Source organism: Martes martes (assembly GCF_963455335.1).
Source record: "Martes martes genome assembly, chromosome: 7".
NCBI classification, from domain to species: Eukaryota; Metazoa; Chordata; class Mammalia; order Carnivora; family Mustelidae; genus Martes; species Martes martes.
Genome location: NC_137894.1, coordinates 115,451,724 through 115,523,812, shown reverse-complemented (window position 1 = coordinate 115,523,812; position 72,089 = coordinate 115,451,724). Strand labels below are relative to the sequence as shown.

The following is a 72,089-nucleotide window of genomic DNA, read 5'->3' as shown; positions in this document are numbered from 1 at the left end:
TAATTGTTTTAAATTCTAGTTCAGATATCTTCTGTCTGTATTGATTAAATTCCTGGCTGTGAGTTCTACCTCCTGTTCTTTCTTTTGGGGTGAATTTCTCCATCTTGTCATTTTGTCCAGAGAAGAAAGGAAGAAATACAAAAACAAAACAAAACAAGCAAACAAACCCAAAAAACTAGATCCTGGGTGTGTTTTGGTCTGCTTGTTAAAAGAATCTATATCCCAAAATAAAAACATAAAATAAAATGAAGTGAAAATAAAGAAATAAATATATATAAAGTATATGTATAAAAATAATTTTTCCTCTTTTTAAACTCAATTAACATATAATGTATTATTAGTTTCATTTGTAAAGTTTAGTCAGTTGCATATAACACCCAGTGCTCATTCCATCAAGTGCCCTCCTTAATGCCCATCACCCAGTTACCACACATCCTCCCACCCATCTCCCCTCCAGCAACCCTCAGTTTGTTTCCTCAGTTTGTCTCTTATGGTTTGTCTCCCTCTCTGATTTTGTCTTTTCTTTCTCCCCTCCCTTCTCCTATGATCCTCTGTCTTGTTTAAGTTCCACATATGAGTGAAATATATAATTATCTTTCTCTGCTTGACTTATTTCACTTAGCATAATATCCTCTAGTTTCATCCATGTCATTGTAAATGGAAAGATTTCATTTCTCTGATGGCTGAGTAACATTCCATTGTGTATATACATATACCACATCTTCTTTATCCATTCATCTGTCAGTGGCCATCTGGGCTCTTTCATAGTTTGGCTATTGTGGATATTGCTACTATAAACATTGGGGTGCAGGTACCCCTTCGGATTACTGTTTGTATCCTTTGGGTAAATACCTAGTAGTACAATTGCTGGGTTGTAGCATGGTTCTATTTTTAATTTTTGAGGAACCTCCATACTGTTTTCCAGAGTGGTTGTACCAGCTTCCATTCCCACCACCAGTATAAGAGGGTTCCCCTTTCTCCACATCCTCACCAAAAATAAAAATGTTTTAAATGAAATATTGTACGAATTGAAAAAAGTAAGAAAATAAATGAAAAAGAATAATAAATGAATAAAAGTACAATGAAAAGCTAGATACTATTTCCCCCAGTGCTATAGCTTTGTAGCACTCTATGATTAGTAGACTTTGTGTGAGCAAGTTATTTGCTGGTCTTCTGGGAAAGGGGTGTACTGCAGGGATTCTCAGGTGGATTTGCCTGAGTGGAACAGCACCTCCAGTGCACAGGGAGGCAGGGCCCTGTGTAAGCAGCTCTGGCCTCCACCAGGTAGTGATGTTTTATTCTTTGAAGGCTTACAGTGCTGATGAGTGGGATGAATACGGTGGTGCCCTCTAGCTGAGGAGCTGAAATTTCCCCCCAACACATACACTCTTTAGTGAGCCCTCTCACAGAAGGTCAATCACTCTTGTGTCCCTGGTTTCTGTCACAACCCTGTGTTTGTTCACCCTGCTTCTCCCCACTGCCTTATCCACTGCTCTCTCACTCAAGACCACTTCTGTACTCCCTACCTTCCAAAAAGTGGTCACTTTTCTACTTGTAGACTTGCAGTTTTTGTTCTCTCACCTCTGATTGATTTCTTGGGGGTTCAGAATGATTTGATAACTAGCTGTGTTCAAGAGATGAGACAAGCTTAGGGTCCCCCTACTCCTCCGCCATCTTTTTTTTTTTTAAGATTTTATTTATTTATTTGACAGACAGAGATCACAAGTAGGCAGAGAGGCAGGCAGAGAGAGAGGGGGAAGCAGGCTCCCTGCGGAGAGCCCAACTTGGGGCTCGATCCCAGGACCCTGGGAATCACGAACCGAGCTGAAGGCAGAGGCTTCAACTCACTAAGCCACCCAGGTGCAGAGGCTTCAACTCACTAAGCCACCCAGGTGCCCCCTCCTCCGCCATCTTAACTCTTCAACCATAAGAGACTCGATGATAGTGAACAAACCGAGGGTTGACGGAGGGAGATGGGTGGGGGATGGGCTAGATGGATGATGGTAATGAGGAGGGCACTTGTTAGGATGAGCCCTGGGTATTGTATATAAGTCATGAGTCACTGAATTCTTCTGAAACCAATACTGCACTATGTGTTGACTAACTAGAATTTAAATAAAAATTTGAAGGAAAAAATGAGTTTTATGGTTTCAATTCTCATATTTAGGTCTTTAATCCATTTTGAGTTTATTTTTATGTAAGGTATAAGAGAGTGGTCCCGTTTCATTATTTTGCATGTAGTTGTCCAGTTTTCCCAACATCATTTATTGAAGGGGCTGACTTTTCTCCTCATGTGCGATGTATTAATTGAGCAGATTAATGTTGGTTTATTTTTGGACTCTATCCTGTTCCATCAGCCTTTGTGTCTATTTGTGCCCATATCATGCTGTTTTGATTACTGTAGCTTTGAAATGTATCATGAAACTGGATTTGTGATACCTCCAGCTTCACACTTTTTACTTAAGATTGCTTTGGTTACTAGGGTCTTTTGTGATTCCATACAAATTTTAGTATTTGTTCTAGTTCTGTGAAAAATACTCTTGGTAGGGTGCCTGGGTGGCTCAGTCAGTTAAGCATCTGCCTTTGGCTCAGGTCATGATCCCAGGGTCCTGGGATCGAGTCCTGCATTGGGCTCCCTGCTCAGCAGGGAGTCTGCCTCTCCTTTTCCCTCTGTCCCTATCCCCTTCTTGTGTTCCCCTTCACTCTTTATCTCTCTCTCTCTCTCTCAAAGTAAATTTTAAAAAATACTCTTGTTATTTTGATAGAGATTGCATTGGTTCTTTGGATTCCATTGGGTATAAAAGACATTTTGAAAGTATTAATTTTTCAAATACATGAGCATTGTATATCTTTCCATTTGTTCTCTTCAGTTTCTTTCATCAGTGTTTTATAGTTCTGAGAATACAGGTCTTTCACGTCCTTGTTAAATTTTTTCCTAGGCATTTTATTCTTTTTAGTACAGTTTTAAATATAATTATCTTCTTTTTCCTTCCTGCTACTTCATTATTAGTTTGTAAAAATGCAACTGATTTTTTATATTTTGTATCCTGCAACTTTACTGAATTTATTAGTTTCAGTAGTTTTTTGGTGGAGTCTTTAGGGTTTTCTATATATAGTATAATATCCTCTGCAAATAGTGACAGTTTTATACCTCCTTACCTATTTGGTTCTTTTATTTCTTGTCTGACTGCTAACACTTCCGGTATTATATTGAATAAAAGTGGTAATAGCTGGCATCCTTGGAGCACATGGGGGGCATCCAACCCTTGATTTCGGCTCAGGTCATGATCTCAGGGTCCTGAGATTGCACACTCAGTGCAGAGTCTTCTTGTCCCTCTCTCTCTCTGCTCCTCCCCCTGTGCTCACTTGCTTTCTTTTTCTCAAATAAAAATAAGTAAATAAAATCTTAAAAAAAAAAAGTTGGCATCTTTTTCTTGTTCCTGATCTTAGATTGAGTGTGGTGTTAGCTGTGGGTTTGTCATATACGACCATTATTATATTGAGGTAAGTTTCCTCTAAGTCCACTTTATTAAGAGTTTTCATCAAATGCTTTTTCTTCATTTATTAGGGTGATCATATGATTTTTATTTTTCCATTTTGTTAATGTGATGTATCACATTGATTGAATTATAGATATTAGACCAGGCTTACATCCCTAGAATAAACCCCACTTGATCATGCTGAATGATCTTTTTAATATATTATTGAATTCAGTTTGCTAATATTTTGCTGAGAATTTTTGCAAAGATGTTCATCAGGGTTATTGGCCCGTAGTTTTCTTTTTTGGTAGAGTCTATGTCTAGTTTTGGTATCAGGTTAATACTGACCTCATAAAATGAAATTGAAATTTTTCTTTCTTTTATTTTTTTAGAATAGTTTGAGGAGAATGAAATTAACTCTTCTTTAAATGTGTTTTGTATAATTCACCTGTGAATCCCAGACTGTTTCTAAGTAGAAGTATTTCTCCCTTTGAAACTAGGACCTTTGGGCCAGCAGTGCATCAGATTGTGGGGATAGGAAGCAAACATTTTGCTAGTGGGTCACTAGGGGTAATAGTGAGTGGCACCACTTCCATTTCCAGCCTCGAGGCCTGGAGCTATGAACCCTGGCTACTGGAGAAACAGCACCATATCTAGATACCGATTCAGAGCATATATAGCTTTCTAGTAAAACTTGTTCCATCCCTGCAAGGTATTGCCACCTAGTTGATGCTGTATCTGTGTCTTCAAAAGGCTAACCCGATATCCTTTGTCAAGGCAACTACTACAGGGTGGTGAAGAACATGGGAAGACCACTGAATTCAGTGAGCATGAGCTCATTCACACACTTCATTGGCTGTGAAGTGAGTTCACCGAGCAGAAACAGGGCTGTAGAGCGCCATGACGGTAGATGAGGCGTCCTTTAAGTCCACAGTTAATTTTGGGAGAAGCCATGTATGCAGAGAAGGCAAATCTGTATTCAGAGTAAACGTCTAGTCCAGTAAGAAAAATAATACTGCCTTTCCATGATGGAAGCAGTCCAGTGTAATTAGCCCGCTACCAGGTAGCTGGCTGATCACTCCAAGGAGTGGTCCCACATGGAGGACTCAGCACTGGTCTCTGCTGCCAGCGTACTGGATACTCAGCAGTGGTTGTAGCCACGTTGGCTTTGGTGAGCCAATGTCCGTGTTGCTGGAGCTCCTGTCTAACCTCCATCTTTGCTACCCTGGCTACTTTGTTCTTGAGCTCATGGGGTGATTGGGGAAAGAAGATAATATCCACAGAATGAGCCATTATATCCTCACCTCTTGATTAAAATCTTCCTCTGCTGAGATCACCCTTTGGTGAGCATTTACACGGGAAAAAAATACCTTTGGGTTTTTGCCTGGAGATGTCTGTCCGCATACCTCTTCCTCAGACTTTGTTGTCACTAGTTTTCCTTCCCAGTTTTTGACCATCCAACTCATTGGTTATAGCTGATGAATTGACATAATTGGACACCTGGCCATTTCTCCTGTAAAGCACAGTGAGCAACTAGGTTCACTCAGAGCTCCGACCTCTGTAAGGATTTCCCTCCACATGCTGTCACTTGGCCCCCATCACCCCAGGGTCCAGTCACTCCTGGTGCATGTAGGTTTCCCAGTACTCTAGCAGCAGTTCCCACTGAAATTCCTCACCTACAGAAAAGAGTGACCACACAGCACATCTAGGGTGTGGGGTCTCCACGCACAGATTTCTAACAGTTACGGTGGCAGGCATATCAACCCAGGGTGGGTGAGCAGATCTTAAATGTCAAAATCTCTAACATTCCAGCATCTCCAAGCCTTCGAGTCTGTTCCACTACAGTCTACCAAGGCACATCTGGCATTTCAACTAAATTTATTATAGACAGCTTTTGGTCCATGTTTCAATCAACCAACCGAACTGTTAGAACCCTTTTTAACCCCCTGAGGTACACCTAATTAAATGCAGAATGCTTAGTAGACCCCTGTAAATAACTTCAGCTTGATCCAGCTTTGTGTTCCTTCCACCATTACTGCATACTGTAATATCCAGTCCCACATTGATTCCCTGGATTTCTGTGTGTGTGAATTGGGAAAATCATGTAGTTCTTATGGAGTGCAGCACACCTCCTCACAGGTCACACTTTGTACCTGTAGGAACTCGGGTTTAGTTGTATAGATCCAGAAGCTAAGTGGGGGTGGGGAGGAGGTGTTGACGTGAGGCAGCAGCATCTCCCTACCACTAGGGAGACCATTATGGTTTTCCCAGGCGCAGCAGGGTTAATCTTAGATGGAGGTGGAGCAGCTGCTTCCACTGGCAAAGAAGACTCATCAGAATTACGGGATTCTGGGCACCTGCGTGGCTCAATTGGTTCAAGTGTCTGCCTCTTGATCTCACAGTCTGGAGTTCGAGCCCTGCATTGGGCTCCATAGAATCTACTTAAAAAAAAAAAAAAAAGAATTAAGGAGTTCAATGTCTCCAGCTTCATCAAGATCTTCACATAAGTCCCCATTCCAATTTTCAGGATCATCTTCCTTTCCAGTTGTATTTGTCTGCCAATGCTTGCCATATCAAAATACCACAGACTGTAGGGCTGAAGCAACAAGTTTATATTCTCACAGTTCTGGAGTCTAGAAGTCTAAGACCAAGGTGTCAGTAGGGTTGGTTTCTTCTAAGGCCTCTGTCTTGGCTCAAATTTGTTGTCCTCCTGTATCTTGCCTCCGTGTGTTTTTCTGTTCTCATTTCCTCTTCTCTCTCTGTCTCTGTCTCTTTTTTTTTTTGTTTCAAGTTTTTATTTAAATTCTAGTTAGTTAACATCTAATTCCCTCTTCTTATAAGAACACTAGTGGGGGTGCCTGGGTGGCTCAATTTGTTGAGCGGCTGCCTTTGACTCAGGTCGTGATCTTGGGGTGCTGGGATCGAGTCCCACATCTGGCTCCCTGTTCAGCAGGGAGTCTGCTTCTCCCTCTGCCCCTCCCCCTGCTTGTACACTCGCTCTCTCACTCTCAAATAAACAAAATCATTAAAAAAAGAAAACCATAGACACATGATTTTACTTCTGAACTTTAAATTCACTGATCTATATTTCTCTATACCAGTACCACACTGTCTTAATTTCTGTTGGTTTCTAGTAAGTTTTGAAATTTGGAAGTCTCTCTCATCCTACTTTATTTTTCTTTCTGAAGATTGTTTTAGACGTTTTGGATGCCTTGAAATTCTGTATAAATTTTAGAGGTAGCTTTTCAGTGTCTACAAAGAAGTCAGCTGGGGATTGATGGAGATTGCATTAATTATGTAAACCAGTTTGAAAAGTATTGCCGTCTTACTCTTTTTTTTTTTTTTTTTTTTTAAGATTTTATTTATTTATTTGACAGACAGAGATCACAAGTAGGCAGAGAGGCAGGCAGAGAGAGAGGGAGAAGCAGGCTCCCCGCTGAGCAGAGAGCCCGATGCGGGGCTCGATCCCAGGACCCTGGGATCACGACCTGAGCCGAAGGCAGAGGCTTTAACCCACTGAGCCACCCAGGCGCCCCATGCCGTCTTACTCTTATCTTTAATCCTTAAGTGTGGGATGTTTCTCCATTTGTTTAGATCTTCTTTCTTTGAACAGTGTTTCACAGTTTTCAGGCACCGTTGTGTTAAATTTCTTTATAATGTTACATGTTATTATAAATTGTTTTCTCTATTTCATTTTTGGACTAGTCATTACAAATGTATAGAAATACAAGTGATTTTTGTATATTGATCTTGCATTCTGGAACTTTACTGGACCTATTTATTGGTTCTGATAGTTTTAGAGTAGATTCCTTAGTGTTTCTTATATGCAGGACCATGTCCTCTGGAAAATAGTTTTACTCCTCTCTTTCAAATCTACATACCTTTTTTTTTTTCTTGCCTAATTTCCCTGTCTCGAACCTCCACTACACTACTGAAGTAACAAAAGCAGATAGTTTTGTCTTGCATCAGCTCTCAGGTGGAAACATCCATTCTTTCATCATTAAGTGTAATGTTAGCCATCGGTTTTTTGTAGAAGCCCTTTATCAGGTTGAGGAAGTTTCCTCTCTCCACAGCTGAGTATTTTTGACATGAAAGAAAGTTGAATTTTGTCCAGTGCTTTTTCTGCATGTATTGAGATGATCATTTAGTCTTGTCTTTTGTTATTTCAACATGGTGCATTTTACCGTAATTACAACTGATTTTCAGCTGTTAAACCAACCATGCCTTGTAAGTCTGTAACCTACAAGGGTAGAAACATAAGACTGGCAGTAGATCTATCCACAGAGACCTGGCAGACCAGAAAGGACTGGCATGATATAGTCAGGGTGCTAAATAAGAAAAATATGCAACTACGAATACTTTATCTAGCTAGGATGTCATTCAAAATAGGAGTGATGAAAAGCTTCCAGAACAAACAGAAACTAAAAGAATTTGTGATCATCAAACCAGCCCTACAAGAAATATTAAAAGGAATCCTCTAAGTAAATAAAGAGCCTAAAAGTAACACAGACCAGAAAGGAACAGAGACAATATACAGTAACAGTCATCTTACCGGTAATACAGTGGCACTAAATTCACATTTTCCAGTAGTTACTCTGAATGTAAGTGGGCTGAATGCCCCAATCAAAAGACACAGGGTATCAGACGGGATAAAAAAGGAAGACCCACTGATATGCTGTCTGCAAGAATTTCATTTTAGACGCAAAGACACCTCCAGATTTAAAATGAGGGGGGTGGAAAATCATTTATCATCCTAATGGACATCAAAAGAAAACTAGGGTGGCAATCCTTATATCAGACAAATTAGATTTTAAACCAAAGACTGTAATAAGAGATGAAGAAGGACACTATATCATAATTTAAGGGTCTATCTGACAAGAAAATCTAACAATTGTAAATAATTGTGTCCCTAACATGGGAACAGCCAATTATATAAGCCAATTACTTAAAAAAATCAGGGAAACACATCAATAATAATACAATAATACTAAAGAACTTTAACACCCCCCTCACTGTAATGAACAGATCATCTAAACAGAAGATGGACAAGGAAATAAGACTTTGAATGACACACTGGACCAGATGGACTTCACAGATAGATTCAGAACATTCCATCCTAAAGCAACAGCATACACATTCTTCTCTGGTGCACATGGAACATTCTCCAGGACAGATCATATCCTAGGTCACCCATCAGGTCTCAACAGGTACCAAAAGATTGGGATAATTCCCTGCATATTTTTGGACCACAGTGCTATGAAACTAGAACTCACTTACAAGAAGAAAGTTGGAAAGAACTCAAATACATGGAGGCTAAAGAGCATCCTACTAAAGAATGACTAGGTCAAAAATGAAATTAAAGAAGAATTTAAAAATTTAATGATAACAAATGAAAATGAAAACACAACTGTTCAAAATCATTGGGATGCAGTAAAGGCAGTCCAAAGAGGGAAGTATATAGCAATACAAGCCTTTCTCAAGAAACAAAAAAATGTCTCAAATATACAACGTAACCTTACACCTGAAGAAGCTGGAGAAAGCAAATAAAGCCTAAACCCATCAGAAGAAGAGAAATAATAAGGATTAGAGCAGAAGTCAATGAAATAGAAACCAAAAGAGTAGAACACATCAATGCAATTAGGAGCTGGTTCTTTGAAAAAATTAATAAGATTGATAAACCCCTGACTTATCAAAAAGAAAAAAGACCCAAATAAATAAAATCATGAATGAAGGAGGAGAGATCACAACCAACACTAAAATACAAATAATTATAAGAACATATCATGAGCAACTATATGCCAACAAATTAGATAATCTGGAAGAAATGGATGCATTTCTAGAGAAGTATAAACTACGAAAACTGAACCAGGAAGAAAATAAAAACCTGAACAGACCCATAACCAGTAAGGAAATTGAAGCAGTAATCAAAAGTCTCCCAATGAAGAAGAGCCCAGGGCCAGATGGCTTCCCAGTGGAATTCTATCAAACATTTAAAGAAGAATTAATACCTATTCTTCTGAAGCTGTTCCCAAAAAATAGAAATGGAAGGAAAACTTCCAAGCTCATTCTATGAGACCAGCATTACCTTGATCCCCAAACCAGACAAAGACCCCATGAAAAAGGAAATTTACAGACCAATGTCCTTGATGAACATGGATGCCAAAATTCTCACCAAAATACTAGCCAATAGGATCCAACAGTACATTAAAAAGATTATTCACCACGACCAAGTGGGATTTATTCCTGGGCTGCAAGGGTGGTTCAACACCTGCAAATCAATCAGTGTGACACAATACATTAATAAAAGAAAGGACAAAAACCATATGATACTCTCAATAGATGGAGAAAAAGCATTTGAGAAAGTACAGCATCCTTTCTTGATCAAAACTCTCCACAATGGAGGGATAGAAGGAACATAACTTAGTACTATAATAGACATATATGAAAAGCCCACAGCAAGTATCCTTCTCAATGGAGAAAACTGAGAGCTTTTCCCCTAAGGTCAGGAACATGGCAGGGATGTCCACTATCATCACTGCTATTCAACATAGTACTAGAAGTCCTAGCCTCAGCAATCAGACAACAAAAAGAAATAAAAGGCATTCAAATTGGCAAAGAGGTCAAACTCTTACTATTTACAGATGACATTTTATGTGGAAAACCGAAAAGACTCCATCCCAAAATTGCTAGAACTCATACAGTAATTCAGCAACATGGCAGGATATAAAATCAATGCACAGAAATCAGTTCCATTTCTATACACTAACAGTGACACAGAAAAAAGAGAAATTAAGGAATCAGTCCCATTTACAACTGCATCAAAAGCCGTAAGATACCTAGGAATAAACCTAACCAAGGAGGTAAAGGATCTATACTCTAAAAACTACAGAACACTTATGAAAGAAATTGAGGAAACACAAAGAAATGGAAAAATATTCCATGCTCATGGATTAGAAGAACAAATATTGTTAAAATGTCTATACTACCCAGAGCAATCTACACATTCAATGCAATCCCTATGAAAATACCATCAACATCTTTCACAGAAAGGAACAAACTATCCTAAAATTTGTACAGAACCAGAAAAGACCCTGAATAGCCAGAGCAATGTTTTGAAAAAGAAAACCAAAGCTGGTGGCATCACAATGCCAGACTTCAAGCTGTACCACAAAGCTATAATCACCAAGACAGTATGCTACTGGCACAAAAACAGACACACAGATAAACAGAACAAAACAGAGAGCCCAGAAATAGACCCTCAACTCTACGGTCACCTAATCTTCGACAAAGCAGGAAAGAATGTCCAATGGAAAAAAGATCATCTCTTCAATAAATGGTGTTGGGAAAACTGGACAGCCACACACCACACACGAAAATAGACTCAAAATGGATGAAAGACCTAAATGGGAGACAGGAGTCCATCAAAATCCTAGAGGAGACACAGGCAGCAACTTCTTCAACCTCGGCTGCAGCAACTTCTTGCTAAACACGTCTCAGAAGGCAAGAGAAACAAAGGTAAAGTGAACTATATGGACTTCATCAAGATAAAAATCTTCCGCACAACAAAGGAAGCAGTTGACAAAACCAAAGGACAATAAACAGAATGGGAGAAGATACCTGCAAATGACATAGCAGATAAAGGGCTACTATCCAAAATCTATAAAGAACTTATCCAACTCAACACTCAAAGAACAAATAACCCAATCAAGAAATGGGCAGGAGACAAACAGACATTTCTGCAAAGAAGACATCCAAACAGCCAACAGACATGAAAAAATGCTCCACATCACTTGGCTTCAGGGAAATACAAATGAAAACCACAATGAGAGACCACTTCACACGAGTTAGAATGGCTAAAATTTACAAGTCAGGAAACAACCGATGTTGGTAAAGATGCGGAGAAGGGGGAAGCCTCCTACACTGTTGTAGGAGTGCAAGCTGGTGCAGCCACTCTGGAAAACAATATGGAGGTTCCTCAAACAGTTGAAAATAAAACTACCCTATAACTTAGCAATTGCACTACTGGGTATTTACTCCAAAGATACAAATGTAGTGATCTGAAGGGTACCTGCACCCCAATGTTGATAGCAGCACTGTCCATAAGAGCCAAACTGTGGAAAGAGCCCAGATGTCCGTCAACAGAAGAATGGGTAAAGAAGATGTGGTGTGTGTACACACACACACACTCTCTGTCTCCCTCACATACCCACACAAATGGAATATTACGTCAGCATCAAAAAAAATCTTGCCATTTGCAATGACATGAATGGAACTAGAGGGTATCATGTTAAGCAAAACAAGTCAATCAGAGTAAGACAATTATCATACTATCTCACTGATATGTGGAATTTAAGAAACAAAACAAAGGATCATAGGAGAAGAGAGGAAAAAATAAAACAAGATGAAACCAGAGAGGGAGACAAACTGTAAGACTCTTAATCATAGGAAACAAACTAAGGTTGCTAGATGGGTGGGATGTAGAGGGATGGGGTAACTGGATGATGGACATTAAGGAGGGCATGTGATGTAATGACCCCTGGGTATTATACAAGACAGATGAATCACAGGTCTAGACCTCTGAAACCAATAATACATTACATGTTAATTAACTGAATTTAAATAAAAATGTTTTTAAAAATTTGGAACTGAGTGTGGCGACAGATGTTAACTAGAGTTATTGTGATGATCATTTTGCAGTATAGACAAGTACATCCTTATGCTATATACCTGTAACTCATATAATGTTGTATGTCATTTTACATCAATAAAAAAGAATAGACAATTTGAACAGATCCACATAACTAGTGTAGAGATTGAATTAGTGATCAAAAGACTACCCACAAAGAAAAGACCAGGTGAGATGGTTTCAGCACTGAATTATCCAGTTTTCACAAATTCTTCCAAAACACAGAAGAGGGGTAACTTCCCATCTGATTCTGTGAGGTCAGTATTCCTTGATACCAATTTCAGACAAAGTCATCACAAAAAGAAAACCACAAAACACTACCTCATGCATATGGTTAAAACATCCTCAACAAAATACTAAGAAATGAATCCAGCAACAAACAAAAAGAATTATGCATTATGACCAAGAGGGATTTCTCCATCTTATTATCTGCCCAAAGAAGAATAGTTGAAACAACAAAATATTAAAATGACAACAACGACCCCAGAGAAATATAACTAAATGAATCAGAAGAGACCCAAAACTGCAGGGAAAAAGAAAACGAAGAGAAAGAATATAATCAGACAGGTGAGCAGAAAAGAACAATAAACTGGATTCTGTGTGTATTTTGGTCTGTTTTTTAGAAAACTAAAATCCCAAAATTGTAAAGAAAGAAAAATTTATATATGTACAAAAATGAAAGTAGATAGAGTGAAAGTATAGAATGTAACTGTAAAGATGGAAATTAAAAGACAAGAAAAAAAAACAAAACAAAGGAAAACTAACAAAAAAGGGAAGGGATATAAACACACAGTTGAATAGAATAGAGCAATATGCTATCTCCTGAGTGTATTTTGATCAGTTTGTTAGAAGAAACTATATCTTGAAATTGTAAAGAAAGAAAAACTTATGTATACAAAAATAGAATTAAATATGTTGCAAGGGTAGAATATATCTGTAAAGATGAAAATTTAAAAAGACTTTAACAAAAAAAAGGTAAGAAACAGGGAAAAAACAAAAAAAAGAGAATATGATCAAACAGTTGAATAGAGCCATACACTAGATTTTTAGTGTATTTTGATCTGTTAGAAGAAGCTGTATCCCAAAATTGTAGAAATAAAAACTTATATATACAAAAATATGATTAAATACAATGAATAGAATATAAGTGTAAAAACAAACATTAAAAAAGATTTTAAAAAGGAGTTCATAAAATAAGAAATTGGTTGAAAAAGGAAAGAATAAAATTTTTAAAAATTAATGTTGAAAGACTAAAGAATCATGGGGAAAAAGCCATGAATTCTATGTGCTGTACTCCCCTAGCTCTGAAGTTTTGCAGTTCTCATTGATGGGTAAACTTGGTCTTGGCTGGATGTTCTTGCTGATCTTCTGGGGGAGGGACCATCGCAGTGATTCTCAAATGTCTTTGCCCGAGGTGGAATGGCACCACTCTTGCCAGGGGCCGGTCTAAGCAATCTGCTCTGCTGGGGTTTGCTCTCGGGAGCTTTTGTTTCCTGAAAGCCTCCTGTACAGCTTTGGAGGACGAGAATGTGCTCACCTGGCCTGTGACCGAGCTTTTCTATCTCTGGCGCATGACCCCATTTGGAGTCTCCAAACCCAGCAGATTCCTGCAGTATGTCCCTATGCTGCTCCTCCCTGGGAAGGAAGGGTGGGTTCTCCCCAGATCTGCCACTTGTGGGGTCCCTGCTGAAAGAGTAGTGGCCCGACTCTGCCGGGGATCATGGTTTTTGGCAGTCCGGAGCGGATAGCCCACTCCTAGGCTCTGTCTCTACAGCCGGCCTCCCGGCTCCCATACCTGGCAGCTCTGCCACACTCAGGCACCCGCAGTCTTTCTGTGACCCCGACCTACCTGAGACCACACTGACCCAGCAAGGGTTCCACCTCCCCGCTTAGCCACGGGAGCGACATCCCCAGCGGAGCAGACTTCTCAACATTCCCATTTTGTGCTCCGCCGCTCTCTCGCTTGCCCGGAGCCGGCCCCTGCCCCTGTGGTCTATCTTCCCGTTTATGACCTCGGATTCACTTCTCCACCTGTCCTACCTTCCAGAGAGTGTTGCGGTTATTCTTGTCTTTGCTCTCCCATTTTTGGGAGGTGTTCAGAATGAGTTGAGAGCTCTTCAGCTGAATTCCTGGGACCGGACAAAATTCACGTCTCCTATTCCTCTGCCATCTGGGACCCCTCCTCCCCCAGTGTTTTATTTTGTGATGAGAACTTTTAGGATCTTAGCAAATTTCGCATATACCATCCTATAATATTTCTGTCGTCACCTTGCTGTACGTTACATCCCCATAATCTACTTACTTTAAAACCGGAAGTTTGTACCTTTTTACCCCTCTCGTCGCCCTCCACTCCCCACCTCTGGCAATAATGTGTTCACTGTCAGTCTGTTTGTTTAAAGATTCCACATGTGAGATGAAATAGTGTTTGTCTTTTTTGGACTTATTTCACTTAGTATAATGCCCTTAGGATCCATCTATAATGTTGCAGATGGCAAGATTTCCCTTGTTTCATGGCTGAATATCCCATCGTCTGTATTTACCACATTTTCTTTCTCTTTCTTGCCTTGATGGACACTTAGGTTGCTTCTATGTCTTGGCTGGGGTAAGTAAAGCTGCAGTGATATGGGGAGCAAACATATGGTGTTTTCATTTCTTTTAGATATGTAGAAGTGGAATTATTAGATCGTATGAAAAACCTATTTTGTAATTTTTTGAGGGCCCTCCATACTTTTTTCAGTGGTGGCATAATTTTATATTCACAGCATCTGTGTACAGAGGTTCCCTTTTCTCCACATTCTCACCAACCTAATTATCTCTTTTTGATAACTACTATTCTAATAGGCATTAGGTGAGATCTCCTTTTGGTTTTATTTGCATTTCCCGGTGATTGGGGATGTTGAGCATTTTTCAAGTGCTTGTGGCAATCAGTATGTCTCTTTTGGAAAAATGTCTATTCAAATTCTCTGCCTACTTTTTAATTGGATTGTTTGGGGCTTTGGTATCAAGTTGTATGAGTTCTTTCTTATATTTTGCATATTAATCCTATATTGGGTGTGATGAGGAAATATTTTCTCCCACTGAGTATAGGCTATCTTTTCATTTTCTTGATGGTTTCCTTTGCTGTGCAGAAGCATTTTAGTGTAATATAGTCCCACTCATTTATTTTTGCTTTTGTGGCTTTTCCTTTTGGTGCCAGACTCAAAAAATCATCAAAACTCATCTCAAGAAGCTATTGCCTATGCTTTCTTCTAGGAGTCTGTATAGTTTCAGATATTATGTTCAAGTCTTTAATCCATTTTGAGTTTTTTTTTTTTTTTTGCTGTAGTTTTTTGCATGTGGTAAGTTAGTGGTCCAGTTTCATTCTTTTGCACGCGACTATCCAGTATTCCCAGAACCACTTATTGAAGAGACTGTCCTTTTCCCTTTGTATGTTCTTGTCTTATGATGTAAATTAATTGAGTATGTATGTGTGGATTTATTTATTGGCTCTCTTTTCTGTTCCTTTGATCTGTTTCTGTTGTGCCAATATCCTACTTTTTTTATTATTATATGTTTGTAATACACTGAAACAGGAAGTGTGATGCCTCCCACTTTCTTCTTTCCCAAGATTGCTTTGGGCATTCAAGGTCTTTTGAGGTTCTGTACAAATTTTAGCCTGTTTTTTTCTATTTCTGCAAAAAGTGCCATTGTAATTTTGAAAGGGATTGCATTAAATCTGTGGACTGTGTTGGATAGTATGGACATATTAACAACTCTGTCTTCCAATTTATGAATACAGAGTACTTTCCCTTTTCTGTGTGTCTTCAGTTTCTTTCATCAGTGTCTTAAATAGTTCTGAGTACATACAGGTTTTTCACCTTTTTGGTTAAATTTATTTCTAAGTATTTTCTTTATGGTGCAGTTGTGAATGGGATGGTTTTCTTAATTTCTTTTTTTATTCTAGTTGACATAGAATATTATATTATCTGTAGGTGTACAACATAGCAATCCAATGTGTGTGTGTGTGTACACACACACATATATATGTATTATTTATATATTTTATATATATATATATATATATATATATAAAGTGATCACCACAATAAATCTTGCTACCATCTATTACCATACAAAGTTGTTGCATATTGTCACTCTGTTTCCTATGCTGTACATTGTATCTCTGTGTCTTAGTCATCTTGTAACTGGAAGTTTGTACCTTTTCATCTCTTTCCCCTATTTTGCTCATCACCCACCCTATCTTCTGTCTGGCAACCAACAGATTGTTCTCTGCATCAATGAGTCTGTTTCTATTTTGTTTTTGTTCATTTGTTTTGGGTTTTTTGGTTCCACATATAAATAAAATCGTGCTTTTTTGCATAATTTTTCTTTCTCAGACTTATTTCACTTAGCATAATACCCTCTGGGTCAATCCATGTTACTGCAAATGGGAGATTTCTAAGTTTAGGTATATTACCATTACAATATATCATTGTGTGTTTGTAAATATGTGTCTGTGTGTGTGCGCACACATACACACACACACACACACACACACACACACACACACACTGTACCCTATCTCTTTCATTCATCTATTGATGACCCTTAAGTTGCTTCCATATTTTGGCTATTGTAAATAATGCTGCTATAAGCATAGGGGTGCATGTATCTTTTTGAATTAGTGCTATTGTCTTTTTTGGGTAATACCCAGTAGTGGAACTGTTAGTTTATATGCTAGTTCTGTGTTTAATGTTTTAAGGAACCTCCATACTGTTTTTCATCATGAAGGTGCCATTTTGCATTCCCACCAACAATATGGGTTCTCTTTTCTCCCTATCTTTTCCAACCCTTGTTATTTGTCTTTTTTGATACTGGCCATTCTGGCAGGTGTGAGTTGGTATCTCATTGAGGTTTCAATTTGCATTTCTGCAATGATTATTTGATGGAGATTACATTGACTCTTTAGATTGCTTTGGGTAGTGTGGACATTTTAACAATATTAATTGTCCCAATCCACGAGCATGGTATGTCTTCCATTTGTTTGTGTTCTCATCAGTTTCTTTCATTAATACCTTATAGTTTTCAGACTCTTACCTTCATGTGTGCTTTTGTGAGATCTTTTTTCCATTTATAATTTTCTTCTATTATGGCCTTTTCTTTTCCATTGAAAGAAGTCCCTTTAATATTACTTGTAAGGTTGACTTAGTAGTGATAAACTTCTTTAACTTTTCTCTCATTTCTTCTTTAATTCTTTTTTATTTTTTTAAAGATTTTTCTTTATTCGACAGAGATCACAAGTAGGCAGAGAGGCAGGCAGAGAGAGGGGGGGAAACAAGCTCCCCGCTTTGCAGAGAGCCCAATGTGGGGCTCCATCCCAGGACCCTGAGATCATGACCTGAGCTGAAGGCAGAGGCTTAACCCACTGAGCCACCCAGATGCCCCTCTTCTTTAATTCTGAATGATAACCTTGCCAGGTAGAGGATGCTTGCCTATTGGTTTTTCCCTTCTTTTTCTCTTTGAATATCTCATACCACTCCCTTCTGCAAAGTTTCTGCTAAAAAAAAATCAGTTTATAGCTTTATGGGGGATTTCCCTTGTATATAACTAGTTATATACAATTAGTTGTATATGTATATGTATATGTATATGTATAGTTATATACAACTATAGTTATATACAACTAGTTGCTTTTTCTCTTAAGGTTTTTAAGATTCTTTTATCTTTAATTTTTGACATTTTGATTATTATCTGTTTTGATGTGGACCTCCTTGGGATTATCTTGTTTGGGTCTGTGTTTCCTGGGTCTGATGTCCTTTTTTCCCCAGCTTAGGGAAGTTCCCAGCTATTATTTCTTCAAATAAGTTTTTTGCCCCTTACTCTCCTCTTTTTCTGGGACCTCTATAATGTGATTGTTAGTGTGCTTGATGTTGTCTTAGAGGTTACTTAACCTATCCTCATTTTTTAATGTTCTTTTCACTGTTCAGCTGGGATGATTCTCCCTACCCTGTCTTCCAGATCACTGATCTGTTCTGTATCCTCTTGTCTGCTGTTGATTCTATCTAGTGTATTTTTTTTATTTGTTAATATATTTTTCAGCTCTGGTTGGTTCCCTTTTATATTTTCTGTTAGTTGAAGTTCTCACTGTGTTCGTCTGTTCTTCACGAAGTTTATTGAGTATCCTTACAGCTGTTTTAACTCTTTAAGAGGTCGATTGCTTATCTGTTTCCTTTCCTGAGGTTTTGTCTTGTTCTTTCCTTTCGAACATATTCCTTGCACTCATTTTGTCCACTTCTCATTATGATTTGTGGGGTCGGTCAGTTAATTCCCCCAGTATTGAAAGAGTGGCTTTATGCAGAAGGTGTCCTTTGGGGCCCAGGAGCACAGACCTCCCTGGTCCCCTGAGCCAGGTGCCCTAGGAGTGTCCCCTGTGTGGGCTGCGAGCTCCCTGCTGTCACGGCTGGGTCACTTTTGGTGTAGGCTCGCTGGCGCGTGGGGCTGTCCTGCAGAGGGATTGCCTGTGAGGTCCCACGGCAGCTGGTCTGGCCTGAGTGTGCCAGGGTGCGAGCTTGGCCTTGGCTTGCCTGCCCAAGCGGCCTGGCCACCACTGTTGCAGGCACGTTGCTGTGTGGGTTTGGGGCCCTCTGGAGGGCTCCAGTGCTGGCTGAGCCCGCCCACCCCATGAGGTGGGGCAGAGAGCCACTTGTGAGGGGCTCCAGGCCTATCCGGAGGGTTGGCAGAGCACGTTCCCAGGGGAACCCTGGGGAGGGCCGAGCAGGGTCAGCAGAGTAACTGGAGACATTCCTGCCCGCACTGGGCTTCCAGGAGGAAGGTAAGTGCCCTGCCCCACTGCGCCCCCAGAAAGGGTGCCCACCTGTTCTTACATTACCAGGGAACATTCCAGTGAATCCCTGCCCTTCCGGCAATGCCCTAAGGTAGGGAGTGGATTTCCTACACATGTAACCCAGGCACTTTCCACACTGCTGCATCTGCGCTGGGGCTCGGAGCGAGTGAGATGTGGGGGTCCAGCCTTGGTTTCCCTCAGCTCTTCCCGGGCATGAAGCCCCCTCCATTTGCAAAGCCGGGTGCTATGGGGGCTCATCTTCCCAGGACAGGTCTCCAAGCTGTGGAGCCCAGATCTCTTGTTCTTCAGGAAGAACCTCTATCTTTGCGGGGTTGTGGGTCCTGACCAAACCACGTCTCCACCCCTCCATCCTGTCGGTGACTTTTTCTTGTCTTTTTTTTGTCAGGTGTGGTCTGTTCTGCAGGTCTTAGGTCCTCCCAAAGGTGGTGGCTCTGTCTGGAGCTGTAGAGTTCGGTGTGTCTTTGGGAGGAGGTGAGCTCAGGGTCCCCCTACTCTACCTTGGTCCTGAGCCCTCACTTCTCTGAGTAGGTCATTAGTGTGTAGAAATGCAGCCGAATTTTATATGTTGATTTTGTATCCTGCATCTTTACTGAATTAATGTACTGCTTCTAACAAAACTTGTAGCGGAGCCTTTAGTTTTCTCTTTGTAATGTCCTGTCCTCTGCAAATACTGACAATTTTACTTCCTTCTTTTTGCCTAGTGTTTTTGGCCAGAACTCCCAGCACTCTACTGAACATCAGTGGCAAGAACGGGCATCCTTGTCTCCTTGTCTTGTCCCTGATCTTAGAGGAAAAGCTTTTAGCTTTTCACCATTGAGCACGATGTTACCTGAGGGCTTGTTACCCATGGGGTTTATTATGTTGAGATGTCTTCTCTCTATATATACCTGTTTTTCTGAGAGTTTTAATCATCATTAGATGAATTTTGTCAAATGTTGTTTCTGCATCCATGGAGATGATCCTGTGATTTTTATCTTTTGTTTTATTGATGTATCACATTGATTGATTTGTAGATGTTGAACCATCCCTATACATCTGGAATAAATCCCAAGTGACCATGGCGTACGATCCTTCTAATGTATTGTTGAATTTGGTTTGATAATGTATTTTGTTGATGATTTTTGCATCTGTGCCCATCAGGGATATTAGCTTGTCATTTTCTTTTCTTGTGGTGTCCTTGCCTGATTTTGGTATCAGGGCAATGCTAGTCTTCTATCATGAGTGGGGAAGTGATCCTTCCTCTTCTGATTTGTGGAAGAATTTGATAATTGGTATTAATTATTCTTTAAATATTTGGTAGAATTCACCAGTGAGGCCATCTGGTACTGGAGTTTTGTTGGGAAGTTTTTGATTACTGGTCTGTCCAGATTTCTGCCTGTTTCTTCTCGAGTTAATTTCAGTAGTTTATGTCTTTCAAGAATCTGTCCATCTTATCTAAGTTACTCAATTTATTGGTATACAGTTAATCATAATATTCCTTTATAATTGGAGTGCCTGGGTGGCTCAGTTGGTTAAGTGTCCCAGCTCTTGTGTTAGGCTCGGGTCATGATCTCATGGATCATGCAGGATTGAGCCCTGCATCAGGCTCGCTGCTCCCACTCAGTGCAGAGGCTGCTTCAGATTCTTTCTCCTTTTGCCTCTCCCTGCTTGCGAGCCCACACACACTCTCTAACATAAAAATTAAAAAAAAATTCCTTTATATTTCTGTAAAGTTGGTAACAGTGGCCCCAACCAAATGTCTTTCGTTTCTCAGTTTAATAATTTGAGTCATCTTTGTCCCCCTTGGTCAAGCTGTTTCTGTGCACAACCAAACACGTGTGTGTTTTCCTGCATTCCGAGAGGCCGCTTCCGGTTCTGAAAGCATGTTCACGCCGACCTGCACGGGTAGCAGGTTGAGCTGAGTGAGTGGGGGAGGGTGGGGAGGCGAGTAACCCCAGACCAAAATGCCACAGACTATTCACTGTTCTTACTAGGTATTTTTTCCTAAGATTAATTTATTTGAGGGTGGAGGGGTGACAGAGTTCATTCTGACAATTTTACCCAGTTTTAAAATTGCTTTTTGAGGGAGGCTTTGCCAGGCTCCTTACTGTGCCATTCCTGGGTGTGCGCTCTTAGCCGGTGCATTGTATACTGAGCCCCATGCCGCAGACTGCGAGTGACGTCTAAAAACAGGCGATTTCAGGTTGTGAATGGTTCACAGCGTAGCCACGTCCTTCCAGGTGTGGACGGTGTTAATATAACACATTAGCTACCATCCATCGAGTAGCTACCATTGGGAGAGTTGCTGTCTCTCCCTCCCTCTCACTCCACACACACACACACACACGCATGCACGCACGCACACATCTATTCTGTGGTCTTCACACTTGTGATGTTACTTCCGTTAGAGATGGGAAAACCAAGGCTCAAGGAACTTGCCTAAGGTCTTAGTAGCAGAGTGAGAATTCAAACCCAGATCTTTCTATGTTGTCTATAATACTTGGTCTGTGTTCTCAACTTTTCACCAATTTCTACCAGGAAATCTAGACCGCACTGATCCATCAGCATGCATGGATGTGACATTTCCCGAGGACTCCCTCAGCCTCCTTGGTTTATTCCATCCACCCCACCCAAACCCTCTTACCCTTCCAGAATAGGTTTTCCAAAGGCTTCAGTGGGGGCAGGGTGAATTTGGCTGAAACATTTTCACTAATAGCAAGGCTCACATTCTGTCTAAACTTGTTGAAAGCCACCCTGGAATCCTACAAGCAAAATTTTTCTGGGCTCTTGGTCTTGATGGGACTCCCACCTCACAGCACAGACCCAACAGAACCATCGTGGAGGTTGGTTAATGAGCGGTCTCGTTACTGCCTTCTGTTCTTTGCAATTGTGCTTTACAACTGAGGATGGGAAAAACCGAAGTAGCAATTTCCTTATGAATTACAGTAATTAAGAGTAGGATTACTCTGCTTTTCCCTGTAAGGCAACAGAAACACATTCCTGTAGAAAGATATTTAATGCTAAAATGAAGTGCTGTAATTTTCGAGTGACCACATTTTCCAGGCTCTTTACCGTTCCTGTGACAAGTATCCATTGATTCCACACAGGAACTCTGCCCAGCCTATCTACTATCTGTGCATCCTCCTGTCCTCTGTTATACCAACAACGGCACAAAGAGAACCGCTATAGCGCGGTCTGCCTTCTAGGATCTCACATTCCAGGAATTATACTGAGATGTGAAAGTTTAGTAAGAGGATGAGATTTAATAAACGTCCGATCCCAAGAGGTGCATGTTCTGTAGACTGGTAGCTCATGGCTAGGTCCAGTGATAAAAGGCAGGGGTCTGAACTTACAGATTGGCCTAAAAACCCAGTAAGAGACATAGTTAATGAGTTAAAGGTACTGGAGCCAGGGAAGAGACCAGGCAGGCTTAAATAGAATTTTAGGAGTTGCTGAAATGATTCGATGAAGGGTAATTCTGTGAACTTAAAATTGTCCCTTGTTGGTATTACTAACCTAAGGCCCAAAGGTACAAAGGACAGGACAGAGGTCCTCAAGCCCTCCCTTAACATCCACAGAGGGGATCTTATGGTCAAGAATGAGTCAGACTCGACTCTGTTGAGGGCATCAGCCAAAAGACTTTCCCAGTCTGTATATTCTCGTGTGCACATTACTCGATCTTTTCTTCGTGTACCCAGTAAACATTTCACAGGGCCATCTATGGGCTGGGTATCATGCTAGTAGATACCACAGAAACAAAGCTGAAAAGGATGTAAACCCCTTCCTCAAGGAAGGAACAGTGTCGGGCGTATTTCCAAATGCTGGAAGATGAACAGACGTTTATCAGCAGGCAAGGCAGGAGGAAGCGCATTCACAGGAGCACATGACAGGTTAAGGCCGTCTTTCAGGGCACAGCACACGTGACTGGGTCAGGGACATTCAAGTACGGAGGCGCTCTGACCGGAGCTTAGGAAGATGAGCACCCAAGGTGAGGCGGTAAAGAATTCCAGTGTTTAAGGGGATGGAAAGGCAGTATTTGTATAAGTATGTGTGAAGGATGGTCTTCTCCATACATTGGCCTCTGTAACACCATGTGCTTTAGGATTTCTTACCCAAGTGTCAAGAAAGGTAATGGAAAATGGTCCATTCAGTTGGTAGGTAGAATGTGATAAACCAGATACATTTCTTTAAAATGGTGGGAATAGAAGTTAAACCAAAACCCATTTAGCATCATGTTGGAGAAATCTGTATTCCAAGTCCACAGAACTTACCTAGGACAGCGAAAAGGTCAAGGAAACTGGTCTCTCCATCCAGCGCTATTTTAAGACCAAGACATCTGACTCCAGTAGGCATTCATCTATCTGAAGAGAGGAGTCCTACACGTAGTTTCCTTTTAATTATCATTCTCAAGAGCCAAGATGAAACATGAAAGCCAAAGACAGAGAAATCAAACTGGTTTACCACTGGGTGTCACAGTATACTACTGCCCCACTTCGTCTTCTCGGAGTCCCAGTGTAATGGCAGACAATAATCTATCCCATTAAAAACTTGTTTTTATAATCCTTTTGCTTGAAATGGATGTTAGGGAAGAAAAAGTTAATATAACCTTGTATATTAAAAATTTTGAAGGACCTGAATTTTCCTCCAGAAGTGATTTTGACAGTGCCAGTTTAAGCAATTACTTATGGTAAATACTAGAACTCTGTTGACTGAAGTTTTCCACTTAAAAATATCTTCCAGTTTAAACTGCTTGCTGTTCTAATCTAGCAAACTTTACAAAGGCTACTGCTTTAAATCAATTAAGAACAAAAACAGGAAGACTGTTCCCCCATTCCATGCCTCTTCTTCATTTCCAAATTCACAAAAACTGATTTCCAGAGAAAATTATAGACAGGATTTGAGTATAGTCGGGGAAATAAACAGTCAGGCTTTAATTCTATTAAAAAAAAAAAAAAAAAGCAAGGGTAGCTTTTCTGGACAAGACAGGACATCAAGGTGTTTCCTGTAGTTAATTATAAGTCTGTCTTTGTCAGAAGTTGTTGGGTAATCACATGGGAAGTGAAATTTTTTTTTTCCATTTTCAACATTGCAAAATGAGCAAAAGAACCAATACGTATCATTAAAATGAAAATAACAGTTTCTAACTAACTGTTCACGCTGTGGTATTTACATCCGTTACCAAGACAGGCATCTGTCCAGCACCACAGACTTATGTGTCAGGTGGACTTGTCAATCCAGTGTTAATTGTCTTTCTAGCAATTTATTGCTAAGTTCTTCCTCTATGAAATGACAAGTTATTTTAGATCTAATTTCTGTTACAGCAACTTGTGTCAATTTTCTGCTTCAGTAACAGTAATCACTAATGGCTAAGAACAAGCAACCGTCCATCAGTGAAGGGGTATCACTTAACATGTTGAGGGCCGATAGTGAATATCTTTTTTTAAATACTGGATCATAATTTATGAAGGCACGGGATGCTCCTCCCGTCTTCTCAAGCACCGTCAGAATACCAGGACAAGTAAGTGTTCCAGGAGCCTAGCCAGAAACGTCAGTAGGGTTAAGGCACAAAGGAAGACGTAATATAATTGAACTTCAGATCTTTCTTCTCTTTATTTTCAAGATAACTTGATTAACTTCAATTATTAATACCCACAACTTGGGACTCACAAGTAGCTCTATACTGTAGTGAAATACACTTAAACTCTTATAGTTAATTATGCACCTAAAATTTATGTTAAAAAAATACGTAGCCAACGATAAAACTCATTTCGTGACTGTAGTAGCAGGTTGTCACTTTCTGGTTTTCTACCCAGCTATTCAACAGAACCTTGTTTTTGGTACCACACGTTAGAATTTACGGAGGACTAAACAAGAGAGAGAAGACAGAAGCACACGGTGCTTTGTCCGACACTCAGTTAAAGTAGAGGATACTTAAAATAGTATCTCTTCCTGGGTATGGATTTTTATTCACATTTGCAAACACATCCTTCAGTAAATTCTAAAAGCTTATTTAAAAAAAAGTGAGGGAATGTGACATTGAAGTATTTGTTTTCATTTCCTTTTAAGAATTTTAGCACACCTAAGACAATAAGAACCTATTTAAAAATACTGTTGTAACAAGGGAACAGCTAGCTGATGGTCCTTTGGCCAAGTATTTATTTAGGAACCACCACTTTTACAACTGCAGCTGGTATTCCAAAGTGAGTGGTTAAAAAAAGAAAAAGAAAAAGAAAAAACATACAACTAATACAATTTCTCTTACTCTTCACTTTTCTTTTTATTATTCAAAAGTCAAATGTTATTTTTAAATCATCCAGCCTCGATTTTGATTTAATGTACCGTCATTTTCCCAAGATATGAAATTTCAGAATCTCTTTGGAATACTAATTTCACGTTTCTAGGTTTAACAAAACTGTTGAAATTTTAAATTCCACTCTATTTCCCTGAATTCTCAAGACAGTTGCTGATGTAAATTTTAATATAAAATATTTAGTCACAAAATAGTATTGCTTTTGTATGCACATAGTTGTAAGATTACTTTGTTTTTGTCAATAAAAACTATACCATCTTTCATAAAACTCTAAACAAATTAAGAACTGTGAACAAAAATTACACATGGTAAAACAGGTACCAGCACAACGTTAGGTTATATTACATCAAAAAAAGTTTTAATGGTCCCAAATATATATACTCAACAACTAAGCATACACTCAGGGGAGAAAAAAAAAATAAAAAACAAAATGAAACAAAAAAAATTATGACACAAATGACCACATCTAGAATTCCACTCAATCTTTAATCAAGTAGGGACAAATCCCCACTTAAAAAAAAAAAATCTGCAGTTTGAAGGGCAAAGGGAACAGATAAAAAAGAGGAAACTTTATATTCGCCCCTCCCCCAAAGAGGTTTTCCAAACCTGTTGTAGCTTGACTAAAATGTTCAGAATGTAGGATTTTAAAGGCAGGTCTCTTTATACAAAGAAACTGCTGGCATTCTTAACTAGTGAAGAATCACGGCACAAAAGCCTGTTCTTCTGAGTCTCAAACATGGTCCAAGAAAGCATATTCTGATTGTAGCAACTGACCAGTCAATCCAGAGTTCCACTTACAAAACCCCTGCCCTGTTGGCTTTTTGTTTCCATTTCCTTCCCTGAGAAAAGGGCAATGTGTGGTCCAAGCTGGAGAGCTCAAAGGCTTAAGTCTTTCCCCTAAATGTGTATTATCCCCTCCGCCTGCTCCATTGAATTGGCACTTGATGAGCAGAAGTCAAGTTTGCGAGGCTGGTCTGGATCAGTCATTCACAAGAGACCACTGCTTTTCGTGGATTTTGTAGGGGGGAGGGGTGGAGAACCAGTTTTCTCAACAGGTACTGATCGGAGGCAGTTGCCATTATTAGGACTCAAACTTTGCTTTCTTTGACAATGGTAGCGTGTCTTCCTTGTCTTCATCCTCGTCATCATCTTCATCATCATCGGGATAATCTACCAGACCCACGAGGCCTCCCTGTTCAGAAAGAAAAATGTAGCTTTTAAGAAACGAATCTTAACACACAAATACTAGATAAAGGATACAGATTCTCAGCCCCCCTACCCCCAATATACAAAGTGTGGCTATTTTTGGATAGTGAGATTATATGCAACTGAAAGTCATATTTTTCCTATATAAATTTAGCAAATGGCCAGGAGATAAAACCTTCCAATTTAACAATTACTGTTTCTAAGACTTAACAGTGCATTACAAAATCTTGAAAACTACAACAGATAAACGGACTACTAGAAACGAGGGCAGACCGACTATCAGAAGTTAGGTAGGCGATTCTGCCTTTCCTCCTGGCCTCCTTTTAGACCCCTGCCTTCGCCAGAAACCACTGCAGCTCTTCTTTGTGGGCGGCTATGGAAGAGTTCACCCTGCTCTGCCCTCAGCCTGCGCCTTCAGTTTAACATCGGTTCACTTCTTAGCCCTCAGGGGTTTCATGCTCACGGCAGAGTAAAGAACTGTGTACGGGGCATTATATTCCTGGGTTAGATCAACCCATCCCAAATGCCAGTCTGTTAACCGCTAGTCCAGGACAGCAGGAGGTAGTGAAAAGGACTGGGTTTTGTTCTGATATTATGTCTTGTCCACATTTTTGCTGTTAAAATTGTGATGCTTTCTTACGAAATGTGAATGATAGATGGCTAATTCTTTTTTATAAATCTTGCTTGACAGAACAATGTTTGAGTGTCCAGATGCTGACCTTTCTTCCATACAAGTCTTTAGCTGGGTAGTAACCTGGCAAGTTGATAAAGAATAACTAAAACTTCTGTAAATGTTCTGACACAAATCTGAACCCGAGTTCTAAAATGCAAATAACCAAAATAATTCATTCAGCCTTTTGTGTTGGTCATAAAAACCTCTGAGAAATTGCTCAGGTTTCCAATACATTCAGATGGTAGTGGGAGAATTACTCTTTCTCATTCAGAAAGCTTAGACCAGTTCCAAAAGACAATAACCAAAGGAAATCTTAGTCACAATTACTGTTGAGAAAGGTGAAATGAAGACAGGCCTGGAAGTCAGAACGTACCTTGGTAGTAATAGCTGCCGTCTGAGATGTACTTTTAGGGACAGAGCCAGGAGAGCCTGGAGATCCTGGGGATCCCGGGGAGCCTGGGGAACCAGGCAGATTGGTTGCAGGTGACTGGCTGGTGAGAGAAGTCTTGGTTCCACTAGAGAGGGAAAGCTTGAAACTTGGGCTCTGCCGACCAGAAAGATTCGTTTTCAGAAGCACCTCTTTTTCCTCACTTTCTTTTACTAAAAATAAGAATATTGTCAATAGTTGTCACTCATCCTCCTCTTTTTTTAATCCCCCCCAAATGAGGTGGCACTAAACCACAATTAACTGCTCACTCCTCTGCTGTGTTTTTCACTTGTGGAAAAACACAAGTTCAATTCACTACTGAGAAGGAATGAGACCTTCAGTATTCAGTGTCCCTCCCCTTCCTGAAATAATGTATTTCTCCTGGGTCAAGTCAGATTAAGAAAATTTGGTCCCTACCTTCACCCGCAGCTATTAATTCACATTCTACAAAGCAATGAAGTCTCTAAAATCTAGGTCATGACAAAGCAGATACTCCCCATTTTGTCAAGAAATACAGAATAAGCCTGGAGTTGGAAAGCCACTATTTTTCCTTGCCCAGTTTTTCAACATACATTTCTTCCTTTCCATGAATTTACTTATTGGATCCATAATATCATCATCATTTTTAGTTTTGTCAGACGGAGACACGACAGCTTCTCCATCTTCCATGTCATCTTCATCTGTGTTAAACCACATTTCCTCTTCATCTTCTAGTGTTCTGGCATCTCTTCGATATCTATGATTCCTCAAAATGGAACGCATACTAGGAGTAAAGAGAAGAAAGTACACAGACTCAGGGCACCTGGGTGGTTAACTGACATCAGTTAATAAGCATCTGCCTTCAGCTCTGGTGTGACCTCAGGAACCTGGGATCAAGTCCCACATGGGGTTCCCAGCTCAGTGCAGAGTCTGCCTCTGCCTCTCCCCGTCCCAGTGCTCTAATAAATAAAATCTTAAGGGACTCACCCAAAGACTTTTAGATAATCTTCAAGTGGTGCTCCAAATTAGATCGTTTGAACAGGAGATAACAGATTTATATACGGAGAGGCTAATGAAGAACCAGACTTTTCACAGAACTAAACACTCCACCCTATCAAGTGTTAACTAGTGCAATCAAACTATTATGGAAACTGTACTATCATGGATCAGTTGTTAAACTTGTTAACATCAGAAACTCACAAGTCCTAATTCATGGACTTTAAAATACACCGTTTTGATTTTGCTTTGGACACATGAAGCCCCACTACCATGTAAGTGATGGTTTTCTTTCTCATTATCTAGCTTAATATATACTCGAGGAAGAGTCTACAGATCCTACTAACACCACACACACCTTCAGAAAACATTCATATTAGCCATTACAGAAAGCTGCAACCACCATTCATCCCCTCCCCTGGCCAAGCCAAATAATATGAAACAAGCAAAAAGAGGCACCACCATACAACTTGAATGAATAGGTTAAAAATGTGGTAATTTACCTGTCAAGTTTGGGATTATCTTGCCTTTCTCTTTGTTGTTCAAATCTCAGTTTCAATCCTTTAAATGTCTGTACATAATCTACATCTTCCAGTGCTTTCCAGTAATTTTCAATGACATGAGCAGTTAATGACTTTATATCTTCCTACAAAGATTATAATGAAAAATACGATAGGAAAAATGTTATTTTAGCAAGATAGACTTAATTGTACTAAGTCATAAACCTGCCCAAAACAGTTTAACTTCATAAAATTATTAGCCAGTCTTAGATATAACAAAACAATGAAAATGGGCATAAGTGGCTATTCCACAGTCTCTGATTTTTGGTGTGTCTCTGAACTAACTATGGGTCTTCCTCAAGTAAATGCCCATGTCCCACCTAGATGACTCAAGTAAGTATGGTGGGGGGGGGGATCAGCACATCACAGGAAAGTGCTAGAGAGGGACAGCGGGGATAACTGCACAACAGTGTGAGTGTACTAATGCCAAGGAACTGTACACTTACAAAGGCATATTTTACATGGTAAACATTTTACCATAATCAAAAAAAAAAAACCACGCTACTGATAATTCTGACACACACTTATGGGCGAACAAGCCAACTACTATTAGTAAAGAATAGAGTTTGTTATGAAATCGTTCTTTAAAAATATAGAGGGCAAAGTCCAAACTCAGAAAACCTCAGAGTTAAAACAAAATAAAATCACATCAAATACTTTCTATCAACTGTCATTCTGCTTTCTTAAAATGAGTAGAGTATCATGACAGCATTAGATCAGTTTTTTTTTTTCAAGCCATCCTATGAAGGACTCACAGCTGCTGAGAGAAGATTTTTTTGGTTTTCATTACTTTGAATTTCTACAAGCTTCTTTTAAAAATTTTCTTCAAATATAATCTCAAGCCAGAATACCAATAATACATATTTAATAATCTTAAATAACTAAAACCAACATTCTAACAAATATAGAACCTACCACTCTAATAAATTCAAACATCTCTATAATGGCAGAGTTCATCAGATTGTAGCGGGATCCATTGTTGAGAAATGCTTTGACTACTGGTTCAAACAAAAAACTTTTCATTATGTAGCGGTTGTAAAACTCATCTTTTAATCCAATAATCTTTCTCTTAAAACGAAGAGCACCTGAAACACAGAGGCATTATTGTTCAAATTACATACCACACTTCCATATTTTAGACTTTCTTTAAAAAGACCTGCTTAATATAATTCTTCGTGCAGTGATATATTACTGCCTCCAGAAGCATGAACCTAAAGATAAGGACTGCAAAACGGTTATCAGAAAAATGCACCCTAGAAGTAGTGTATGCCATTATAGAACACAAGTCTTGAAGAGCCAGAAAAACTCTGGAATTTCCTAATGACCAAAATGTACTTTACATCTAATGTAAGAGCTAAAATAGGGCTAACAAATTAACTTCATACTACTTAAGATGAAAATGCTAAATATATCCTTTATATTCACCTTAAAAACAACAGAAAAACTGTTCTTTTATTAGGGCAATCCACTGTATAATTTGATCTTCATTATTTTTGGACACTCTTACTATTTTGCATTAGAGTTCTGGGTTTACATTGGTTGGTTTGTGGATGTGTCAGGGTAACTATAAACCCACAAACCTCTGCATGACCCAAAACTTGCCTTCCCATAGTTTAGAAATAAATTTAGAGGCTGTTTTGTTTAAAATGTGGTCCTCTATGCTTATTGCAGCGAGTATGCTTTTTAATTTTTTTCCTCATTTTCCTTTTTACAATTAATTAGGCTTTAACTTACAGATTAAAAGGTATATTTACATCTTGAGGTATGGGGAGTTACTTAAGTCACCATTCGTCAAGATCCAAATATACTCAGACAGCTAGACAAAGCCCTCTTTACCTACATGGGAGTTTGTCAGTAAGTTAATGCCCCACTTATTGTAAACAGTTCAAAAAAGCATACTCACTTCATGCAGTCACATCGTCTTCGGTTGGCAAGATTAAATATTGTGTTTGTATTTTGGTTTCTTTGGAGATCATGGAAGTGGCTCGTTAAATTGCCAATTTGTTATTAATCAAGTCCTTCATGAGCAGGTAGCCAGGCAACCATGCTGACACGGTTTCTGGGTGGGAAGGCAGAGGAGTAAAGCAGCTCAATGTTTCTTTAGTTGGCAGAAAAGAGGTCCACAAGTGAATGCCCAATTAGGTACAGTTGGCTATAAAGTGCCTTAACAATGCAACTTATTTAAGAGTGTCTCTCTCTAAAGTGACACTCTGGGCAGGGATCTTCAAAATAATTTATAGAATAGTAACTGCATTTTTTGTAAACTACTGAATTATTTTCAAATACATAAGCATGGTGAAATAAGACATTTTAAACAATAAGAGGCACCTGTGTGTTAAGTCAAAGCCTAACAAGGGTCTGTCTTCCCAAAACAATGATTTTAAAGTTTGGTGTTTTATAATGTCACTTGACAAAGGAACTAGTGAGGCAGTTCCATTTGTTAGAATAAAAATCAATACTTTAGAGCTCAGGCCAAATGTGAAGTTTTTAGTAATTAAGGCAAGAGCTATTATTTTAAGAGTTTGTCCTCCAACTATGCAGGCTTCATGGAGACTTGTGTCCTACCGTAACACACACTAGCTGAACCCCGTGGGCTGCACGCAGTTCCTAGGTAAATGAAAAGAAACTCCCTTCCTAGAATTCACTAAGCCCAAGCTATGCAGTGCCACCACTATCTCAAGAGCAGTTCTGTCCAGAAACTGCTGGTACAGACAGAGGTGCTTCTAATGGTCTCTGTTTTGCTCATTTCCATTTGCTCTAATTTATTTAAATCCAGAACTGGGTTATTTCCATTCAGACCCCTCCCCCAAAAGAAACCTGCATCAAGAATAGCCAACCACTACTTGCTGTTGAGTAAGAGTTGCTTTCAAAAATGTACCAGCGAGCTCTATGAAGTCAAACTGCTCAAAGGAAATTAGAGAACACTTTTGGGATAGGTCCTATTGGCAGAACTGCAGACCTCCAATGTGAAGTGCACTCGGCTTCCCTTCTTATCTATAACCTTCATTAACATGCCAGGAATCTCTGGTGCTTCGTTTCAATCATCTTTAAAACAAATAATTCATCTTTATGTTAACACATGAGCGTTCATGTCCCAAGATGACACTTTTTGCCTCATACGTAACTTATGATGGCTGAATAAAAGCATCTACGATAAAATTTTTATTTCATTCCTGTCATGGATTTCCATGATTTTAACAAATGCTAGACAACATGAATCCTGAAAAGCCAAGGAAACAAGACGGTAAAACTGGTGTATGTATATACCTAAACTTATGAAGACCTAGATTTTGAAAGGATTGCTGGTCTCACCTACACACCTGATTCGTTGTCTTTAAATAGGATAAAAACATTCTAATAAGCAGCAGATAGAAAAAAATGAGAAGTTCTGTAAGTCCCCAAAGTGTTTACATTTAACCACTCATTATCTTCTGTCCTTATGACAGGGCATCTAAACTTAATCCCTCCCTCAAACATTATACCCAGTATTTTCCGTGTATAATCTTAGAAGACTGAAAATAACCTAAATCTCCCACTTAGCTCTTTTAGAAATCCTTGATCAGAAACTCCTACTATATACTCTTCAAGCCAGTTCTAGAGTGCTCATTCCTAATGACTGGCATCTTCTTCCAGAAACTACTCATGTTCTCAATCTGGGAAGACAGTCACATAGGATCGTTTAAGAGTCCTCATTTTCCAAACTGAGCTATCATTAAAAAACAATAATAAAACAACTAAAAATTTGCTAACTTGCTTAGCTTCCTACAATATAACCTTCCTTGTAATGAATCTCTTCGTAGTTCTCAAGCTGCTGAGAAAATTTCTTTGTAATATGGCAAGCAAAATAAAGAGATGAACTGAACTGAAAGGCTTTTCTTTTCCTGCACTCTCCCACTGGACTCGTATGTTCCACCCACAACAAACCATTGTCATGCTACACTTTCCCACATATGAACATCAACTGTGCCTGCAACCAAGAAAGTCAAGTTCTCCCAGAACCAAGACACAACCCAATTTACCTCTCTTGCAAAATTTTCCTGATCTGACTCCTACATGTAGAATAAATTATTTCCACTCTGCTTCCAAACACACCTCAATATAGTACTTTTGACATTTTGATTTTTACATGACTATCTCCTCCTAATGAACTCAAAACCTCTTGACAGCTGAGCCTAGGTCTTAACGGTCTGTGTTTTCCCTATAATTTCCAGGTATCTAGCATCTTCATCAAATCTAAGATGCCCCTGATTGCCAAAAACTTTCTCTACCACTAAGAAAACCAAATAAACAGAACTATCAATCACAATGACATGCCATTAATAGTATAACTCACCTTGATTTGAGAGATGATAAATGTCTAAAACATGGAGCTTAAAACTGATAAAATATGGTGTTTAATACATTTATCAAACTAAAACTGGTTAACTTCTTCATTTAGTTTTTCCATTCTGTCCTAACTTCCCTTTCCCACACTGGAACAAAACTTTCTATGTTGACATCAAAGAAACGTTTGTTACAAACTCCCTCTCAACTTGGTCGTGGGGCTCTATTTTGCTGTAGTGGGTATATGAGGAAAAGGAGTATAAGTTTAAAAGCTCTTCTTTTACAAATGCTAACTAAGCTCATGGATATTAGTACTGCAGAACCAAAATAATTCATTTATTTTTGCTGTCCTTAGCAGTCTAGGTTAATGCCATAAAATGCTACCTCTTACTTTTGGCTGAAAAAGATTACTCAGGTAACATCAAAGTTCCTGGACAATCAAAGAAAGTAACTGTACTAAATATCTGAAAGGTGGAAAATGAAAATATACCATGAATACAAGTATTCTCAGTCCATCCTGCAGTGTGTATATTAACCAGAAAAACTAAGGCAACTGTTACCCTGATAGCAAGTTTAATATTTTTAGGATACCAATCTCTAATACTATTTTAAAAATAAAATACTATAGAGCAAATCAACATCAGAAACATCCTTATAAACCATGTCTTTATAATTATAGGATCTTTTAAAAAAATCCATTAAGTAAAAAAATAATGAAGTTAAAAAAAATAGCAAAAATGGATATATGTTTAGGTTTCTAATTAGTGAATGACTGTGATGCCACCAACCACCAAACAACCAAACTTACCTATAGACACCAAAAGACAGAAGTTACCAGCAGACATACCTTATTGAGCTTCTAAAGTACCCCAAACTTGGTCTGTCAACTTACCAAAGAAGGCTGGCTGCTGTGATCAAGAATATTCTTAAATCTATTTCCAATTCTGGAACATGTTTTACTTTAACAAACTAGGGCCTTAAGAATACAGTTAAAGTTACCTTCCCCATAAATTTGGTTTACAAGTACACATTTTAGGCTACATAGGCCACACATGGCCTCTGTAGTTGTTTTTGTTTTTTTCTCTCTTTAAACAACCCTTTAAGAAACCTAAAAACTGCTTTTCGGCTTGCAGGTTGTGCAAAAATAGAGCACAGGCTGGATGTGGTCACTTCTGAAGTTTGGCACCCTTGCTCTAAAATATCTGAGGTAACAAAATGTTTTATGTTCAATATAGCTCAATAAGGCAGAGAAAAAATATTTGTGCAATTAAAGAATGGACCATCTACAGACACTTATGTGGCATTCTGTAATTTGAAATGTGTTTTAGCAACTCAGTGCTATTAGCTATAGATTTTCCAAATTATAAAAACGCTCTTCATGATTTAATGTAAGATTCACAAGAATGCCTAATTTGTAATGAGGAAGGCAGTACTAAAAAGTAACAGGGTAAAATGATCTTAGGTGCCATTTTAATAGTGGAATAAAATACTTTAACATATTTTGTGGATACATACTAAGCCCTTTGCTGTATATGGAGAAAGATGTGAAAGGAAAATTCTCTTGTGGCGAAATGACATAATTGGTGTAGTTTCCTGTTAAAAATCTATGTCTCTCGACATCAGTGATCTTTTCTTCTCAGGCAGTAAGACCCAAAGGTACCAACAACATGATAATCTACACGTCATAATTCTACCAGAAGCAACACTTACACAATGCCAAGAAAGCGTGCTTCGAGGCCATCAGAACCAGCACTCTCCGGAGGATATCCTTATTGATAATATAGTTTTTTATGTGGTACGTGTGGTGCTCCACACAGAATGTTAACAATTCCAGTACAAGCGCCAACAACTGGGCAGTCTGAAAATCATCTGAAAACAAAACACAATTTTATTTAATGACTAACATTCTTTTCCTTTCTAAATTTAAGTATCCAAATTGCAACCAAGTAAAATCTTTTCTGTTGACCCAAAATTTTAAAGTTACGGAAAAGGAAACAAACACTGAATCCCTATCATGTGCCTCAAGAACTGTGCTTTACATTTTCTTAACTCTAATGAATTAGTTTCACAAAACCCAAGTCTGAATGATAAGGCAGAGCTGGGACACAAATCTATTAGATCTGCTTTATTCCCAAGTGCAAGAATGCTCTTTTAAGATGTACACATAGCATAGGAGATCCAGAAGGATCCCACCTGCTCTTTGGTGGAATTACTCTCTCTGCTCCTGTGATTCCAATGTGTTTTGTGGCTCCCTTATTACACAGATGAACCCACACTGGATTATGATTATTGGCTTACCTTTCTTCCTCAGCAGGCAGCCATCCTCTGGAAATATTTTACTCACTTTTTATTTCCCCCATTTAGTCCCTAAAGATTATAGTACAATGCCTTCCACACAATGGGTTTTTAAATAAATGTTTGCAGAACTAAATATATGTGTTTGGAAAGAAGCCTCAAGCTTTACTTAATATGAATAAAGTAGACAGGAAAAATAATTATCAGGTTTCCAAGACATGATTCTAGAATCACAAAAAAGGATAAATTTAACATTTACTTTCTAAGTAGGGCTTAGTTATACTATACTGGTAATTCATACGACAAAATAATAATCTTGAAATGTCAGTTAGGGATTTCCCACTGAAGACCCTAAAACTACTTTCAGAATTAAACACACACTATGCAAGCTAAAGGAATAAAATGCAGAAGTATCCCTAACCTTATGAATAATCCTCAATGCAAATAAAAAGTTTAATAGTAAGCAGCTTTGCTCTATACATCCAGAGTGCAAATAACTTGAAATGATTTTTCCTAATTATTTCCTTCTATTTAACCTATGTAAATATATTGCTTTAACAGAAATCTGTTTTTAAATACTGACAGCAACAATTATCTCCTCTTGTGCATTTTATTATCTCCAATTATAGCACTTTAAAGGAATTCTACCTTGAACACCTTTTTTGAAAATATATTACTACACCTCTCCTCTGTGTTAACCAAATGGCTGAACTTTAAAAGACTATTACTCTACATCAACTTTGAACTTCAGAAGTCAAGGACAAAGAACCTTACTACCAACCTGCATTATCTTACCTTTGCTAGGTTTATCCTCTGTTGTATTTGCCAGTAAGGGAGCAGTGAGGACATGCATACAGTGCTTGTAAAAGAAACCCAGAAATTCAGTCTTCTCTGTTTTCTAAGGAATCAAAAACACTTCCATGAATTTTAACTGCATTGGTTCCTACCAATAATAAATAACATACTAGTATGAAAAAGAGAAAAATGCCTGTGGCTTACATTGGCAGTAGCTAACATGTTTTCTGGGTCAACTAAAGTTCGAAGCAGGCCCATAAGTTGGACTGCTCCTCCAAGTTCAGGGTCTGTATCACAAATCATATGCTCTATAATGAGGTTGATGAGCAAAATATCCTGGTGAGAAAAGTACACACAGTAAGGATCACTTATTATGAGAATGGAAAAGCACATACTATGCATGTTACAGCATTGTATCTAGCTCTAGATGTCTTGTTAACTGCAATCCAAATGATATGACTAACTAATAGGATATATGGCAGAGTTTCCCTCAAGTGTGGTATAGGCACATTTATACTAAGTAATACAAAAGAAAGTTTCTTTCTCTATTAAGTTCTTTTGATTAAAGCAAAAACCAAACTTTGGCGCTAAGAGATCTTTACACTTCTTGATAACAAAAATCTCCCTTCTGAACGAAGATAATGGGCCTTCAGTTTAGCATTTAGCTAGAATTTACACCATTGTTCTACTTCTACTGCATTTCTCTAGATTCCTTCTATTTATAGCAAATGAGACCTGTATCTATTCTCCATTTATGTAAATGATACAAAGTTTCCATTTAAAGTAAATGTGCTTGGTACCCAAATGTGTGAAATTAGGGTAACAATACTATGCTATTTAGATAGCACAGAGAACAAGTCTGTTACATGGATTCCAAATGTCACTGAAAATTGATTACTAGTTTTCCTGAGGCTCTATGACTGGTGTTCCTGGCCCAAGGAGTAACTACAAACAGATGCAGTGAGCAAATCTCTGCTCTTGTCTGTGTATGCAGTGGTAGGATGGGCCTAAAGACAGACTGGGAATCAAGAGGCCTACTGCGTGTGCAGGAAGTACATCACTGTAGGTGCATGTAGGTTTCAGGGCCAGCAAGAATAGTCTTTAAATTAATACAGGTATTTTGGCACTCTGGATAAGACTATTTTATTGAAGAAAAATGTGACACAATATTCGACAGTTCAAACTGGTACTTTTCTACACTTACCCTGGCAATAAACAAAAACAAAAACAAAACAAAACTCAACCTTAAACACAGAAGTCACCAGGCATTCTACTTCACTTTGACACAACACATTAAGATTTTTTTTTAAAGGGAGAAGTCTATTTTCTCATTTTGTAAAAATACAATAGGAATTGTGCATAAATTTTTTCTCCCCCAAGAGGATGCTCCCCCTTTTAAGATGCAGTTGAGGGCAAAAAAAAAAGGTATCAGTTTATTCTTAAAAGTTATTTGTAAGATTTTGGGGGAAGGAGGAAAAAAAAATTAGGATCATTGGTTTAGTGATCTAAAAGTAAAACAGAAGAGCATACACATTTGGGGCTGCTGCATATGCCATGTACCATGTACTCCAGGAGCGCCCTTCACATTATCAGGATAGATTCCCTCACTTACTCTGTAACAGATATATGTGTGTGTGTGCATGTGTGTGAACAAGACAACAGCTTGTTCCTTATGGCTAGGCAGTAAAACAAGTACCCTAAATACTTTTTCAAGGGACTGTGCTTCATTTCTTCATTCCTGATAATTTTGAGAATCTACCCCTAAAAAAGTCAATGTTTTCCTAGGGAAGTTACTTATAATTCCATATACAGAATAATTTATTGATTAAATGATTAAAACAAGACAATGTTAATGACAAAATTAAGAAACGTGATCTCAGAAATTTAAAAAGACATTTAAGTTGAGCATTAACAAGCAACTGCTTTAAGACACAATTTGTAAACTGAGACAGGAGCCAATTTAGGGAAAAATAAGCCATTTCACATTCTGGCTACACTTTCCCAAATATCAGCTATTTAAATCTTTAAAATAAATAATAAATACAGTTATAGCTCCCCATGTATAAATACTTACTGTTAGTGCAAATAATATTTACCTTGTTGGTTATTTTTTGCTCTGTTAACTTCTTACTTACATCATCATTCTGTTGTGCCTCCTGCATGACAAACTCTCGTACCATGGATGGATTATATTCAACCAAGTATGAGAATATATCAGTAGCAGCACTTCGCACCTGTGTATCATCCATGCCCTGCAGATAAAAAGCACTTATTTCTCCTATAATTATAAAAATACAGACCTTCTAGCTATGTAAATCCAAAATCTAACAAATTATAAGGAAACACCGCAATAAGAGAAGTCAAGGAAATTTGGCATATAAATTTGTTCTATGCATAAAGTTCCTTTCTTTTACTCCTGTTTACTTTTCTTCTTTAACATTTCAATAGGCTGCAAAACTAACAACTTATTAAAAATACAGGAAATTCCTCTGAATATTCTTTCAGTAGTATGTAAGGACTAATACTAGAATTTTACAGCTTTTTTACTTTATGTAATATACAGCTAATAATACTGACTATAGTCAAACACTTGCATGTTACATAAAAATATATTTTTGTGGATTAAAGATATAATGGTAATTGGGGCGCCTGGGTGGCTCATGTGGTTAAGCAGCTGCCTTTGCCTCAGGTCAGGATCCCAGGGTCCTGCTCAGCGGGGTATCAGATTTTCCCTCTCCCCCTGCTTGTGCTCTCTCAAATAAAATCTTAAAAAATAAATCAAAATGTAAAAAAAAAAATATATATATATATATAATGGCAATTAACTATAAGGAGAAACAAACTTACAAGGATGACTTCTAAAGCTGGTAATATGCCCATATTTGACAAAGTCTTGAAAAAAGCATCTCTGTTTTGAGGTTGTAGCGTTTGGGAAAACGCACAAAATTCTTTTAAAAAGTTAACCTAAAATAAGGAAAAGGACAAATGAATATATAAAAGATCTGTTGTTTTAGTCTTGTGTCTTTCATAAGTATCAAATGTCTTACCAATTCCTGTCTTTTTTCCTCATCTGTTGCTTCATCTGTTAGTTGTGCAAACAAATCTGTCAGAAATTTTTCATCCTCCTGTTAAATCAAAGGATAAACTTATGCTAATGATAAGAGTGTATTAAAACATAATTTTCAGATACTGTAGAATATAAATTGCACTAACTGGAAGAAGAAAACATGGTATTGGCAACAGTATTTAAAACAGAAAAGGAAAAACGAAACTATTAAAGAATAAACTAGGGATTTATACAGGAAGGTTACTCTTTGTATGCTGGCAAGGCCTTATTTCCTAAGTTTATTTAAAGGCCACATTGTGAGTATATAAGGCTTTGTGAACCATATGGTCTCTACCACAACTATACAACTGTTATTACAGTAGGAAACGTCCACAGACAATATGCAAATGAGTGTGGCTATGTTCAAATAAAACTTTATTTATAAAAACAGGTATGGGCCATACTTTGCAAACCCCTCACTTAGTTTTAAAATCTTACCTTTAGAGACTAAGGTTCTACAACCTCTCAAATGAAGGTAAAAATTAAGATAACCTTTCACATTTTAAAGACACAGAAAAGGATTCAATTATTTAAAAAGCTAAATGCAGAGCTTTAAAAGACCTATTATCTGACAATATCTCATAGAGACAGACACACAGAATTTAATAAGCATTATTTTGAAAAAGATTAAAGAGGTACTCTCCTAGGATACTAATCTGGGTTAAGTCAATAAAAAACTTGGAAAGAACCTCAGATGTTATCTTACTCATTGTATAATTGAGACAGATTTAAGAAATTTACCCAAAGACCAACCACAGGAGGTGGCAGAGACCTTCCTGATAATCTATTCAAATTTCTTCCATCACTATTTCTAACCAAAACAGTGTTATACTTAATTCCATACTATCTTAACTAGTACTAGATTCAGCACTATTTCAGCCCTACAGACATGCCTAAGTCTAAATATATCCTCATATGTATAGATGTATATGTGTGTATGTAATCTCTCACTAGATTATAAACTCCATATTCACTGTTGCAGATTCTTTGGAAATATTTTCTGTGATATTAAAATGGTTATTTCTATTTTTACTTTTTCTAAAATGTACAAATAGGCCATAATTCAAATGGCATGCAATTTCAAGATGCATCCCAGATCTAATATATCCCACCAACTGGAAATCAAACTACTAAAAAAGAGTCTCTGAACTGCTGCATTTGAGGTACAGAAGTTGAAAGAATAAGAACTTTAAAAAAAACAAAAAAAGGATGTTTAACAGTATTACGTATAGAGCAATTAACAGTAAAGGGAGGGTATGATTGTGTATGCAAGGGGGTAAGAACCTGCTTTAAATTATATCTCCATCACCTGTTGTCACAAAATTTATAAAATTCTCTCTCCTTCCTAGCAGCACTTTGGAAAGAAGTACCTGTATCAAGAAAACAGTATCAAGTACAGCATGGGCAGCCAGGATTTTACAAAGCATAATGTAGGGAAACAAAGACTTGAAATTATTCATACTTAATAAGTAAAACTGGCAGTTCACAGGTATGAAGACTAAGAAAACAAACAAGTGACAAGTCCCTGCACAACAAAAGGAGAATCATGTGGCGCTGAAGGATCAGACACACTCAGGACTATCCAAGGAAACTAGGAATCAAAAGTGGACTAGAACAAAGGCTTACTAGGTTAGCCAGTAAAAACAAGATTCTTATCAAAGAATAACAGTACCAAAACCTTTTCCCTCCTCCATTATCAATCACAATAATCTGTATAGAGATACTACTGTCCTTACTAGACTGTATTGCCTATACGATTTGTTTACATGCCTGTCTTAAATGAATAGGAAAAGCACATCAAATTGGTCAACATGAACTGGAATTATTCCTAGCTTCAGGACAGCAGTGTTAGTAAAACTAGTCTTTCTTTCTTTCTTTTTAAAAACATTTTATTTTTCATGTTCCAAGATTCATTGTTTATGCACCACATCCAGTGCTCCATGCAATATGTGCTTTTCTATCCGAATTCATGTTTTGTTTATGTTTTAAGATGTCAAAGGCAGGGACTCTGAAAAGACAGCAACTTTCTAAAAAGGAACAGCCATACAAGTTAAGCTTACCGCTTTATTCATAATGTGTTACCAAACAGCTCCTACTGACATTTATTTGCCTCCTTTAATAAATCCAGATTTCAAATAATTATTTTATTTATAGATCTGAGGAAAGGTCTCCCAAGTCATATCATCTGTTATTCTTCAGTATCATGAGCATCAAAGAAATAAAAAACATGGGAAGTGTGCAACTCACAAATCTTTACACCACACCAACTTTAAAGTTCTAGTTAGAACAAACTTATTCCTACATTATGGGATAATATACTAAGAGGTCCTCTGACTTTGGCGGGGTGGGGCGGCGGGGGTGTCTTACAAACAGACTACTGGCCAGCTATAGATTTCGTGTTTTGTGCAGAATCCAGGGAACGTTACACCCTGGCAATTCTGATGCAAGCACCCAGAACACTAAACCTAAGAGACTCAGCGTACTGTAGAAAGAAAATCTAGAGTTTAATATAACAATTACAACAGATATTTTGAAATAATGCTTGGGGTGCCTGGGTGGCTCAGTAGGTTAAGTGCCCAACTCTTGATTCTGGCTCAGATCATGATCTCAGGTTGTGAGATCAAGCCTGCCTTCAGCCCCGAGTCAGGCTCTCTGCTGGATGTGGAGCCTGCTTAAGATTCTCTTTCTGCCTGCCCCTCCCGCCACCTGCACTCACACACCTGCATGCTCTAAAAAAAAAAATAAAAAATACTCAAGAGTGTTGCATAATGTTCATGCATGATCTTTAATCTTCAGATGACTTTATAGAGTTGATACTAATAGCACCATCCTTCAAATCAGAGAACTGAAGCTTTAAGAAGTTAAGAAAGTTGCCCAAGTAGCACATAGCTGTTGTGACAGGTGGAGCTGTAACTCATATTCACATCCAACTTCTCCATACACTACTCTGGTACAAAAGCATGCCTTCTGGCAAGGAGACCTTCAACTATAATTTGCCAGTATCTACTATATTCCCTTGACCCTAACACTAGGTGTTTAATATATAATGATCTGGCAGTGCTACCAATTCTACAGAATTTATATTCTATATTTAATGACATACTTCTTGGTTTCTTCATTTTAACCTTCCCTTTGAATCTATTCTATGCATAACTGAAAAATTAATGTATCTAAAATTCTACATTCATCATTTTGTTAAGACCATTCATTCCCCTGTAATTTCGTCAAGCTAGACTTCTCACATTTATGTTCCCTGATGGAAACAAAACAACCTTCTGGTCCCACAGTATTATATATTGTAATCTTTTCTAATATCAACCAAATACATACCTTCAGACATAAATCAAAACTCAAATTAGGTACTTAAAAGGAACGAAATTACTTCTGCTGAATCAATTAACAGTTTAAATGGTATCAATCAAGAAGGTATCTTTTAAGTATGGAAAAAATTGATCTAACTCACCTGTAACATACCAACAATTTCTACCTTATTGAAAAAGATAAAGGAGTGAAGTGTTGATAACATATTTTCTTCAAAGACTGAAGGGGTAGGTAGAACCATATCTTGGATATACTGAACTCTGTATGTCTGATGAATTTTTTGTTTCAGCTCAGGATCTGATATGGGAATCACTTCTTTAAACTTGGCTGTTTTTGTTAGAAATTCCCTGTGTTTTCGTGGCTGTGATAAAGCAGGATCATATTCTAAGCATCCAATGACGTCCATTATACATTCCTCAGAGAACATAACTTCAAAAAGAGCAGTTCGATTCAAGAGGAAGATGCCTTTGATAATTTCATACAAGTGGTGCAGTCCTTCAATATTTTCCAAATCCTCACACACATGAAAAAGCTCCAAGAGCTTTTTAATATAACCCTCATTTTCCAGTGCTAGTGCAAGTTTTTCACGACGCAGGGGGGAAGGTAAAGATGATGCCACAAGTTCGGCAATTTCCTCAAGGCGACTTAATTCACAAGATGGCAATTCTAAACCTGGTGATGACATATCATCAAAACGCTCCTCTTCAGATTCATCTACAAGGTCCTGAGTGATGTCCACTGAAGGGTCCTTTCCTTGAACCTATTAAATAAGATTTATGATAGCTGACAGAATATAATCAAGCAAATCTAAATGATATTCTTAGATGAATATGAGATGTTGTAAGAACCCTAGTGCCATATTCCAGGATAGCCACCACCAAACCCTTCAAAATTTAAGTAAAATTCAATTAAATATTAAACATCATAATGTTGTGATCACAGAATATACATGTAATTGTAAGCAACAAGGAAAATTTTAACATCAATTCCAGAAAGCAAATCCCAAAGAATATGTACAAACTGCTTCTGGACCAAAGTGGGTCACCGAAGTGCTGTGAATGCTGGCTGGTGGCCCAAAAATATGAGTAAGAAAACTGTGGGAAATAAGTGTCCTCACACAAAAATGAAACCATATAAAAAGTAACTGCAACATACATGTAGCAGAGCATAATACAATAAATTCTCTAAGAAAATCTACCCAAAGTAACCAAACCCCCCCCCCAGAAGTTTTCCCTTCTGTTCACCCAAACCTGTAGCTTTCACGATCACCCCCAGAAGCTCTAAAAGTTTGTCATAAACCTCAACTTTATGTCAGGACAGGGGCTCTAATGATAAAAACATAACTTAGAAGTCTTCACAAATACATTTTGAGATAAAAGAATATTTTTACCCAAAAGTCAAGGACTTATTCTGAAATAAAATGAGTTTTGCTATGTTGGCCTATAATTTGAGACTGCCTAAAGCAGGCCAAGGTGAATGCTAAAGAAATGGAAAATGGAAAAATTATGATGTACATGAAATGGCCAAGAAACTTAAATTGCTTAGCATGGTTAAGAGAGATTGTTAATGGATACTGGAAGGAAGAGGCCTGGAATAGTTCTTGAAATATGTTGCAAGTTGATAATGTCTTGACCTTAACCCAGTGGGCAGTACCACCGAAAGGCAACTAGGCACATTCACAGTTTGTACCTGGCATGGTCTCAGGCTGGCTCTCAAACTGTTAACGATATAAATTCTCAATACAGCTTTAGATTCCTGGAACTCAATCTATGGCTTTACCTAAAGAAATGTGATAGCATTTGATTAAAAAGCCAAATGTAAAGGGACAAGAGCCCTTACTGTAATGAAAATGCTATCTTTTTTTAGCTTATTTACAAATATGAAGGCTAGGAAAGTCATCAAAAAGGCCTGTGGTTAGGATTTTCTTGGAATCTGATATGCTCAGGGAATTAAAGTGGAATTGTAATGATTTGACAAATACGTTTCAGTCTTACTGAATGGAGCAATGGAAGAATGAAAACAAAAGGGAGAATAAGCTAGAAGACAGTCTTCCTTAAGAGAAAGGTTAGCAAGTCTTAGCAGTCTGTCTGGACAGATATGAAGAAAATGAGAAAGTGAAGGCCATGAAAGGTCTATAAAAGAAAGAGATACACCCAGACCTAGTAACTACTATCAAGGAAGATACTGGAAAATGGAGACACTTTCTGCTGTTTCTGGATCAAAAAACGACCAGTAGAGTTCAAGAAATAAAAAGACATGTTAAGGGGCACCTGGGTGGCTCAGTGGGTTGAGCCTCTGCCTTCAGCTCAGGTCATGATCCCAGGGTCCTGGGATCGAGCCCCACACCAAGCTCTCTGCTTGGTGGGGAGCCTGCTCCCCCCCGCCCCCGCTGCCTGCCTCTCTGCCTACTTGTGATCTCTCTCTGTCAAATAAATAAATAAAATATTTAAAAATAAAAAATAAAAAAGAAATTTTAAAAAAAAGACATGTTAAGACCTCAAAGAGCAAAACGTAATGAATTCTCTAGAACAAGGCAGGATCTAAAAATTGGTAAGTGCAGATAGTATCATAAAAGATTGGTACAAAACAACATCTTGAATATAAAGTGTGCACAAGTAAGATTAGATAGAAAATAACAAAACAGCCAGTGATTCCTAGTTAAGTTACTCTAGAGAAAGTATAGAACTACTACTACCTGTGCCCCAAGTGTAAATGAAGAACTACAGACTAAGGAAAAGTATAGTAAAGATCCGACAATTTACTAAAGGAGAGCCAGGCCTGACAGCAATGCACTGAGTCCAGGTGTGAGTTAAATATTGGCTTAATAGAAGACTGTGTCCAGGGTGGGATTGTTCGACTCAGAGAAGTGAAGGAGAACAAGATCTATATGAGCAATGGGTGCTTTTAGCATACCCAAGCTCCTCAATCTCTTCTCTTTCTATGGGAGAACTCCACAGGACACAAATCTAGAGGCAGGCTGTAAATACAACTGTATGGGAATGCAAGCAAAAAACAAGTATGAAGAGGCATTCAGATACAAACCTAATCCTTCATAGCAGAAGGAAAGGGAAGTTCGACAGGCAGGTTACTATATGAAAAATATAGCTGAGTAGACAATCTAGCAGAAATAAATTCTATGAGGTAAGGAAACATTGTGCCTCAAGGACACATAGCTTTATTAAGGCAGTGGATCTCAAGCTTCAGGGTGCATGAGAATCAGCTAAAGCAGGAATTGACAAACTAGAGCCAAACATGGCCCACCACCAATTTTCATAAATAAAATTTTACTGGAAGAGAACCATGGCTGTTTATTTATATGTTATGTATGGCTACTTTCGTAATACAATAGCGGAGTTGAATAGCTATTCAGCTGTGTGGCCCACAAGGCCTAAAATTATTTACTATCTCGCCTTCTACAAAGAAGTCTGACCTAGAGGGCTAATTCAAGTATAATTCAAATACAATTACTGGGACCTACTCACAGAATTTCTGATTCAGTAGATCCAGGATGGGGGTCCCAGAATTTACATTTCTGTCAGTTCCCAGCTCACGGTGCTGGTCTGAGGACCACACTTGAGAACCAGTGAATTAAAGAATCTGCTGAAGGGGGCACCTGGGTGACTCAGTCGGTTGGAGGTCCAACTCCTCAGATTTGCTGTGGGATTCAGCTGTGGGTTTGGCCCATGTCAGGCTCCATGCTCAGTGGAGAGTCTGCCTGGGATTCTCTCCCCCACCCCTCCCCCCTCTCTCATGTGTACACTCACTCTCTCAAATCTTAAAAGAGAAAAAAAATCTGAAGATTATTCTCTAATTAGAATAAATGTGGAGATAGAGAAACTGTCCTTAGGAGACATTGATTTAAATTAGTCTGTAACAAGAGCCAATGGCTTTAGCATATAATAAATGCAGAGTGCATAATAAATGCATACCCAACAAGACTGTGGAGATTATGTCACTAGTCCAAGGTACTAGAGACACTAGGAAATTCCAGAATCAACTGAGAACATGTAAGATGAGACTGAAGAGATAGTTGAGTCACAAGAAGTTACTGAATAAAGTGATATTTAAAAATTGGCATTTTAAAAAAGATCCTCTATCTGTGGTATGGATTTGGGAAGACCAGTCAAGATGAAAGCAATAAACCAGGCCAAGAAATGATGGTGGCTTAGTAAGCTGCGTTAGCAGTGAAAACAAGGATAAGTAAATGGATTTAAGAGTTATAAAACTGAAAGAATGAATGGATTAAGTGATGAAGGAAGGATAAATAAAACCTCCAAGTTTCTGGTTTCAGCAATTGGATGACATTGACTGAGATGAGAAAGATGGGAGAATGAACAGGTGTAGGGGAGATTAAGTTTGGTTCTGGACTACTAAATCTGAGATACCAGTGACCACTTATGACAGAGCTCTCAAAGGCAGCTAGATACAGAAGTTCAGCAAAGGTCGTGGCTGGACAGTCTGGTGTCAGTAAATTGTACTTTCCTATAAATCAACTTTTCACAGACAATAATGAATTTAAGAGATCAATATGAAATGCTATTTATTTAAAATCTTGGGCATTAGCTAAAAAGGACAGCAAAAAACCCAAAATACTTAGATAGCATATTGATTTTCTAGTTCTTAAAATTACCTGACATATTTTCTCCCAAATTTCATCACATCCAGCTTTTTCTTGAAAGCTAAGAGCCAAGTCATAATTTTCTGCTTCAGACCACACAATCAAAGTGTCCTTGAGAGGGAAAAAAAAAAAAGGTCTGATTAACATCCATTAACTATCACAAACTTCTTCGAAGTACAAGGCAAATGAAAAAAGCAACAAAAAATTGAGAACAGTACTAAGCAACATTGATACTGTGATTGACAATGCCTTTTCACACCTAGCTCTGTTCACCCTATAAAATGAAAACAATGTTTTCCTTAAGGAGAAGTTAACCAGAATATAAAAAGCACTACAAAGTGACCAATCTAAATGTACTGAAAGATACAAACTGAACAATGTATCAATTCTTTGCTTGCATATTAGATTACATGTTATGCTCTAGTCAAATTGCCCAGAGAGGAAGTGTGAGCATTCAATAACCAGGGCATGTCAGGAATGTGGGATTAATAACTAAAACCCCTTCTCTCATCTATTATCCACATTGAATGTTGTTTACCTGAGACACACGAGGCCCATGAAATTATCTGCTAAATCTGTAATAAATGAGATTTACCTGAGTGACAGTTTTTTTTAAACTTTCACCAAAGTGCTATGGTTGAAGAAGCAAGATGCTCCTGCCACCCACTGCCCCTTTACTCCTGTTCAGAGAGACTTTTATTTAATGATAGTAAGTGTAATGAACAGTTCAACAGTTTTTATTAACATGTAATCTCTGCAAGACACTACACTAACAGTACTGACACTATTTTATATTTCCTGTAGTACAGTCTGTATACTACAATATGCATCATTATCACAAAAATATTTACAGGATCTAAGGTATCTTTTTAAACTTACTGACAGTAAAATAAACATATATACTGTTTCAGAGCCATCAACTATTTCAAATAAGAGCCCACTCATTGAGAGGGGTTTGTGAATCATCTTCTATGTGAAATACTGAGTGGTACTAGGGAGAGTTACATTTAAAAAAAAAGAAGTCTGGGGCTCTCCTGGGTGGTGGAGTCAGTAAGGTGTCTGACTCTTGGTTTCGGCTTAGGTCATGAGCTCAGGGTCGTAATAAGCCCTTCATCAGGCTCCGCACTCAGTGCAGAACGTGCCTGAGATTCCTTTTCCTCTCCTTCTGCCCCTCCAGCTCATGTGCACACATGCTCTAAATAAATAAATAAAATACTAAAAAATAAATAAAAAGAAGCCTAACATAACAATGATCATATAGCAGTTTTCCTGGCTGGTCCAAAGAGAAGAACTAGAAGTCAGAGTTAGAGGGATTATGAGTACTATATAAAGGAAAAATAATTCAATCTAATAAGTAACTGAAAGGAGCCAGGCAAACTCTAGGTGAGCATCTATAGGGCTGATAAAAGTTCCTACACATTAAGAAGGAAACAGGACTAGACCAGCTTTAAGGTACTTTAAAAAATATGTCTACATGGAGGTAGTTTCCAATAAGATACCTCTTATTGTACACAAATGGATCCCCTGATTTTGTTTGCTAAACTGCATATTAATTCTTTTCAATTATGTAACTGTCAACAATAAGGACGAGTAGTCTCTCACTGAACTAAACGGGATATCAGCTGAAAGTAAATAAATGATCATTTGACTGGGCTGTACAGCATTACTAATAGAATAAATCCACAATTTTTATTCAGAATTTTAAACACGAGATCAAAGACCCTGTTTACTATCTTCATGAACTTCTAGAGATCATGGATAGCAGGCATCCATTCTACAGTGACTAAGCAGCTGTTCAAACTCAAAATAATTTACATTAACACTGTAAGATCAAGGGATGCTTAGGTGGCTCAGTCAGTTAAACTCTAACAAATAAAATCTTAAAAAAAAAAACCAACATAAAACATTGTTAAGATCAACATGTAAGAAATGAGTCAGCCGTGTAGCCTCCCTGAGTCTGTTTCTTCATCTTTAAAATGGGTATAATACATACAGTTGTGAAAACTGGTGATAAAGACCCACTGAAACTAAAACCAGTATCACATTGGTAGTAAGTTAGATTTAAAACAAGTGTAAGCAATTAATGCTGGTACAATGTAAATTCAGAATCATATGTAGGCTTAAAACAGGACACAATTAGATATAAACTCTTAAATGCCCATTTGACAAATTTAGAATTTTGAAAATTTTAGGAACTGCTCTTCTGTTTTCCCTAAGGAGTCTAATTTTCACCAAAGCATCCTATTTACCATCCAACAACCTACAGCTTAAGACACAGGGATTTCTTCATTCATCCTCAAAACAGACTTGATCTTTTCTTTTTCTTTGGATGGGCTTTTACTCTTCAACTGACTGAAGCCTCAAAACACGAATTTATGTATTTAAGTCTAGAATATCAAAGACAAAATACTGTAGTTTCCAGCCATTCCAATCAAACCAAACAGTTTTCTTAAAAACACTACATGCAAAGTATTAGCAGACCGTTACACTATCAAGAAAATATTTTATATTGTACCAAATGTTTTTTGGACAAGCAATCACCATTAAGCAGACTTAGCGGAGTTAGTAACAGCTTTCCTATTTACTATCTGTGTGACCTGAAGCTAGTCACAATCTTTAGGGATCATCTAATGTACAAAATAAACGCAACACTAACTTCCTTATAGTAGTATTTTAATGGTCAATGATGAAGCAAAGCATTTTATAATTTATTTATAGAGTAACAGTAATATATACATATGAATGTGCTAGTAATATTCTTTATTCTAAATTTATTTCTGTACCTTCAGGGCACTGAGGGGACTGATATTGCCTTCACTGGCTTGATAGAGCAGTCAGTATATGTGTATGTGTGTGTGTGTGTGTGTGTGTGTGTGTGTGTTCGTGTTCTGAATAAATACCTTCTGATGATAGTGCTAGTTGCCCTACTAAGTAGAGAAAGATTTACTTTCAGATATTGCTTGTTCATCCGTAGGGTACAAGAAAGAGTGTACTAAAACTGAAAGATGCCTTAATAAACTGCATCGTTAGTCTATCATCATATTATTATAAGGTCCTATTCAGGTTATGTAACAAATCAGATTTTTACCTACACTGGGTTGCTGTATAGGGACAGAAATGTCCCTTCTGCACTAGCATCTACAATAGCAAAGGAAGTAGTTTCTACCACTTTGTTGTGTTAATAGCTGATTATTACATCAGTGGTCACTTTTTATTCTTTAAGTAGAAACAAGAAAACTATTGTTTTAGTTTTAACTTTTGAGAATTAAGTCTTGGTTTTAAGAGTATCTGGAGCAAAAACTTAGCTTAATTTGAAGTAATTTTTTTAAAGTTTAAAATAAAATGATTGCTTTATACACCACAGAGTTTGGCTAAAATCACATTTTAGAATCAGGCTGGGAAAGTATGTTGTAACCTGTTTTAAATTTTTCACTGTTAAGGAATCGGTGGCAAATTTTCATTTAATCACCCAACTGAGAGGATAATATACAAGGTAAAACAACATCTTCAAAATTTTACCTGTTGTTTCTGATATGCAGTGTTAGGATTTATTTTGGATTCTAAAAGTAGAGAACCTGGGAAACAGAAAAACAAAACATTCCATTATGCCATTGCAAAGCAGCATAATTACATTCCACCATATACACACACACTTCCTCCTTTCCTGACCACTCGATACACATGTAACTTCAGTTAAGGAAATAGTATGTTTAAAAACACATTTAAATATAATAAAACTTGTAATCCAAGAAATGCTTGCTTTATGCAGTTTACTTTTAACAAAGACACGATCATCTGAAGAGTAAAGGACTGGATGGTAATAGAGATCCAACAACTTACAGGCAGCACAGGGTAGTGAAAGGGCACTGCAGGAAGCCAGGTGACCTGAGTTTAAATCCCTGACATACATTATGACTTGGATACGATCCATCACCCCAGTACATCCAAATATTACACTTCACCTTCAAAAAGTCTCTTATGTCTGTTCCAGAATTATCACACTTCATCTTCAAATAATCAATTTTTTTCCTATAGTCAGCTGATTTTATTTTGCGTATTTTTGTCTTTTCCCTGGCCGTAAGACTTGTGATATTTAGAAAATAACTACTGCTTTATAACAAAGTGCAAATCTTAAGACCAGCTTTTATGCCTCTCCCCTCACTCTAGTTCCACTTCATCCCCAAAGTACTATCTAAAGACAAGAACTGGCCCAAAATGCTTAAGCAGCAGCAAATTTTCTCTGCAGCTGTCCTTCATTCAAATCTTTCATTTCTTTTCCTACTACATGTCACCATTACTTTCCAATTCCAAATAGCAGCTAAGCAGCTCAGAAAAGGGTGCTTCTTTACATTCCCAAATTAGTCTGCCTTTATGTTAAAATTCATTTACTAATCTAATGATACTGTCTCAGCTGGCAATTTACTGACTATTCTACTCCTCTGTGCTCAGAACAGTGCTAAGTGATACCGAATGCAATACAATTTCAGCCATTTACCAAGATGTGAGGACTTAATTTGGGAACACCCTCCCACTTCACTCAAATCCTCCTCAAGCACAGGTAAAATAATTCCAAATGTGTCTTTTATTCTTTCTATACTTAAGGTAACCAAACAGTCTCCATATTTTTCCCACCTGTACCCCCCAACACTCCATTCCTTTTAGGCTTTTTTAAAATGATTTTTAAACTATTTTTTAAAACTATTTTAAAACTTTTTTTTTAAACTATTGCTGGCTCACTCAGACAAGTATCCTCATATTCTAGAGGAAATTTGTTTTAATCTTCCTCCTCTTCTCCCAACCTTTGCCTTATTAATTAAAAACAAATTTCCAGTGCTTCAATTTTCTTTATGCACTATTAACGGATTTTTTTCCTTTGGTAATTATCAAGAGTTGTCCAGTGATACAGTCATAACAAGAAAAAGCAACAAGCAAATGAACTCAATATCTAGAGTCTCTCAAAAGGATTAAGTCTCCAACTTTCTTCTTGAATATCCTTCCAGTTTTTTCTATATACAAGAACAGAAATTGCAAACATTTCCCAGTGAAATGAGAATATGTTAGTTACATTAAGATCAAACTTACTTTTTGTGGCATACATTCAATATGTGGTTTCTAGGAGAAAATACATCTCAAAAAAACCACTTTGAAATATTATCACATCCTGAAAAACAATCCATCTTTAGAAAACTACAAAAACAGTAGAATGAAACAACTGGATTACTTTGTAACAGTCAGAAGATGCAAAAGGTCTAGTGTCCTAGAACCAAACTAAGTAAGCCTCTTTAAAAGTGAAACCTCACAAAAGCAAACCTACCCAAAATAAAATCCTGGACATCACTGATAAATGATAAATGAATATGTTCAAAATAAAAATCTGTGCTACAAATAATACCATTGAGAGTGTGAAAAGACAACCCACAGAATGGGAGAAAGTATCTGTAAATCACGTATCTGGTAAGGAATTTGTATACAGATCTCTAACAACTTAAAAAGACAACCAAATTTAAAAACGGGCAATAGTTCTGAACAGCTATTTCTTCAAAAAAGACACACAAATGGACGGTGAACATATGAAAAGATGCTCAACATCATTAGTTGTCAAGGAAATACGAATCAAAACCACAAATAAGATACCGTTTAACACCTGCTAAGATGCTTACAGTCAAAGACAGTGCTGCCAATAATAAGTGTTGCCAACTACACGGAGAAATTGGAAACCTCATACATTTTGCTTGTGGGTATATAAAAAGGCATCCACTCTGGAAAACAGTTTGGCAGTTACTCAATTGCTAGTTACCAGCAATTCCACTCCTAGGTGTATACCCAAGAGAAATGAAAACATACGCTCACACAAATATATGTACATGTTCTTAGCAGCATTTCTAATAGCAAAAAAGTGCGAACAATCCAAATGTCCAAAACCTAATGAATACTATTCAGCTACACACAAAGAAGTACATGCTGGATGAACTTTGAAAACATTACAAGTGAAAGAAGCCAGTCACAAAAGAGTATGTATTATATGACTGTTTTTATATAAAATGTACAGTGTGAAAAAAAATAAAATGTACAGTGTGCAAATTAGAGAACATGTATTGATTAGTGGTTGTTTGGGGAGGAAAGGGGGAGTGAATGGGTAGTGACTGCTTATGGGTACATGATTTCTTTCAGAGAGAACAAAGTATTCTAAAATTAGATTGTGGTGGGGTGCCTGGCTGGCTCAGCCAATAGAACATACAACTCTTGATCTCAGGGTTGTTAAGTCTGAGCCCCATGCTGGGTGTAGAGATTACTTAAATAATTAAAAAAATTGCGGTGATAGCTACATGACCCTGTGAATATACTAAAAAACAATGAATTATACACTTTGAATGAGTGAATTATATATAGCATGTGTGAAACATTAATTTAAAAAAGGTATAAATATTCATACAGTGGAATACCATATTATAAATATTAATGAATGAACCAAATACATGAATGCAACATGAATGCAAGAAACCTCAGAGAAAAATATATACCATGTAATTCTATTTACATAAAGTTCAAAGGGTAGCAAAAATTAATCTATGGTGCTAGCAGGCAGGGGGAGATAGTGACTGTGAAGGGACATGAAGCAGGCTTCCAGAGTGCTGGTTATTTTGTGAAAATTCACCAAGTTGAATACTTACCATTTGTGTAATTTCTTGATCTATTACACTTCAAAACTATTTTTTTTAATGAGTAGGGGTAAACAACATAAGGCACAGGGGTGAAGTTATCAGTTCAAACTGTACTTTCAAGAAACACATCTCAAACACTGTGTGTCAACTATACTTCAATTAAAAGAGAAAAGGACAGAGCGCCTGGGTGGCTCTGTCTGGGTGGCTGGTTGGTTAAGCATGAACCGTTGATCTCATCTCATGTCTTGGTCTCAAGGTCAAGAGTTCAAACTCCACACTGGGCTCTATGCTGGATGTGGAGCATACTTAAAAGAAAAAAAGGAAAGAAAAACACATACCTAACTTGGCTGCTACTAAAACAAAACAAAAACCAGCAGGGGTATTAACTATTATTTTTCAAGTACCAATCCCTTTGGCATTTGCTTCAAAACTCTCCATAAAGTTACAGGGTCAGAGTAATTAGAAAGGAAAAATCCGAAACTGAAAGCTTGGGAAGTGTGCCCTCCCAAACCCCTAGCTAAAACAAGAAATAAGTAGATAACTGGAAGCTTCTGGTGTTGATGAGTTTTTCTTTACTGGGTCATTCAAGATGTTAAGAGGAAGTATCTCTCCTGAAACACATGACAGACCAAAGGCACCACCTTAGGAAGTCCAGCTCTGGTCCCCAAACACCATGCTCCCTAGGACTTGGTAGGCTGGAGCATGTGAAACTGCCTTTTAGTTTGGGGGCGAGAATAATAATAAAGACACATTTCTAGTTTTATTTCTATGCCATCTACTAGGTTCCCTTTCCCCATCTCTTAGTTTCTACTGGATCAAGTTATCAGTGCTTTACCAATCAATGGAAAAAGATCCAGCTGAGTGTTAATATGCACTAACATAATCCTTTCTCCCAACAAGTTCACTTGTATCAGTTGCTACAGCTACAATACTGGGAACAGCAATTCCATCCTCGTAATATATGGGTATGGCTGGGGATGTAGAGTTCAACTGTAGGTGAGAGGCATTTATCATGGTAACAGAGACAAAAGGGGAGAAATGAAGAAGATGATCCTTAGCAGCAGACCTTAAGCAACATCACAGGAGGTAGAGATGGTTCTCATTAAGGGGAACACAAACTTTTGATACAGGGCAGGTTTAGTTTAATAACTGAAGCACATATGCACAACAGCCCCCACCCAAACTTATTTGAAAAACATACCCATCCTCTCCAATGAAACAGATGCCCTTATCCCCCAAGAACTCACTCTCACCCTCTCTATAACACCTCCTCCTCACCATTTGACAAAGACATGCCATCACACAGACCAGAGAAAGACAAGCCTACACAGCAAATTCCAGTATCAAGACTTGAGAAAGGGCTTCCCACTTTCAACCTAAACCCTTGGAAAGGAAATATGGAGAAACAAAGAAACAGTTAAGACAGTGACCAAACTAAGGGGAATGCATCAATACATGTAATTCACTTTGTCACTGGAGAATCTGTTCACTCAGACCACTAGCAGAATCAACCGTCTTCCGGGAAACTAGAGGACTCCCACACAGTAAGCGCTTTTAAGTCTGTTTCACAGAAGCTCTGATAGGCCTACAAGCTCATATTTATACACATACTTCTTCAAAAAATAAAGAGGGTCCTTAATTCTTGTTTACTATTACCAAAACTACAATCAGAACAACTTTTTGAGGCCATTTTATCTTTCTCTATCAGCTTTTAAAATAGTCCCCTTTGGTCCAACAGTTCTAGGAAATTAGCCTACATCTCACAGTGCCAAGTATATGAACAAATAAGTCACTAGCAGTGTAATGGTAAACATCTAGAAACAATCTCTATGCCAGCTCTTCTCAACGTGTGCGACCTCAGGGAGTCTGGAAAATCAAAACTATTTTCAAAGTATTACTACTAAAAAGTTATTTGCCTTTCCACCCTTGTTTATTCTCAGTGTCTATACTGTGTTATTACAAACAATTGAATGCAGAGGGTTAAGAATCCTTTTTTAAAAAAATGAAACCAGACATTAAAGAGATTTGTAAAAGTGTAAAACAGTAACACTCTTCTCACTAAATGCTGACATAAAAGCTTTTTAAAGAATTAAAGTCTAATGTGGCAAATATCAGTAGATACAACCCACATAAATAAAAGCTTTTGAGAATCTCCAATTCTAAGAGTATAAAGGTATCCTGAGGAAGGTTTCAGAAATAATGCTACCAACAGTGTACTGTGTGAATTAAATATATACAGTGAAATACTGTGCTACTCTTCGATGACAGATCTGTGTATCCTCACATAGATAGATGCCCCAAATAGACAAAAAGGAGGTCTGTATACTCAAAAAGTGGGGGAACAACGGTACAGGAGGGAAAATGCACTCAAAACATCACCAAGACAACTGCAAGTAAAAGCTGTCAAACATGGATAAGCAAGAAAGATGGACAATAAAACACTTAGTACAACTACGAGTATACACGATTTTCAGTCATTAAAAATGTTCCCTCCCTGCTTCACAACATGTTTGTTCTTCCTGTAAAATGAAATAGGAGAACTTTTCTTGTATTCTGTTGCGAATCCCCAACACACCTCTATCAAAACAAACACCTCCAGGGAGTAGGGTGATAAGTAGCTGGTAGTCCTGAGTGAAGTATCATTCCAAAAGTGTTTAAATCCAAGAACTGCAACTAGAGCCTGTAGCCTGGATCCAGCCAGCAGACAGCTTATTTGAGTCGTAGTCTTAACACACATACTCATATGCTGAATTTGTGCAAACATTTTAAAATGGAAAGACTGTACATTAAAAAAAAAAAAAAAAAAGACAAAACCTAGATTTCTGGCTGAGTGCAGGAAAAAAAAGATCACAGAACTACCCAATCAAATTATCAATACATGAAGACAAGGTTAGAAAAAAATAACACCTCAGAGGGTTGCTACATTAACTAAAAACTCATATTAAAGTGCCTATCCCAGCATCTACTACATAACCAGCACTCAATACTTGTTTCTCTTATTCACAAGCATCACTGTGCTGTTAAACAGTAGAGAAATTAGTAATGATAACAATAATCCAGAAACACATTAGAACGAAAGGCTAACAGTTTTATTAGACTGCTTAAGAAAAACATTTTAGTATATAATATTTAGGAAACATTCCAAGAAAACTGTTAAGATTTTTAATCTTTCTGATACAGTGTTTTTTAGCAAGAAATTTCACTTGTTTAGAAGATATCACTCCCTTTCACTGGAGAAATGAGATACTGAGTTTCTATAACTTTTATGGTTCTATGTCCAATATCAACCTATCAACCAATCAGATTCAAGTAGTTAAACAAATACAGGTCCTGATCTTAGTTTAGATTTGGATAAATACTTAAGGATTTCAGAAGGACTAGGTCCAGCTCTGTCACAATATCTAGGCATCGCTGGTATATTGTCCTTATTAATGCTCAAAATAAGGGCAGCAGCCTAAGTACTGTGCTTCATTAATGGGAAGAAAAAAATCATCAAAAATGAATTAATCGAAGTCCAAAATATCATCTGGACAGTACACCAGGGTAGGCTTTAAGCCTAGTCCGTGTTCACTCTCCTAATTTTGTGGCTCACGATTACACACAGCATTTAAAAACTGAAATGAAGGCTCAGCGTGGGGGGAGGGGGGCTAGCCCTACATTAAAAGGTCCCCTGCCTGTGTCAGGCCTTCACTACACTCAGGCCCTATCACCTATACCCAGAGTGGCTGATGGACTTCGAACTGCCAGAAGTTACCACACACAGAAGATGGTTAAGTAAGGGTTTGCTTACCCTAGGCCTAGTAATTTTCTACAAAGCAGGTCTACATGAGAAGAAAAAGAAAGGGTTTAAATGAACTTTTCGAAGTTAAGTATTTCTCCCAGTACTGACACTGAGGTCTTCTCAGTAGCTAAATCTGGAATGCTTACTGTATGCAAGATTCTATACTGCTTACTAATTTGTAAGAGAAAAAAAAATTGCTGATACTTATCTCTGCTCATTTCTTTCACCACAACAGCCCAAACAAAGCAAAACAAACCAGGCTTTCAACCTAAAGTGTTCTAACCTCCTTTTCTAATTATAGTGGGGGTGAGGCACTACCTATAACCAAGTTCTACAAGAGGCAGAGGTAAAGGATTCTAGTTTTTACCATTAGCTAGCAGTGTTAACTTTAACAAAAATATTTCCCCATGCCTCATTTTCTTCATGCCTCAAATAACACTGAAAATTTAACCTTTTAAACTTGGAAATAGGCAACTCAGATAATACATGAAACTATCTGAAATATAAAAATTACTTTATAAAACTAAAGGTAAAAACCAAATACAAGAACACTATCCTTGATGCCTGGCAAGTAAACCAGAATAAAGAGCATGGATATGATTTTATGTTAAAAAGACATCCTTCAGTGTGTGGAGAAATTCCGAAGTCTTTATCAATTCTAAAATTGGAAGGTAGAAGTGGTAAAAACCATAATGCAATAGTAGAATGATTTGAACATAAAATGACAAAGCAAGTAAGGGATGACATTATTACCCTTCGTGCAATTTAACAGGCACATTATAAACTGAAAGAAAAAAACAATTCCAAGTAATTTTTTTTTGGAAGATGGAACTTTGCAGGTAGCTGGCTATGACAAAATCCTGAGAAATGAGGTAATCTATCTTCATTAAAGAAAGGGCTATGTTCCTACAATACACTTTTGCCAGTAGGAACCTAGTAAACAAGGATGCAACCTAGAGAATGGGCTCAGTTGCTTGCAAGAACATCTCTTTCCTCCAAGGCAAGGTGGGCTACAGATATGCCAAACCATCCAGTTCAGAGGAGAAAGGCACTTACTCAGAAAGATGTGCCCTGTTAATGGGGAGGCCACAAGCAAGTACTTTCATTCAGAAACTGCCTTTCTGATTTTCGATTTAGTTTATAAGCACCTCTAACAAGATAAATGACTCATTTTATGGAAAATCAGAAATACTTTCCACTTTGCTCACCACAATAAAAAGAAAATTCTCAATTATCCTATAATGGAGAATGGGAGAAGCATAAAATAATGAACGACCCAAACTAGCAGTCCACACAAAAACTCCATGTGGCTTTAAGATACACTGTAATTTTAAATATCTTTAGGCTAAAAATTCTTTTCATGTTCTTTGAGATAAACCTTGAGCCTTTAAGTATAAAGCAGCAAACTCAAGTGGACAGCAATAAGGGAGTTTAAAACACACCGTAAATAGTTAATGATACCAATTAATAACAATCTCACCCATAGGCTAACTGTCTGAACCTGTTTCCCCATCTGCAAAATATGGCTAATAACAGTACCTATATCAGTAGATACAAGTAAAGAGTCTCTAGCACAGTAGACACTCGATAAATTTTGATTATCATTCCTATTTGGAGTTTTCCTGTTAGAAAAAAAAAATTATCATCAAACTAGAGATCATTTATGACAGTACTTCATCTAAGTATGCTGCAACCTTCTAAGCCCACTCTTTGGATTTAGTTTTCCTTATATCTTAAATTAACAAGGGCACATCAGTTACATTTATTTCATCTCTCTATCAATAAGTAAAAATAAATAAAATTAATAGATAAAAAATTAAGGCCTTTTGCTTTTACCATTCAACCTATTTCACTGCAGAGTCCCAACTTTCCCAAGGGAAGGTGGGAGTTTAGGGGCTATTTCCAAAGTGGTAAAAATAAAAATGGGGGGAAAAAACCCCAGATCCCTACATTAGTAGGTTATTAGAGTAGGATTCCCTAGAATATGACGTCAAAACTTCATGCTTAAAAATACTGTAAACAATGGACTCTGTATAACGAGTCCAATTAAATATGTGATCTGACAGTTATTCGTGTTAAGAGATTTAAAAGAACTGATCTCAAACCTACACATACTTTCATCTAAAAGTTAACTGAACCTACAAAGCCCATAGTTTTCGCTCATTATATAAAAAGTTTTCCAAACACGCAAAGGAGGGTATGTGAGAGTAGCTGGTGACATGTGACAGAAACATACAAAAGCACCTGACACTTTCAAACTTGTATTTTTAAGAGGCAATAGGCCTCAGAAAAATATACTCAGTGTATTCAAAATCCTTTAAATCCCTCTGATAGGAAATAATTTATCTCCAATTAAGTTATTTGGGGGTAGCCTTATAAAGATAACCCGTGGACAATATAACTCTAAATTACAACTTTCCAATTCAAATTGAAAATCGATGTCCCTAGAGTCTTTAATTACAGAAAGGTGAGTCTTGTTTGTTTTTCATGGAAATCGGAGTTCTGGATTAAAAATACACTTAAAATTCATTGAGAGGAGGGATGCCTGCCTGGGTGGCTGGGCCGGTTGGGTGTCTCCTTTGGCTCAAGTCAGGATTCCAGTGTCCTGGGATCCAGTCCCCCCACTGCGCTCCTTGCTCAGCAGGGAGCCTGCTTCTCCCTCTGCCTACGACTCCCTCTGCTTGTGCTCTCTCACTCTCTCTCTGACAAATAAATAAATAAAACCTTTAAAAAATTCCTTGAATTGTAATTAATTCAGATACAGAACAAATACAATTGTTATAAACTGAAATAGCTAGCGTGAAATTAGAGACTAATGTAACAAGACAGGTTTTCCAATTCAGAAGAAACAATTCGCAAATACATTCACATGATGTGAACATTTTAAGCAAAATCCAAGGTATGCCACAGAGGGAAGTGGCTGGCAAACCCTAAACAAAGTTTGGAAAAATCTGAAACACATATTTTCAAACAACTGGGTCTTTTGAATCTTGAGGCTATTTCAAAATACGTGAAGCACTGGTACTATGGCAGATAAAGGTTTTAAAGTTATCTGCCAGCTTCTCCCCCCAACCTGTTAACTGAACCAAACTGTGATTATACATTTAAGTAATCAAAAAAGCTCGCATAAAATAGTTCCACAGTTGCAAGCCGTTTACACCAACTCGACACAAAATTCTGCATTATTAGTGAAAAAGACAACACTGGGAAACACGAATCTATCCTCTCAAGGCAAAGAAGCATTTTCTCTGCCGAATGCAGTTGCCAGATCCATGAACCGGTGTTGCCAGCCTGCGACAGGATCAAAAAGATGTACCAGAAAAATAGTTTAAAGGGGCGGCGGGGGGGTGGGGTGGAGGGTGGGGGCACAGCAAAACGTTCACCAAAGAGTGAAACACCTAAGAACTTTCTTCGCTGCGAGAAAGTTTCACGCCTGCTTTACAGATGAGTGATCGGATTAATCAGTGCCTTTCTCAAGGTCACTCTGGTGCAAAAGAACAGCACAGTCCGGGCTCCCGATCCCAGGCCCCCGACCTCTCCACACGCCCAGGCAGCACAGCTCCAACGTGCTGGGCTCCCCTCGTCCCCGCAACTGCTACCAGGCGCTGGGAAGAAAGACATTTCGAGCGCTCTCCGTGCAGCTAGCTCCGAGAGAACTGGGGTGCTGGTGGCCCGCCCTCCCCCACGGCGGCAGCCACCCCCAGCCCCAGTCGCCGCCTCCGTTCTCTTAGCCGACCACTAGCCCTCAAAAACCAGGGATGTGGCCCGGGAGCCGTGGAGGAAGGCAAGGGACCCACCCCAAGGGGCTTCACTTACCATCGCTCTCGGCCCTGACAAGCAGGGACATGCCCTTCAGCCGCTCCACGTAGCCGGACGACACATGCCCGGTGCCCCGGTCGTCCCACTGCCGGTCCTCATTGAGCGTGTAAACCTTCACCCGCCGCCGGGTGTCGGTCATCGTGCCGCCCGGGGACCGGGGCAAAGGCCCCGCTGGAGTCGCCCAGGAAGGGGGCCGGAACACGCGGGAGCCAAGGCGGGAGGATGCCCGCAAGCGGAGAACTCCTGGGCCTCACTGCCGCCGCTGGCCGTCGCGGGGCCGCGGGGCCGCCCGCATGGCCCGCTCCCGGGCCCGAGCTCTGGGCCCCGGTCTTTCCTCGCCTCCGACTCCTCGGCGCTATTGTCCAAGCCCGAGTAGCCCGACCGCCCCGAAAGGGGCGCGCAGCGCTTCACAGCCTCCGGCCCTATGCGGTAGCAACTCGGGGCGCTTGTCACTGCCCTGCTCCCGCCTCCGCCATGATCTCCACGAAGCCGCTTCCCGCGCCGCCGCCGCCTCCTCAGGCCGCCGCCGCCATGTTTTCCTTCCTTATACCTGGCCCTGCCACCGCAGCCAGTGGCTCCGCTCTGCTCGCCTGCTTCAAATGTCCCAAGCCGAGGGGCGCCTGCTCCTGCTGCAACTGCTGCCAATGGGCGGGAGACTCCGAGGGCCCCCAGGCGCACGAGCGCTCCTGCCTCCTGGAAGTCCCTTTTCCTTCGCTGCTGCCACCGCCTCTTCCGTCTTCCTCACACAGCCAAAGCCGCCGCCATCTTGGTTCGCCCCTCAATAGCGGCGCGCGGGGCCACCCAGGCAGCAGCTGCAGGGGCGGCCCGTTGGCCCCACCATTTAAAGAGACAGGAGCGAGGCCCGGAGCCTCGCTGCGGCGGAGGCCTCGGACGGAGGCGGGAGGCGGACGCCGAGTTGCCGAGGTGGCGGGAGCGCAGGGAGCGGAGGAGGCGGAACGCTGGTCGCGCCGGTGACGGCCCGGGGCTCCCTCGCGCTCCCTGCACGCACCGTCGTGCGAGCGCGGGGCAGCGTGTGCGCCGTCGCGCCCTGTGTTCGTCATCAGCCCCGCTCGGGGATTCGAAAGGGGCGTGGAGCCCGCCCCCGTCCTCAGCGCGCCTGCCCGCCGCGCGCCTGGCGTCGCGGGCTCCTGGGGCTGGCGTCTTCTCTCGCTGTCCAGTGGCTGCAGCCTCTGTCTGCCCTCGAGGCGCTGGGCCACGTCGGTGTGGGGCTCTCCCGCGGCGGCTCCCCCTCCCTGTCCACGAGTGTTCTCTCCTAGACCTGGGGCGCATTGCTGGGGAGGCGCCAGAGCCTCGCGGACTTCAGGTGTTTCTCCTTTGGGGAGAAATGGAAAAGCTTCCGGGAAAGGCCACAGGTTTGCATGGCGAGGGCAGCCGCAGGGCCTGGGAGCCGCCATGAGGCACGCGCCGGTGTGGCGAGTCTAGAAACGCGACGGCTGGCACCAAGCCCGAAGGGACGGACTAAAACCTCAGCTTACAGTCTAGCTGCTACCACCAGTCCTTTATTCTTTACCAGAACTGTTCTTTTCTAGTCCTCCATGTTGCAAAAAGGAACTCGAAGGGCTCACGAGACCAGTTAAGAATATGATATTGTGTAATCAGGATGAGTAATTCTCAACGTGAGATGTTAAGCACTGCTAATCTTCACAAAGGAACCAGTCTCATTCCAAATTCTCATTCTCACGCAAGTAAGAGCTGCCGTTTAGGGGGCTTTTACTGTTTGCCAGGCTGTCGAGGTCATTGCTGTCCACTAGAAATAAAATGAGCCACATGTAATTTAAAATTTTGCAGGAGCCAATATTTGAAAAAGTACAAAGAAACTGCTGAAATTTGTGTTTTAATATCGTATTTTCTTGAATGCAGTATCTTAAAAACATTAATCATCAATATAAAATTAATATTTTTTACATTCCCTTTTTTTGTTCTAAATTCAAGATGCGATGTGTGTTTTACCCCTGGTGTAAATTTCTACTTGGAAGCTAAGTTTTCATTGGAAATACCTAATCTGTATTTAGAGTTTATTAAATTTACAATTGTAAAAGTAGATTCACATATTCAAGTTATTTCAAACAGTTTTTTCCAAAATATTAATTTTTAAATTTAAAATTAAAGTTTAATATTCAGTTTATTTGCACTAGGCACATTGCAAGTGCTCAGTAGCTACATGTGTCTAGCGGCCACCATTATGGCAAGTTCAGGTGCTTAACATCACCAGGAATCTCATCTCAAACCTGGAAATGCAGTTTGAGTTACACCCATCTATTAGGAAAAGCACCTGACAGCGTGACCACTACTGAGGGGTTTCCCAGGATGTGGGATTTTTCTGTCTTAAAATCAGAAGTTGGGAACTTCCTTCCTCACTGCCAGATACAAAGAGGTGCTTAACAAAGAATAGGCGGAAACTTTTATCTTTTGCAAACAAAAGGAAAATTATAAAAATAAAACCGTTTTCTCTGAAAAGTAAAATGCAATAATTTCAAGCCTCCAGGCATGACAGCAATTTTGTCCACTTTTGATGTGGTAAGACATAATTAAATTTATTTACATTATTACTTGATCCCCAAACCAAACATGAAATAATTTATGGAAAAAATCAACTGGATTCATTGCCATCACTCTTACCTCCCTTCTAAAACTCTCTACGTAATAGCTGGTGGTGCTGTTGTCGAAGTAAGTACAATCTAGCCAGCCGAAATGTTTTTATTTCTACTTTATGCATTTTTCCCCTCTCTAGGTAAGAAAAAGAACTTGAGCCACTGAGAGAAAACTCCTCTCCTGAAAATCAGCCTTTGCAATGAAGGCAGGTGTTGATAGGAGGGGACTTGTGGAGTGGAACACTATAAAACTGGTGTCTAGGGGCACCTGGGTGGCCCAGTCAGTTCAGCATCTGCCTTGGGCTCAGATCATGATCCCAAGGTCCTAGGATGGGGCTCCAAGTTGGGCTACTTAAAAAAAAGAGGCCTAGAATGTACTAAATCGTGGCCTAAAAAGGGGTATTAATGTCCTGTCACTCACCATGCAAATCTGTCTTGAAAAAGAAGACCACAGCTCCTGAGACTGCTTCGATCTAAGGGAGGGAAATCAGGTCCGGGAGAGGGGAGGGTGACCAGTACCAATATAGCCTTTCCTTGTTCTCTACCACAGCTGCCAGGTCTCCTCTCACCCTTTTTCGAGATTGGTGTCAAAGAATGCTTCTTTTGGTTGAGATGCACAGTTGGTTAATAAAGATTTGTAATGAGGTATCTGCAAAACAAGTCAGTCCAAAGCCATTTTCTAATAGTTGAGATGAAAAGTTGAGTCATTTTGACTTTTTTCCCTCTACCTTTGTACTTAGTCCCTCAAGAGGCCTGCTAACTCTTCTCTTTATATCCCCTGGATTTGATTCTACTGTTTAATTTCTTTGGTTATCACCATAGGATTTGTCATACCTGAAATTCTCCAACTCAGTTACAAAAGGTGACTCCAGAAACTGGTGAGACTCTGAAATGGAATGGCTCAGAGCCCTGTGAAGAATGCTCCCAGGCACTAGCAGAATATAGCAGCATTAGCATCAGCATTCATATTAGTTTGCAGGACAATGAAGAACCCATAGACTTTTTTTTTTTTTAAAGATTTTATTTATTTATTTGACGTATAGAGACATATAGAGGTCGCAAGTAGGCAGAGAGGCAGGCAGAGAGAGAGGGAGAGAGGAGGAAGCAGACTCCCTGCTGAGCAGAGAACCCGATGTGGGGCTCAATCCCAGGACCCTGAGATCATGACCTGAGCTGAAGGCAGAGGCTTAACCCACTGAGCCACCCAGGCGCACCCCCCACCCCCGGGACTTCTTTCAGTGAGCCTGCTATCAAGAGAGTCTCCCGCCTATCTCCCAAGCCCTCACGCAGGACATTCCATGCACCCAGAAGTAAAAGCAAGTATACCTGAAGACTAGCCAATGGAAGTATTTATAGCAATAAAGAGAAAGAGGAGATTGGGTATTGGAATTACCCATGGGAAATTTCAATGTACACATGCTTTCTCGGTTTTGTACATTTCCCTCAGCTAGGTGTTCCTCTTCCATTTCCTCTTGCTAGGTGTTCGGATAGCTCTACATCTGCATATTATTCGGGTGATGGGGCAGTCGTGAGAATATACCTCACACACCTCTTTTTATTTTTTTTTTTTAAGATTTTATTTATGTGACAGAGCATGAGCAGAGGGAGTGGCAGAGGGACAAGCAGACTCCCATCTGATGTGCTCGATCCCACTGCAATCATGACCTGAGCCAAAGTCAGACGCTTAACTGAGCCACTTGGGTGCACCCCTTGCAGACCTCTTTTTATAAGGAACATAATTCACCCAGGGCCCCAGCTGCTGCACTCTGAAATGTATCACTGTACATATGAACACATACCTCCCATAGGTTGCTCCCCACCAATGACTAGGTACAGCAGGATACTAAGGCAGATATTCCTAGGAAACACCTCTTCTGCAGGATTACTTGGGCTCAAGACTCCTTCAGCAGCTTTGTCAAACCTTCCTTAGGGTGCACTACATTCTAGAATGCTTCCACGCAACATTCTCTCCCTCTTACTTCGCTCAGGATTGGACTCATGCCTCTCCCAGCCATGCTGGCTCTCTATTTCCTGTTACATAAGTGTTTCCTCTAATAAAGTCCTTACATGCTTAATCTCATCTTGGTGTGTGGTTTTTGGAAGCCCCAGACTAGTGCTAAATTCAGCTCTTAGGCACAGTAAGTCTTTAAATGTAAAAAGAGATAAATCTTAATTTATCCACAATTAAGATTTTAACTGGAAATGAGAAAAGTAAAATTAATACACATAACTACATTTATGTTGAGGCCTGCTGGATTATATACTGAGAGTTAATATGTAGGTTCTTAATGTATTTGATTTTTATAATGTTTGGTAAAGTTCTACACAATGAGAAGAATGTTCTGATACAACTATCACTTTGTTCTTTCTCAGATTTTTCCTAAGAATTCTGATTTTTCTCTAATATAAAAGGTTTGCAATACAAAAAGAGATTCTCTTTTTTTCAAATTTACATCTGTTTGAGTTTTGAGAAGGACTTCAGGATGAAAAGTTCATGTATATCCTCCCTATTCTCATCTGAGTAGACCAGATTCTTCTTAGATCATGTCAAATCTGGATTTTTTTTTAAATGTATGACACTTTAGTCATCCCCAAAGGGACTGAGTGCGTTAGTTTCATATCATCTGTGACCAGATCAAAAGGGCTCCTTATTTGTAGGAAGTGTTTCATGGCAGATAATTTTTTCAGACTATTTGGCAGAGAAGAAATAAGATATTTTGAATGTAAAAATGCATCCATACATTCCTTATTCCCAATTTATTTTCCCACCTTTTGATAACCAGAAAGGTAGTGTAGGTGGCCAAGGATGATGGTATCAATAAGAAAGCATGAAAGTTACTTATTTAGCTATATTTAAATCAGAAACCAAATGTTTGTGTCTTAGTTTTTGTCACTCCAAATACTCTAACTTTGTATTTGAGAATTATATGGTTATCCTTAAGTGATGCAAAAATTCTGTACCTTATCCCTTGGCCATAGTGGTTAAGTTAGTTCTCGACAAAAGCCAGGACAATCAAAATGTCACCTGGATTGTTCAGACTATCACTGGGTGAGAAATGTTCTTACCTCCCAAACATGACAGCTAGAAGGGTGCAGTATAGGATCAGAGAGAATAAAGCAGAGCATTCTTTTTGGGAGTACAGTTATCTCCCAAGCCAGACCCAGTCTCTTGAGGTTCTCAGGTCTGTTAAGAAGTGAGATGAACACGGCTTGCCTGAGTGGCTCTAACTCAGAGCCCGAGTTATACCTCTAACTCTTGATTTCAGCACAGGTTGTGATCTCAGCTCATGAGTTCCATGCTCAGCAGAGTCTGCTGGAGATTCTCTCTCTCTCTCTCTCTCTCTCTCTCCCTCTGGCCCACTCCTATGCTTTCTTGCTCTCTCCCTTAAAATAACACATATATATGTGTGTGTATATATATATATATACACACACATTATATATATATACATGCAATCTCTTTCCTCAGAGTTCCATGAGTAAACATCATCTAACGTCCTTAAAAAACTCGCTCTCAAGTTCTTCAACATTTTCCCCCCACTAAAAATGGAGTCTCTGTCTCTTCCTTTTAAATCTGGGGTAGGCTTCATGACATGTCTGTTATAAAGAAAATGAAGCAGAAATGACACTGTGACGTTGGAAGCTAGACAACATCTGCCTGTTTTGTGTGTGTGTGTGTGTGTGTGTGTGTGTGTGTGTGTTTAAGATTTATTTCTTCGAGGGAGAGAGGGACTGAGCATGAGCGGGAAGGCAGAGGGAGAGGGAGAGAGGGTCTCAGCAGACTCTTTGCTCATGGGGCTCGATCTCACAACCCTGAGATCATGACCTGAAGAAACAAGAGTCAGATGTTTAACTGACCATTCTGCCCAGGCACCCCTCGCTGGTTTTCTTGGAATGCTTTCTGTGCTGCCAGGTAAGAAGTTCAACTCCCCAGCAAGGCCACACATAGCTGCTCTGGTAGACAGTCTTGGCTGAGCTCCCAGGTGACAGGCAGTATCAACTGACTATCAGCTGCTCATGGCTTGGTGAATGCTTCATTTCAGACAACCACGGGCCCACTAAGGTCTTGGAGGACAGCGACACAACTCTCTGACTTGCAACCTCATGACAACCGTCAAGAAAACTGCCCAGCCAAACCCTTCCCCAATTCCTGACCTATAAAAGTGAGAGCAGGATAAAATGGCTACTTTAAATCCACAAACTGTTGAGGTCATTGGGTAATTTGTTCTGGCCTCAAAGAAATGCCATAGTACATTTTTCAAGGGTGGGATCTAAGTAGTTTTGTATTTTATTTTTTTTTTAAAGATTTTATTTATTTGTCAGAGAGAGAGAGTACACACAAGTAGGCAGAGAGGCAGGCAGAGGCAGCCAGAGAAGCAGGCTCCCTGCCGAGCAAGGCGCCCGATGCGGGACTTGATCCCAGGACCCTGGGATCATGACCTGAGCCGAAGGCAGTGGCTTCACCAACTGAGCCACCCAGGCATCCCAATAGTTTTGTATTTTAAAAAACCTTTTCTTGATATGTTCCTGACCTCTCATAGAACTCTGAATTAGATACAATGACTGGATGAATGGATTTTTGAGCACAGTCTGGATCTCTAACGGCTGACTCTGGTTCCAAAATTTAATTTGGGACATATAGATCAGATCTTGTTAAGTCAACCTTACAGGAACTGTATGGATATTTTGTAATACTGAAATTCTGTAGTTTCGCTTTTTGTTGTTATTGTTGATTTTAACATAGATGGCCTTGACATTTTTGTTTCATTAAACTGAACTTTTACTTATATTGTTATTTCTATCTGAAGTTGGATCAGAGGAGAAAAAAAATGAAGGGGGGAGATGATGGTAAAAAGTGGGGGCAGGACCTTCTTTCTATCCGTGACGATGGGAACACTGTCTTCTCTGAGAGGCAGTTAAAGGTCAGTGTTACTTTCTCAGGACTGATTAAAACTGAGAATGTGGGCTTGCAAGATTAGTGTGGGAAAGGAGAGAACGGAAGGGTAGCCAAAGCTGAGGCGTATCCCAGAAAGCAAAGCCTGAGACCAAGACCTAAAAAGAAGTATTTTGCTGGGCAGTGTGAGCCCTGGAGAAAAGCAAGGAAGCGAGGAAGAGGGATACGAGGCAGAGGAGGGGGAGTAATACAGGGAGCCGCCACCAGAGCTGAATGAGGCTTTGGTTCCACAGAACCATTAATCTGCAGGGAGAAGTGGGAAGAATGTATCCTTAGCTCCCACGTCCCTCAGTCAGAAGTTTGCCCCAGGGACACCTGGGTGGCTCAGTTGGTTAAACGTCTGCCTTGGGCTCAGGTCATGATCCCAGGATTCTGGGATGGAGTCCCACATAGGGCTCCTTGCTCAGTGGGGAGCCTGCTTCTCCCTCTGCCTGCAGCTCCCCCTGCTTGTGCTCTCTTTCCCTCTCTCTGACAAATAAGTAAATCTTTAAATAAATAAATAAAAAGTTTGCCCCAGGCAGACTTACTTCCCCTGCATTTCTGGGTTCTGTACAATTGGACATGGAACAGTTTCTCACGGGACCCCACACTCCAGCACTGGAAAAGCCCTGGGGTGGGAAGGGAGAAGCACGTGGTACATGGCTATGGGGAGGCCATTAGGAATCCAGTCTCTATCACAAAGATCTAACATTCATGTTATTAGAGACTCAAAAGGAGGGTACAAAGAAGACAGGGCTGAAAAAGTACTCAAGGGAACAGTGACTGAAAACTCCCGCAGTATGGCAAAATACCATAAACCTACAGATTCGGGAAGCTGAGTCTACTCCAAACAGGGTAAACCACACCATTTACATGAGAGTCAAGCTTCGGAAAACCACAAAGTCTTGAAAGCAGGGAGAGAGAAACACTGCCTTAAAGATAGGGGGAAAACAATTTGAATGACAGCAAACACACAGAGAGCAGCCACTAAAAAGCTATACAAACAGACATACTTAAAACCCCACAAATACATCAAAATAGAATTCTAAAAAATACTCAAGAAACCCCACAAATACATCAAAATAGAATTCTAAAAAATACTCAAGAAACCCCACAGGATATAGGAAAAAGAAAGAAAACAGAGAACTGAAAACAAAAAATGAAATAACAGACTTAAGCCCCAGCACATCAATAATTATAAAATATAAATGGTCTAAATACGCCAGTTGAAAGACAGAGATTGGCAGAGTGGGTTAAAAATAGCCCCACCACAGCCCCACCATGTGTATTTACAACAATCTCCCTTTATTATTTTTTAAAGGATTTTATTTATTTATTTTTGCAAGAGCAAGAGAGAGAGTGCGCAAGCACAAGTGGGGGCAGGGGTGGGGAAAGGGAGAAGCAGACTCCCATGGAGCAGGGAGTCCCGATCTGAGACTTGATCCCAGGACCCCAGGCTCATGGCCTGAGCCAAAGGCAGATGCTTAACTGACTGAGCCACCCAGGCACCCAAGAATCTCCCTTTAAATATAACAATATAGGCAGCTCAAGGGTAGGAGGGGAGAAGAACATTTATTGTGCAAACAATCAAAAGAAAGCTGCAGTGGTTATAGATCAGAGAGATGACTCAGAACAAAGAAAATTTTCAGAGACAGAGAGTGACTTGATATCATGATACAAGGGTCAGTCCATCAAGAAGACACAGGAATCTTAAATGTGTATGATCCAAACAACAGAGCTCTGAATGAATGGCTAAAACTGAAAGGAGAAATAAACAACCCCCTGATTATGGCTGGAAACCCCAACACCCCTCTCGGAATTGACAGAACAACTGGACAGGAAATCAGCAGGGCTGTAGAAGGACTGAACAATACCATCAACCCACAGGATCCATTTGATGTTTAGAGAATTTCACCCAACAAAGCACAATAAACTTCCTTTTCCAGTGCCCACAAGATATACCTACGTAGACCATATCCTAGGCCCTAAAATAAACCTCGATAAGTTTAAAAGAATATAAATCATAGAATGTGTTCTGCAATCACAATGGACACAAGCTAGATAATGATAACAAAAAGAGAACAGGTATGTCTCCAGCAAATGGAGACTAGGCAACACATTTATAAATAACCCATGTATTAAAGAGAATATGTCAAGGGAAATTTAAGAAACTGAATTGAAGGACCATAAAAATACATTATTTTAGTAAAAATAAAAATGAGCTGAATGAAAATTAAAACACAAATTTCAATAGCGTGTTATAGTTTGTAGGACACAGCTAAGGCAGAGTGGAGGGGAAATTTATAGTTATGCATAGGTTAGAAAAGTGGGAAAATTCTCAGATCGATCATCTAACTTCCCACCTTAAGACCTAGTAAAAGAAGAACAAAATAAATCCACAGCATGCAGGAAAGAGGAAGGAATAGAGATTAGAGCAGAAGTCAATGAAATTGAAAACAGAAATAATACAGAAAAATGGATGGAAAAAAAGCTGATTCTTTGAAAAGATCAATAAAGTTGACAAACCTCTGAAAAGACTGACAAAGGGGGGAAGAGGACACAAGGGATCAATATCAGGAATGAAATGGGATATCATTACAGACCCAGTGGGCACCGGAAGGGTATTAAGGGAATTCTATGAACAACTCTACATAACTACACCTGACAACTTAGATGAAATGGACC

General features: G+C 39.0%; 1 protein-coding gene across 2 annotated transcripts; it reads right to left on the bottom strand.

The window, feature by feature from the left end:
* Window positions 1-25,765: 25,765 nt before the first annotated feature.
* Window positions 25,766-62,851, bottom strand: PPP4R3A (protein phosphatase 4 regulatory subunit 3A). Of its 2 annotated transcripts, none has more exons than XM_080809126.1 (15): window positions 61,857-62,851; window positions 51,117-51,172; window positions 47,610-47,708; window positions 43,122-43,739; window positions 39,600-39,677; window positions 39,400-39,516; window positions 38,649-38,804; window positions 36,757-36,888; window positions 36,553-36,655; window positions 35,173-35,331; window positions 30,055-30,224; window positions 29,083-29,225; window positions 28,177-28,367; window positions 27,551-27,777; window positions 25,766-26,490 (listed from the first exon to the last, which is right to left on the bottom strand). In XM_080809126.1, exons 1-15 carry the CDS (start codon window positions 61,996-61,998, stop codon window positions 26,380-26,382), a joined length of 2,502 nt encoding a protein of 833 aa, XP_080665252.1. In that variant the 5' UTR covers window positions 61,999-62,851; the 3' UTR covers window positions 25,766-26,379. The 2 variants fall into 2 exon arrangements, with proteins under 2 accessions (XP_080665252.1, XP_080665253.1); XM_080809127.1 differs by having other exon boundaries at window positions 38,688-38,804.
* Window positions 62,852-72,089: the final 9,238 nt, after the last annotated feature.

Excerpts from the sequence above, each read along its gene's own strand:
- PPP4R3A (XM_080809126.1), bottom strand. The coding sequence starts at position 61,998 with ATGACCGACACCCGGCGGCGGGTGAAGGTTTACACGCTCAATGAGGAC. Across the intron at positions 39,678-43,121 it reads AAATTGTTGGTATGTTACAG|GAGGATGAAAAATTTCTGAC; the intron begins GTGAGTTAGATC and ends TTGATTTAACAG. Across the intron at positions 36,656-36,756 it reads ACATGTTAGCTACTGCCAAT|AAAACAGAGAAGACTGAATT; the intron begins GTAAGCCACAGG and ends TTGATTCCTTAG.